Source organism: Callorhinus ursinus, unplaced genomic scaffold, assembly GCF_003265705.2.
Source record: "Callorhinus ursinus isolate GAN/ISIS: 27379988/994484 unplaced genomic scaffold, GSC_fseal_2.0 scaffold29, whole genome shotgun sequence".
NCBI lineage: Eukaryota > Metazoa > Chordata > Mammalia > Carnivora > Otariidae > Callorhinus > Callorhinus ursinus.
In genome coordinates this window covers 15,043,627-15,097,412 of record NW_027397091.1, presented here as the reverse complement: position 1 = coordinate 15,097,412, position 53,786 = coordinate 15,043,627, and the positions used below count along the sequence as shown (strand labels likewise).

The window sequence follows — 53,786 nt, the reverse complement described above, 5'->3', positions numbered from 1 at the left end:
CCCCCACCACTCCAGCAACCCTCAGTTTGTTTCCTGAGATTAAGAATTCCTCATATCACTGAGGTCATATGATACTTGTCTTTCTCTGATTGACTTACTTCGCTCAGCATAACACCCTCCAGTTCCATCCAATATTTATTTATTTATTTATTTACTGATTCACTTATTTACTTTTTAAATTCCGGTATAACTTACAATGTTATATTAGTTTCAGGTGTACAATACAGTGATTCAACACTTCCATACATCACTCCGTGCTTAACGCTGATAAAGTGAACTCTTCATCCTCTTCGCCTATTTCACCTCTCCCCCTACTTGCCTCCCCCCTGGTAACCATCAGCTTGTTCTCTATAGTTAAGATTCTGGGTTTTTTGTCTCTCTTTTTTTTATTTGTTCAATTGTTTTGTTTCTTAAGTTCCACATATGAGTGAAATCATATAGTATTTGTCTTTCTCTGACTAAGTTATTTCACTTATTTATTTCACCTTATAGGTCTATCCATATTGTTGCAAATGGCAAGATCTCATTCCTTTTGATGGCTGCATAATATTCCATTGTATATATAGACCACATCTTCTTTATCCATTCATCTCCTTGACCATATTCTATTGCTCAATGCTGTCACAGAACATGCCAGGATTCCAAAGGAGGGCCTTGGTGAAGTGCCAGGGAGAAAATCTCATAGTCTTCAGAAATCCACGCTACTCTCTATTATAAAAGCACTCTCTCTCTGTCTTTCCCACTCTTTCTTCCTACCCCCCAACATTTTCTAAATCAGAATTTCTTAAAATATTATTGTGCTAAGTACTCCCTTGCCTGCAAGAAATGACAGCGGTTTAAACAAGAGAAGATATTTTTCTTTCATTATAAGAAATATGAAAAAGAAAAGTTGTAGGGATTGCTTCAGCTGTTCAAGGTTGCCCTCAAAGGCCATGCTCTTTCTTTCTGCTCTGCCAACATTGGCATCTGGGCTTTCATCATCATGCTTATCCTCATGGTCACACGATGGCTGCCACACTTCCAGACATCAAATCTGAACAGGGTTCTGTTTAGGACTCGTTGGATTAAAGTACATGTCACATGGCCAGAACTAGATGAAAGGGAGGCTAAGAAAGAGAGAATGGAGCTCGGGAGATTACTGTGCCACACAATATCAGAGCTCCATTATCAAGGAAAAAGTGGGGAATGGATATTTAATAAGCGAAAGCTGTACCACATTATGTCACCCGCATTTATGTGTGTAGGTCATTGTTGGGTACTTGGTGGGTAGTAGGTGTGATGCAATGTTTGAGATGGTGGCCATGATGGGTTGGGAAGTCAGGACTCCAGGTCACCTCCTCTAAGGGGGTTCCTTACTCCTCACCCTGCGATAGAATTAACAACGACATCTGCCCAACAATACTCAGTACAGACTTTAATCAAAGCACTTAAGGATACCTGGCCGGCTCAGTCAGAAGAGCATGCAACTCTTGATCTCAGGGTCATGAGTCCAAGCCCCATGTTGGGATAGAGATTACTTAAAAAAAAAAAAAAGCACTAGAAAGGCGTTATGACTCTTTTAAATTAACATTTCTGTCTCCTTTTTCTAGATTGTGACCCCTTGATGTCAGGGACCAGGATTTGTTCACCTTTGGGTCCTCATCACCTAACATAGGTTGGGGAAATGAATGTGATATTGAGTTACAGTTTTGGAGAAACTTTTGATGGCGGAAGGCCTACTGAGGGAGTGTGGAAGTCAGAGAAAGAGAAAACAAAGCAGGAGAAACATTCAGGACCAGAGTTTTCTTGAAAAACAGGAATATAAGGGACATGAGTTAGCACGTAAAATTACTTTTGCTGATACCATAAAAAGAGTAAGAAAAAAATACAGAAAGTGGTTAAAGAAAGTCAAAATGAGGAGGAAGCACAAAAGGAAGGGAGAAAAGAAGGGAAAGAAGAAAGGGAAGGGATCTATTTGTTTCGTGGGGTGGCTGTAACAAATGAACACAAATTTGGTGGCTTAAAACCACCGAACTTAAAAATTGATGCTTTCCCAGTTCCGGAGGCCGGAAGTCTGAGCTCAGTATCCAGGGGCTGAAATGAAAGTGTTGGCGGGGCTGGAGACGCTAGCCCCCTTGGAGGGTCTGGTGGCCACTGACATTCCTTCACACTGTGGCCACATCACCCCATCCCTGCCCTTCTGGTCATATGGCCTCCGCCTCTCTGTGTGACATCCCTCTGTCTCTCTCCTGTAAGGGACCCTTGTGATGGCATTTAGGCCCCTGCCACAAATAACCCAGGATAATCTCTTCATCTCAATATCCTTAACTTATTTACATCTGCAAAGTCTCTTTTGCCCAATAATATCGCATTCCGGCTTCCAGGGATTAGGGCATGCATTTCTTTAGGGTAAGGGGCATTTTGCAGCCTGGCTCAGTGGGAGAGAAGAAGGAGGAAGAGGAGAGAACATCACTGTGTCAGCCTCCCCCACTTGAAAGGGCCTTCCTTCAGAACAGTATTGCCCCCAAATCATTCTTTCTGCCGTCACCTGTAGGATCTTAGTTCTACGTAGGCCACACCCATGTCATCATAGGGTGGCCACAAGAATGCACCACTTGCGTCTCCGACTGCAGGGAGAGGTGGTCAGCCCTGGGTCCCCACTGCTGCTCTCTGAAACCCATCACTGCATTGAGGGCGAAGTCATGCTTCCCATGGCTTGTTCCAGCTGGTGTCGGAGCACAGCAGGGATACTGAGGCAGGCCCGTCCCTGGGGAGACATGGAACGCCTCTGAGAGATGACTGGGACTGAACCTTCCTTAGATCTGCCTGGCAGTCTCCGTACAATGCTTCAACCCGCCTTTCCCCCTCTCCCTCACTGGGGTGAGCCGTCTACTCAGACTGACTGCTCCCCCCGCCACCCCACTGCCACACTCTTCCTGGTTCCTTCTCCATTTTCTCTCACAGGCATATCCCCTAATAAGAGTCTTGTGCATTTAACCCCTGCTTGGTGTCTGATCCTTAGGCAATCTAGATTAGCACCTATTACCTACTTAATACTCATCTTTAGGGGCACCTGGGTGGCTCAGTCGATTAAGTGGCTACCCTCAGCTCTGGTCATTATTCCAGGGTCCTGGGATCGAGCCCCGCGTCGGGCTCTCTGCTCAGCAGGGAGTCTGCTTCTCCCTCTCCCTCTGTCCTTCTCCCCCACTTATTCTCTCTCTTTTTCTCTCAAATAAATAAATAAAATCTTAAAAAAAAATACTCATCTTTAAATAAGTCATTCAGTAAATGTATTTTGAAAGGAAATGTTGCATTCACTACTAGAAATAGAAATCGGATATCACTTGCCATAAATAGAAGAAAAGCTGAAAATAGAGATATAGACGAACAAAATTATGTTATTAAATTTTAGCCAGGTACCCATGGCTTATGTGCTCTAGGATCGAAGTCTGAGGTTGGCTTGCATTAAAGGGGGTCTGGTGAGCGTTACAGATGTGTTAAAAACCTATTAGCACCAAGCTAAGACTTTCTCCTGGACTTAGGAAGCTCAAAAGAGAATTAAAAAAAAAAAAAGTTTCTCACTTGAGACTTCTAAGTTAACACTTAACTGTAGACTAGCGAAAGTACCTCAAAAGTCCCAGAGTCTTGCACGTGATTGAAAATGATGAATTCATTATCTTGTGGTAGGAAAATTATTGAGATATTAATTTGTGTTTTTTTCTAGCATTACTTTTTTCTCCATTAACACCAATCAGGTAAATGCTCCTTCATGCTTTCTTGTCTTTGAGGAGGTCTATGTTGCAAAAGTGAAGTCTTTTTTTTTAAAGATTTTTTTTTTTTTTTAATTTGACAGGGAGAGACACAAAAAGAGAGGGAACACAAGCAGGGGGGGTGGGAGAGGGAGAAGCAGGCTTCCCGCGGAGCAGGGAGCCCGATGCGGGGCTCGATCCCAGGACCTTGGGCTCATGACCTGAGTTGAAGGCAGATGCTTAATGACTAAGACACCCAGGCGCCTGCAAAAGTGAAATCTTAAGAAGGCACCTCTCCCGACGTCTTAAAAGAAAGCCTAAAGTCGTGAGTGAGGAACAGAGGTATGGAGGCAACAGCATGAAGGGAGAGAAAGGGTCGCTCAGGCTAGAGAGGAGGACAGTGGTCCAGGATTCAGAGAGCAGCGAGGACCCTCCCGCTAGAGGTGGGATCTAGAGGGGTGGGGTGCCTTCATAGCTCAGGGGTTAGAGCACTGGGTTTATAGAAGGGAGGGAGAAGAAGGTGGCTTTGTGTCAAACCCACCACATTGGGATGGACCCTTGAGTCAAAGTAAAGACAATAAAATCATGTGACATTGTCTCCCACCCTGGTTTGTGGATCTGGATTTACATATACCTACAAGCATCTTCAGAATATTACATCAGTGGGGCGCCTGGATGGCTCAGTCGTTAAGCGTCTGCCTTCGGCTCAGGTCATGATCCCAGGGTCCTGGGATCGAGTCCCACATCGGGCTCCCTGCTCCGCAGGAAGCCTGCTTCTCCCTCTCCCACTCCCCCTGTTTGTGTTCCTGCTCTCTCTGTCTCTGTCAAATAAAAAAATAAAATCTTAAAAGAAAAGAATATTACATCAGTGATTTTATAGTGATAGTCAACTCACTCCCAGGTCATCCGTGTACATTTATATCTTGTGGTACCCAAAATAATAGAGATTTGTTGTTCCACGTGTATGCCCTTAATTTACATGCCCTCTGTCTCACAGGAGTAAGCTGATAATTAACTGTGGTCTGGTGACTTTTGGAAAACCAGCTTGTAGTTCATCGCAGAAGGACACATTGCCTTTTCCATGAGTCACGGGAGAGGAGAAAAGTAAGGCAGTGTCATTTTAATAGGTGTTTAGCTGCAACTCCTGGCAGCAAGTGAGAAAGCACAATTCCCAACTGGCTCAAGCAAAAGAGAGAGACCAAGAGATAGAAGAGTTTATTTGACCATGTAGACCTGCTTCAGGCAGGGATAGATCCAGGACTGTTATGAGGACTCAGTCTTGCTCTCCCATCTCTTGCTTTGCTCTCTCTGTGTTGGCTTCAACCTCAGGCAGCTGCTGGTGGCGAAGGTGGCTGGCTGCCCCAGGCTTGTATCCCCTCCTCTCTCAACCTCAGGGAAAGGGAGTCTCAGTTTGGATCTCATACGTCTGCCCTTGAAGCAATCACTGTGGCCCAGGGGAAGGCTCTAATTAACCAGGTGAGATGCCCGCCTCCCCCAGAAGGGGTGGAGTCAGCCTGCCCAGAACTGCACGTTCAACCACCAGAAGAAGGCGGGTCAGATGCCAGAAGGCAGGTGAAAATGCCAGGTGTCCTCCACAGGTAGACTCTTCCCTTCCCCACACGCACAGATGTGCCCAAGAGCAACGAGAGCTCATTAGTGTGGAAGACACACTGAGATCATGTTCTTAGAAAACTCAGTGTGTTTACAAACTGAGGAACCTGCAGGCAAGGGGGTCCCCCAAGTGGCACATCCCAGACCGACTGAGGACCCTATTGGGCTCACCGTTGTTTCTGTTGAGCTCGGGATGCACATTCTTGGCATCATGGTGCATCCCTAATGAGGGGCTTAAGAGCAGGGGTTCTTGACCTTTCTAAACCTCTCTTGTGAAATGGGTATAAAATGAGCATTTCTCTCTCACAAAAGATTGCTTATCTGCCTTTGGCTCAGGTCGTGATCTCAGAGTCCTGGGATCGAGTCCCACATCGGGCTCCTTGCTCAGCGGGGAGCCTGCTTCTCCCTCTGCCTCTGCTCGCTCTGCTTGTGCTCTTTCTCTCTCTCACTCTCTCTCTGGCAAATAAATAAATAAAATCTTAAAAAAAAAAGATCACTTAGTGAAACAGTATATGTCTAGGGCATATTACCCAGCATCTTGATCAGAGAAGGCATTCGATTAACATTGGCCGTTGTTATTTGAACAATAGAAAAATACTTCCTACAAGCACATTCACAAATATGATTCCATTTATTCTCATAGCAACCCTGTGAGGTAGGTGAGAGACACGTTATTATTCCATTTTAGGGATGAAGACACTGAGGCTCAAAAATTTAAATGATTTTGCCATATCCTTAGAGCTTCTCAGTGGCAGAGCCAGATTTCAAAGTCCAGTAGTTGGCTTCTCAATGCTACCTCCCTGTTACCCCCAAATCACAGTGCTGACCAAGAAAATGTGGGGATGCCTAAGGACAGCCTTCCAGAACAACACAGGCTATTTATGCCACTCTAAGACCAGCTCTGCCCAACAGAAATATGATAAGAACCACAGATGTAATGTTAAATTTTCTAGTAGCCACATAAAAAAGTCAAAACAAAGTAAAATGAAAACCCAAAATAACAAAAAAATGGAAGTTGATTTTATTACTATATTTTATGTAACCCAATATATCCATAATATTATCATTTCAACATGTAAATCAGCATACAAAACTATTAATGAAATATTTTAGAGTCTTTTTTTTGTAGTAAGTTTTCAAAAATCTGGTGTGTATTTTACATTGATTGCACATCTTAGTTCAGATCAGCCACATTTCAAGTGCTCAATAGCCGCATGTGACCAACCAGTGGTTCTTGTTTGGGACAGTGCAGGACTGGAGATTAGCACTTAGGGTTCCAGAAAAGCAGGAGGACAAAAGACAGGGGACTAAGGGAAGACATGTGGATTTTGCTTTAATGAGTTTAACCAGAACCTTGCAAATTATTCTAGAAAGAAGAGATTTAAAATAAGCACAAATGTTTTGTGGGTTAGTGTTGTTTTTATTCTGAATTACAGTAAAGCGGGGATGATGAGACACCATAATCTTGTCCTATATTAGAAGACAGCTAACTGAAGGTCTTAATGCTGTCCAGGGGACAGTGCCAGTTACAGAATAGATAAGCCAAGATGTGGCACAGAACCCACTGTAGCTAGCTGAATCAGAAAAGCAATTCATTAAAGGATGTTAGGTGGTTTGTGGAACCTCCAGGGTTCCACAAAGAATCACATAGAATCAGTCCTAGAATGGGGAAGCCTGAAATGTTGCTCAAACTGCAGTTCCTGGCTTCTCCGTAGGGGCTCTGTCGCTGCCATCTCGGGCCCAGAACACCAGAGCTCCTACCACCCTCCCGGAGCGCAGGACATGGCCACCCTGACCTGACCAGGGCCTCCTTCCTAAATAGAGTCTGTGGGTATATCCCACTCGTAGAACCTGGGTCACATTCTTGTACCCGTAGCAAGGGAGTCTGGGAAAGCTATTTTCTGGCTCCCTTGTGAGGAAGTGAGACTCATATAGAAAACTACCCAAAAGTAAAAGTGAACAAGCAGTACTAAGCTTCCTCAAGCATGGTGCATGTCCACTATGCCAGTTAATTTGGTTTTCTCTTTCATTTACTTATTTTTATTTATTTATTTTTTAAGTAGGCTCCATGCCCATCATGGGACTTGAACTCATGACCCTGAGATTGAAATTTGCATGCTCTACCTCCTGAGCCAGCCCAGAGCCCCTGGTTTTCTTTTAAAAATTATTGTGAAATAGGGACGCCTGGGTGGCTCAGTTGGTTAAGCGTCTGCCTTCAGCTCAGGTCAGGATCCCCGGGGGCCTGGGATTGAGACCCCACCCCCACCCCCCATCAGGTTCCCTGCTCAGCTGGGAGTCTGCAGCTCCCTCTGCCTCTGCCCCTCTCCCTGCTCTTGCGTGTGCTCTCTCTCTTGCAAGTAAACAAATAAAATCTTAAAAAAATTATTGTGAAATATATGATACAGACAAGAGTGATTATAATATGCATACACGGTTAAATAACGATAACAATTATTCTTATCCTCCAGGTTAAAAAATACAGCATTACTAGTACTTTGGAAACCCTGCCCCTATTTCCCTCCCTAATTTTGTTTTAAGATTTTATTTACTTATTTGTCAGATAGAGCAAGAGAGACAGAGAGAGAGAACACAAGCAGGGGGAGCTGCAGGCTCCCCGCTGAGCAGGGAGCCCAAAGCAGGACTTGATCCCAGGACCTGAGCCGAAGGCAGATGCTTAACTGACTAAGCCAACCAGGCATCCCTGTCCCTCCCTAATTTTATATTTGTTCCTCTCCCCAGATGATCATCACCACTATCTTGACTTTTGTATCATTTCTTGCTTTGCCTAGTATTTTTTGAAATTGAGATATAATTGACATATGACAGTTTATTAGTTTTAGGTGTATAATCTAGTGATTTGATACATGTATATATTACAAAATGATCACCATGATAAGTTTAGTTAACATTCATCACCACACATAATTATATATTTTTTTCTTACGATAGCTTTTAAGATCTACTCTCTCAGCAACTTTTGACTTTTTTAAAAATTAAGCTTTTCATTTTGAGATCATGTAGATTTACATGCAGTTGTGTACCTTTCATTCAATATCCCCCAGTGGTAAATTTTATAGAACTAGAAGACAGTGTCACCAGCAGGATATTGACATTGAGACAATCCGCAGTTCTTACTCAGATTGATCATTTGACTTGTACTCATTTGTGTGTGTCTGTGAGTGTGTGTGTGTGTGTGTGTGTGTGTGTGTGTGGAGTTCTATACAACTTTATCACATGTGTAAGCTTGGGTATCAACTACCACAGATCCTGAACACTTCCATCACCACAGGGGTCCCCGTGTTGCCCTTTTATAAATCCTTAACTCCTGACAATCTTTTCTCCACTAATCTTTTCTCCATTTTTATGTTTTTCTCATTTCAAGAATGTTATATAAATGGAATCAGAGAATACAAAACCTATGGAATTGCTTTTTTTTATTCGGCATAGCTCTCTAGAGATTCTTTCAGGTGGTTGGTTGGTGCTTAATGGTTTTAACATGTGGGTTTGAATTCCTAAGCAAGGTATTGTTTACTTTGATTCACTTTGTTTTCTTAAAGATTTTATTTATTTATTTGACAGAGACACATCGAGAGAGGGAACACAAGCAGGGGGAGTGGGAAAGGGAGAAGCAGGCTTCCCACCTAGCAGGGAGCCCAATGTGGGGCTCCATCCCAATGCCCTGGGACTACAACCCTAGCCAAAGTCAGACGCCCAGTGACTGAGCCACCCAGGCGCCCCTACTTTGAATCATTTTTAATAATCATTTGAATCTTACTGTACAATTCTTCTGTCACTTGCTTTTTTTCATTCAACAAGATGTATTTGAGATTGACCTTTGTTACTGTGTGTGACTGTGGGCCACTCATTTCCGCTGGGATGCATTTATCACAATATATTAATCCAATTAGTTATTGATGGGCATTCCAGTTGTATTCAGGTTTTTATATTTTTGAATATGATAAATGATGCAACCGTGAATATTCTTGCCTGTAATTCTGGGTGCAAAAGTGCAAGACTTTTTCTAAATTTAAAAAGTTGGAGTGGAATTTCTGGCTCATTCAATATGTGCATGTTTAATTTTACCAGATAAAATCAAACTCCCAAAATGTTTGAATCAGTCTATATGCCTATTAGCAATGCATGAACTTATTGTTCTTACATCCAAAGCAACACTTAGCAGTATTGTCAAACCTTTTAATTTTGCCAGTCTGGTAAACATGAAATAGTATTTCATTGTCATTTTAATTTGCATTTTCTTGTTTACTAATGAGATTGAGCATCTTTTTATATGTTGATGGGCCATTCATGTTTTCTCTTCTGGAAAATGCCTGTTCATGTCTTTTGCCATTTTTAAAAATTATGTTTCTTTTTCTGACATTTGAATTCTTTGTATCATCAGAATTCTGATCATTTATAAGATAAATGTGTTGCAAAGTTTCTCTCAACTTATGATTTAGTTTCTCATTCTCCTTACTGTGTCTTTTGATAAGTAGTCATTCTTAATTTTTCTGCAGTCAGATTTATCAGATATTTTCTTTTATGGTTTGTTCTTTGTATCTTAAGAAATTCTTCTCCAGGGTGGGGGGATGGGGTAACTGGGTGTGATAGGCATTAAGGAGGGCATGTGATGCAATGAGCACTGCGTGTTATGTACTGCTGATGAATCACTGAACTCTACCTCTGAAACTAACAGTACACTATATGTTAATTGAATTTAAATAATATAAAATAAATTTTTAAAAAATAAAAAAATAAAAAAGAAATTCTGCTCCATTGTGTGTCAACTGTACTTCAATAAGAAAAATGAATGAATGAATCAGTAGATAAAGTTCTGTTCTATCTTATGGTCATAAAGATATTCTCCATTATCTCTCTATTTATCTATGCATATGTATACACATACACATTTAAATGTTTAATCCACTGGAAATTGATGATATGTGTGTGCATTATGCAATTTCCTTTATTTTTCCCCAAATGCATAACCAGTCATTCCCATTTCACATCTTTCCCCACTGCTCTGCAATGCCCTCTCTCATAAATCAAAAGTCTACATGTGTGCAGTCTGTTCCTGGGCTCTCCACTCTGCACTGGCAGTCTGTCTGTGCACCAATGTCACGCTATTTTAATTACTCTTGATATCTGATAGAATGAATCTATACATTTTGTTCTTCAGGAATGTTTTGGTTATAAGCTTTAGAACAAGTTTGTCATTCTCACAAAAAGATCTTTTTTTCAAGTATTAAATCCACAGATGACTTTGGGGAGATTTCTAAATGTTATTGACATTTAGACATGCAACTGACACACACACAGCTTTTCTATAAAACAACCTTACTAAACTCTTTTATTAGTTCTAATCATTTATCTGCAGCTTCTTCTGTTCTCCACATAGCTAATCATACTGACTACAAACGATGATAATTTTGCTTCTGTTCTTTCCGATCCTTATACCTTTATTTCCTCTTTTCTGTCTTACTGTGTACCCACAAAAAAGCCGGTCTCATGTGAAGGGGAGTGGTCAGAGTAGGCAGCTTGGTCTCGTTCTGGGGTGCTGTCTCCTACAATTTTTTTTGTAAAAATTGATCAAGCTGTGTACTTATGATTTGTGCCTTTTTTAAAAACACTATGTTAGGGGCGCCTGGGTGGCTCAGTCGTTAAGCGTCTGCCTTCAGCTCAGGTCATGATCCCAGGGTCCTGGGATCAAGCCCCGCATCAAGCCCCGCATCAAGCCCCGCATCGGGCTCCCTGCTCAGCGGTAAGCCTGCTTCTCCCTCTCCCACTCCTCCTGCTTGTGTTCTCTCTCTCGCTGTCTCTCTCTCTCTGTCAAATAAATAAATAAAATCTTTAAAAAATAAAAAAATAAAAAAACCCCACTATGTTATACTTCAGTGAAAAGTAAAAAAAAAAAAATTTTTTTTTTAGGACCATTTCCCCATCATCCTAACCTCTCCTTCTCCCCTAAGGATGCCACTGAGCTGGTTTGCACCTGTCTATTTTCAACCTGACTACATATTACTGAAGAAAAGAAGTCTTAAGTGAGAACACCCATGCCTGTTTACACGCATTTGAAGAACTATCAGGGGAAGGGGGCACAGGCTGAGGGAGTCTCAGCAGCCCCAGAGGGCAGAATGCAGAGGAGAGATGGAAATGCGGGAAAACAGACTTCCATAAAGCAGAAGGAAAAGCTTTCTAACCGTATTGTCACCTCACCAGAATAGACTGCTTTTTGAAAAAGTGAGCTCTCAGCCTTGTACAAAGGATTTAAGCTGGGCTGGACACACACCTACTAAGGACTCTAGGGAGGGCCACCCCATCCTCTCAGTGGAGAGGTGGGGGGCAGGGTGTGGGCCAGATCAGGACTTCTGTCTCTTTCAACTACCAGCTTTGAGATTTTTAAAGAATTGAGCTTATTTCTTATCCTACTTTTAGGGGATGCTCTATCAGCTCCTCATAATACTTAGAAAACTAATCATAAAATAAAGTCAACAAAAACAAAACATTGAAAATGTTAATATTGATAAATCCCTCTCAAGTCCGATCAAGAAAAAGAGAGAGAGAGAGAGAGAGGAAGATAACACATTAGAATTCTTTTCTCCCAAAGAAACAGCTAGCAAATATCATAGTAAGTGTGCATCCAACAATCCTTGAAAAAAAGTGTAGTAATTCCTGTTAATTTTCATCCCGAATCTGAGGTTTCTAGCCTTATATTCTGTCATTTAATATTCTTTTCACATAAAGGACAAAGTAGTTCAGGCACTCATTGATCTGAAATCCAATAAAAGAAAAAAAACTGTTAATGGGGTTGACTGGCTTTTTCGCAATGTAAGGAATTTTGAACGAAGGAAAGTTTTAAAAAATTTTTATGAGATGGGAGGCAATTCTGTGATTTCATAGTTTTACTTTACTTTCATTCAACCGAGCTCCCTCTTTCTAGAAAATCTTCCGTTTGTTGGTAGATAAAAATACATTCTCAGATTCTCCCAGAAGCTGCGCCATCAGCCTCATAGACTAAAAAGAAGCCTCGTTTCCTTGTGCCGCTATAGAAATGTCTCCCTTCTCCACTCCGGGCTTAACCGGATCAAAGTCTTTTTTCATTCTTAGTTGATTGTTCTCAGAAAATCTGGAGTTCAGACAGGCTTGAGCCAGGAGAGGGTGACCTCTTGAGGGCAGACCCTGAGGCATGGCGCTTCTCTTCCCTTCTCAGACCCAGGAGAGCTGCGCCCCCTCTCCGTGCGCGGGGAGAGTACTCCCGCCGAGCCGAGAAATCCGTTACCAGGCTGCTGTGTCCCCAAGGGCCATTCCAGGGCGGAAGAGGACCGGGAAAACCGCTGTGTTGATTCCTCGGCCCTGTCGGCTGGGCGCGCAGCGGGTCAGGTTACAGACAGGTGAGTCTGGCGGATGGGCGAGCTGCGGGCGCCAAGGAACTCCAGGCGAGACGTGCCGCCGGAGCCCGCGCAAGTCCGATCACCCACCGGAGTGGTGCTCCCACCGCAGCGGTGGAGGCACGCTGCGCGTCCCCGGGCGCACCCGAGCAGCGGCCGTGAGGGGGACAGCGCGCGCGCCCCCCAAATGCAGGCACGGCTGCTCTTTGAAACTTGGCATCTTTCTCTTACCAACTCCTCTTCCTTCTCTCCCAACTCCCCCTCCAGGTATAAAGGCAGAGAGGAAAAGCCAAAACCAAAAATAAATACAAAGCTCTCCAGCCACCTCCCCAGTAGCAGCCCAACTTCACTTAACTGGGAGACGTATTTCCCAGCCTCGGAATTTGGGGAGCGGGCGGTTATGGGGAGCCCATAATGGGAGTGGGCAAGGATAAGAAATTTGTTACGACGCCGCGTTTGCACAACATGCGCTTGGCTTTTGTTTCCATTGTGTGTTTAATTGGGTTGATGGGGCTCTTGGGGTGGTAGGTCTTGGGGTGGAAGCTGCTTTAGCAGAGCTAGCCGACTTGTTTTTCCTAGATTGTATGGCACAAATCAATAATAACGACGTGTTCTAAATTTTATTATTACTGTGTTTATTTGGGGGACTGTTGTAAATGATGGGGAACCTAAGCCTCCAAGTTACCCCCTTTACGAGATCAGAGTCCTGGAGAGTCTCCCCGCCGCCTCTACCTTCCGCCCGCCGAGATTTCAGCCAGCCGCGGAAACCATCCACCAAGTCCAGAGGAACTGAGCCATTTTCTTGCTTGCCAGTCGGAGACAAATCCACCTGGGGGCGGGGAGGGGGGGGTGCAACTCGCAGGAAGCTCCAACTCAGGATGGATGCCCTGGGAAGCGGACCTGGCGGCTTACCTCTAAGAGTTTGCCCGGAGGTGCATGTGATGGGGACTGGGGCGAGAGGTTGATTAAAAAACGTTCTTCCCTTTTTAAAAAGGGGAGGGGGGGGGAAAGAATCAGACGTTAAATTCTTTTGCAAACATTCATGCCTAAGGAAGGGCTGGAACAGGCAGCCCCGGCCGCCGGAACCGGTCGGACAGGTAGCGAGCTTGTTGACACCGTTATGTTGCAGGGCGCATGCTCACTCCCAAGTTTCCTGGTGCCTTTTCTATTCCACCTTATGAAACTTTTTCCTCGGCGTGGTCTCACCCGCGATTTAAGGCATAGGTGTCGCCGAGCCTGGAGGCTGGGAGTCGCCGGGCGTGCGGGGGAGAGGCCTGGGCCGCGCCGCGGCGGGGGGCGGAGGGAGAGGGCAGGCTAGGCGGGAAGGTGGGCTCTGGCCGCGGGGAGCCGGGGACCGAGTCCCTGCCGCAGCTTCTAGCGGGGAGCAGCCGGGAGGAAGGGGCCGCCGGCCGGGGAGGGGGCGCCACACCATGCCCAAAGTCTTCCTGGTGAAGAGGAGGAGCCCCGGGGTCTCCGTCCGCAGCTGGGATGAGCTCCCGGATGAGGAAAGGGCAGACACCTACATCCCAGGTGAGCGTCGCGCGGGGGCCGGGCCTGGGCGCGGGACTCCCGAGGTGGGGGCAGGGGTGGTCGGGTCCCCTCAGCTCCTCGGCGGGGGCTGGACTCCCCACCTCATGCCCCCTCTTTCGGGGCGGGCGGGGAGGGGGGTCCTTGAGGAGCGGGAAGACCGAGAGTGAGAGGCTGGGGAACCCGGGACGCTCTGCGCCCCCTTCCCCCTAGTGGGCGCCCGTAATTGCCCGGCGGCGGGACCGTTGGCTGCCGCGCGGGCCGGGGTGAACCTGGAGGGGAGACGGAAGGCCAGTAGGGGTTACTCTCAGTCCCATGTCCTCATGGGGTTGCACCTGGATCCGTCAGCCCCTCGGGCTAGGTGGGTTGAGGTCAGACCCCTAACCCCCTATCCCAGAGAGAGGAAACTTGGCGCACGGGGTCCGCGGCCGCAGAAGGCCCTCGGTTCCTTGTGGGCGCGGGGACTGGAACCGAGGGGCCGGCCCCCCGAACCCCGTGCTCGCTCCGGAGGCCCAGCCGGGGACTCGCTGGCCCACCCCCGCGTGTTGCCCACTTGGCCAGGTGCCCAGGTCCAGGGCGGGGCGGCGGCGGCGGCACCGCCCGCAGGTCAAACTGCCGCGGACGCCCGGGCCTGACGCCGCGTGTCTGTGTGTCGGGGCGCCGCCCCTTCCTCCGCAGTGGGCCTGGGCCGTCTGCTCCACGACCCCCCCGAGGACTGCCGCAGCGACGGCGGCAGCAGCAGCAGCGGCGGCAGCAGCAGCGCGGGGGAGCCTGGAGGCGCCGAGAGCAGCTCGTCCCCGCGCGCCCCCGAGCGCGAAATCCCCGAGCCCGGCGACGCCGAGGGCCCGGGCGGACACCTGGCGGCGATGCAGCGCCCGGTCGCCAGGTCGAAAATCAAGGTACGGTGTTGACTCTGCCCCCCGCCGCCACCTGCACCACGCCCTGGCGTCGGGCTCTGGGAGCCCGCGCCCCTCCCTGCCGCGACCGCCCGCGCACCCGGGCACCCAGGCACCCGGGCACCGAGTGCGCCCTCTGCGCCGCTCCTGCACCTGCCTCTGGGTCTCGGCCAGGGCGGCTCTGCGCGTCCTCCTGTCTGCTGGGTAGCCAGCGGCCGGCGCAGCTGAGCCCTGGAGGCCAGCTCCTGAGCCGGCACGGTCCGCGGGGGTGGCCTCTGGAACTGCCTAAAAGACCCAGGCCCAGCTTCCTCCCTCCAGCAGCCCATTCTCTGTGCAGAGCCTTGAAGAATCACCAGGCCGTCGGGGTTCCCGGGTTCGGAAAGGAGGGACCCAGGCTCTCAGGAATTCCATTCTCTGCGGCGCATTCCTAGCGCTATGAGAATTCCGAGTTTCACACACTTCCTTGCGTTCTGGAGGCAGTGGAGACAATTTGGCACACAGTGGACCTCTCACAATAACAGCTCTTCCCATTGACAATTATGAAGTGCCCGTTAGACTGCAGGTCTGTGCTGGGCACTTGAAATTTGTCATCTCTCTCAAATCTTGAATTAAACTGATGGATAAAGGGGTTCAACTGCAAATTGCCTCAGTGCCCCGCCCCCAGTGGGTTGGAGTGTTTGTTAACCATGCATTATCATTCTTCAACTCCCCCCTCCCCCGCCCCCAGTCTTCTAGAATTGTAAGCGACATCTTATCGGGACATTCATCTGGCTTTTCTGGGTAGAACTTCCATGATCGCCTGCTCAAATGTATCCGTTACCCGCAAGATTAAGGAATCTCATTCCACTGATTTAGTCAGCTGGAGCCAGGGAGTGGTGTTTTAGGAGTCACATGACCCCATTTCCTAGCCTGGTGGGACTCTGCGGGCTCCAGGCCCTGGGTGGTGGGCGAGAATTCTTGCGCGCGCCAAGGCGGTCCTTCAGCCCTGCTGCCCAGGCGGGGGATGGGGGGATGGGGAGGAGGAACTCTAGTGTTTGCTGTGGATTGGGTAAGACTAGGTTACTTTTCCTGGGCGAGGCCATCCCTCCCTATGCATATTACTGGTTCCTGGGGTTTGGCTTGGGGGTTGGCTAGGGTGCATTTGGTTATGAATTGAGGCTAGAGGCTGGAGCCGAAATCCTCTGGAAAGACATCTTTAAAGGTTGCTACGGCTCAAGCTGCTTGGTGTTAAAGTTGACTGCTGAGGTTCAAAGTCAGCTGGCCTGAGGGCTTTTCTGGGCCAGATGGGGTTAAGTGGGAGGGGACAGTTTGCCCGAGGCTGGTAGCTCTGCCCTCCAGGAAATTCTACAAAGTGTCCCACTTGCATATTTATCACCAGGCTGGAAGGACAATTGCAACGTTGTTTTGGGATTGACTGTAGTCAGTTTGCCCCTCTGTCCCCCAATTTCCCAGATTACCCTGGGAAGAAAGTGGCAGGGAAGAAAGATCCAGTCCCTTAACCAACATTTGAGGAGCTGTCTCTTGTCCCAGGCAAACAGCCCCATTGGATCCCTGGATTAAAGGAATACATAAACCACAGTCTTATTTCTATGATCTTGCCTACTTGCTGCCCCTGGGCTGGGGGATGGGGTATAGTGTTAGCTCCTCAACCTTAGCACAGCTTCCAGAGAAGTTCCATTTATTTACTGAGGATGTTTAGATTCCTTTTCCCTCTCAGCCTCCATCCGAAAATAGGAGACATTTTGGTATTAAGATACTCCAAGCCTCCAGAATTATCTTCTGTGGTGTTGGCCGTTTTCAAATGATTGTCCAAATCGCCAGTGACTTAGCATATTTCCTAATTCTAGAGTTCTATGCAGAACCTGCTGCTCTCTTAATTCTTAACCAGAAGAAAAGGAATGCCAATCCAGTATGAGGCCCATATATGATGCGTAATGACTGAGTTTGAATGACTTCAAGACACCCACTGAGCAGTTAGTTGGTTCAGAGGACTATAGGGGAGGGGCAGGTTTGAGCCAGTGCCCCGCAGAGAGGCAACATCCCATCTAACATTATGGAGTGCCTGCTGTGTGCCAGGCAGCCAGGAGATAAAAATGTTCCCTGCCTGGTGTTCTAGAATCATCTGGCAGTAACAGTTAAGCCTCTAGGCTCACTTTTTAGCTGCCTGATCTTGGGCAGGTTGCTAATCCCTCTGGGCCTCAGTTTCCTTGTCTGTGAAATGGGAATAATAATGATACCTACCTTATAGAGTGGTAAACATAATAAATGAGTGAAGAGAGGAACGTGGTAGGTGCCCATTAACTCTAGCTAGAATTATATGGGTTGGTGGAGAGACACAAATATTATTAACTCTGTTACAGCAAAGGGAATGCTAAAGCACAAGCAAAGATGTAATACATTCTGAGCCGGGAAAGGTTTCTTGGTGTGGATTTGAGGGCAGTGGAGAAGAGGGAGAGGCGGGCTCTAGGGCAGTGGCATGGGTTGAGCCCGAAGATTGAGTAGGTAAAGGACTCAAAGTTCTAGTGCCTGAAAATGGATAATGGACCTGGTAGGGTCAGAGAGAAGAGTGGGAGTTGAGGAGCTGGGCCAGGGCGAGATGATGAAGGGGCCAAGCCAAGAGGTGTGGATGCTCCTGCACAGGCACAGGAGGGCTTCTGGAAGGGTTTTGAGAAGGAAGACCTCAGTTGGGTCCATCTTACCAGCTGTGTTAGGGATACATTATCTGTCCTGAGTCTTAGTTTCCCTGACCTGTAAGGTGGAAAAGCAATAGAATCGGCCTCTCAGAAGGGTTGGTTAGATGGAATGAGGGGTGCAGAGAGTCTAGCACTTTTGTGCATGTGTGAACTGCCACTAGGGAGTTAGCGAAAAGTTATGTGCGGCAGGTTTCCTTAAGGTCCTCCAATATTCAGTTGCCTACAGTGGGGACAAGGGATTTGCCAATGTGGCTGTGCTGGTGGTGAGTGGATCTGGAAAGGAGCTGCAGGTGCTGGTTAGGAAACCGGCCTTTCCTAGCCTATCGGCCTATGACTGTGTGCCTCAGGGCATTTTGCAAAATTCTCTCTTTACTACCGAGGATTCAGTAATTTTCCAAACAGATTGAGGTGGAGAGATCATGTGTATCTAAGAAGGCGGTAGTGACAGATCCAGGTGGCTTTAAGTCTCTTTTTGCTTGTCCCATTCACAGGACTCCCAGATTACCCTGGGAAGAAAGTGGCAGGGAAAAAAGATCCAGTCCCTTAACCAACATTTGAGGAGCTGTCTCTTGTCCCAGGCAAACAGCTCCATTGGATCCCTGGATTAAAGGAATACATAAACCACAGTCTTATTTCTATGATCTTGCCTACATGCTGCCCCGGGGCTGGGGGATGGGGTATAGCGTTAGCTCCTCAACCTTAGCACAGCTTCCAGAGAAGTTCCATTTATTTACTGAGGATGTTTAGATTCCTTTTCCCTCTCAGCCTCCATCCGAAAATAGGAGACATTTTGGTATTAAGATACTCCAAGCCTCCAGAATTATCTTCTGTGGTGTTGGCCGTTTTCAAATGATTGTCCAAATCGCCTGTGACTGTGGGGCAGAGACCCCCAGAAACCCTGATCACCATGGCCCTTCCTTTGAAGGCTTATCGGAACTAAGTAACTCTGAAGTTAAATCAGTTACTTGGCGGACATTTTTCCTTCCTGACTCAGTGGCTGGTGGGACCCAGGTGGAGGTGTAGAGTAGCCGGTGAATCTGTCTTCTCCCCCTTTTTCCTTCTGTTCTCGTCCTTTGGCCTCTCCCAAGGATACTTCACAAGGAATGGAGTGTAGAATTCCTTCTGAAGGAATTCTGGCCTTTTACCTGGCTCTGTAGTCCAAGTCTTCGAGTCCTGCCGGACATAGGAATATGCGGTAGTCTTTTTCCTTTCTTCCTATCGTTTGTCACCCACCCCAACAACCAGTAATCCATGGTTATTCCTGCCCGTCCAACCCCCGCCCATCCCCAATACATGATTTTGAAGCACGTCTCATTTATCACATTACTTCAACTATAAACACCTCAGAATGTGCCTGTAGTAGATAAAGGCCAAAATACATGATCACACCTACATTAAGAGTGGTGTTCACATTGCTAATTGTCTCATCAACTCATATTTTTTTCAGTTTGCTGAATCAGGTCCACACAATGTCTACACATTGTAATTGATTGACATGTCTTTCAGTTCTTTCATAATTTGTCCATGTTCCCTCCATCTCTTTTCCGTGTCCTTACAAGTTAATTATTGAAGAGATGAGTAATTTGCTTGGAGAGTTGCTAACAATCTGGATTTTGAGGAATGCATCACCACGGAGTCTAACGCTCCTTGGTCTTCTGTGTTTTCTCTAAATGGATAGTTGGGTCTGTAGCTGCACTGCCCACTCTGGTAGCCAAAGTCACGTGTGACTATTTAAATTTAAACTAAGTAAAATTAAAAATTAAGTTCCTCAGCCACATTTCAGGTGCTCAGTAACCACATTTCAGGTGCTCAGTAACCACATGAGACCTAGTGGTTACTGTATTGGACAGTGCAGATTAGAACGTTTCTGTCATTGCAGAAAGTTCTATTGGACAACACTGCTTTAGATGCTTGCTCAGGGGTATTTATTTTAGCTAAAAAATATGTCGGGGGGAGGGTCATCTACTAACATCAGGAAGCACACAATATTTGGTTGTCTCTTTGTGATATGAGCAGCTGTTGATAGTCAGGGTCTAAATATTTTAGGTTATTAGGGGTTGTGATATTGTCCTTCATTTCTTAGCTGATACTCTTGTATAGAGATATATTTCCCCTCACCTGCTGTTTGGTTCCCAGTGAGGCAGTTCATTTAGGAAAGGCCAAGTAAGATTCCCTTTATTTACCAGTTTTCAAGCTAATCTGTTGGTTCACCAGAATTCTACAGCGATGGCCAACTTGTTTATTTTTAAAATATTGTTGTGAATCATGATTTAAGGGGTTTTTAAAAACCCATCCATTTGATATTTGGAAGGGAACATAAGCTCTGTCCCTAACTCCTTACCTATTGTCTTTTATCTCCTGAGACAGAATTGGCTGCCCCTCACCCCCGCCCCCATTGTAACTCACTGACCATGTGCCTGACATTTGGCTGACCAGACTCCTCCTCTTCTTGACTCTAGACCCACCGGCGGCAGGGAATGTTCCTACTGGGCTTGTATCCCCAGCATCTGGTACAGTAATGCCTGACTCATAGGAGGACATAGGTCAACACAGAACAGAAATACAGGTGTGGGGGGGAGGGGTCAGCAGTCCCTGGATGTAAATGACAGCATTTGGAAGGAAATAGGAAACAAGAAGGAAACATAGATCTCAGAAAATACCTGGAATAGATGCTCAAAATAGGCTAAATTAATTAGGAGGGGAAAAATAGAACCATATAAATGTTAATCGCACTGGCTTTTAATTTGAACATGGGTGAAGTGGGTTTAGTTGTAGACAACAGAATCCATGGTAGTTAGCTTCAGCTGAGCATGGTTAATGATAGGGTAATGAATGGACTAAAGAAAGACCAGGCTGTAATCCCAGAGCCACAGTGCAGAACTGGGCCAGTAAGGGAACTACAGCCTACTGCCTCTGTGGGTGCCTGCTCCTGCATCATGATGCTCTGCCCACTTAACTCTGGCCCAAATTCACATCTCCTGATAGTGCATGTAAATTGGTGGAACCCAAGTGACATCTAAAACCCGCAGCTGCAAGGGAGTCTGGGAAATGTAGTTTGTAGCTTTTTAGCCTCTGCAGCACAGGAAGGCCCACCAGAAAAAAGTAGGAAGAGATGCTGAGAAGAGTGTCCATCCATAGGATTCACTACAGGGACCTTTAAAGCTTGTGTGGTCCAATCCCCTCATTTTCAAGGAAAGAAGGGGAAAGCCCAGAGGGGTTTCCTTGAATCTGACACAGTTTTTAGTAGCAAAGTCCAACCCAAGGATCCTTTTAGGGTTGTTGTATTGCATTGTGGGGAGTATCTTTGACACTTCAGCCATTAGTGTTGACAGTCTGACATGAAGCTATTGCTCACCATGATATGAGACAAACAATAGGATTCATCCCCTCTCTCTCCCCCACATCATGCCCAGATCCATGGACCTGTCTAGGGGAAGTGTAGGCACAGATTTTGCAGATAACAGGCCACATCCAAAATCTCAGTGTGGGCACCTACAAATCATGTGACCAAGGGCAGTTTAGTTCTCTTGGAGCCTCAGTTTTTTTCTGGATTATAAGGTTGTATTCTCTTCATTATCTCTGCATTTGAGAATGTTCTCCATTCTACCATATTGTGGAGTTGTGAACCCTAAAGAAGTGAGTGGTACAGGGACCAGGAGGGAATTTTTTATCCCAAGGGAATTGGACAATATGCTTAGCATGGTTTTTTGTCGTTGTTTTTTTTTTTTTTTTTTTTTTAAGTAATCTCTATGCCCAACATGGGGCTCTAGCTCACGACCTCAAGATCAAGAGTCCCATGCTCTACCTACTGAGTCAGCCAGGTGCCCCTTGCTTAGCATGTTTTAATGCTGAAGCATAGCAAATGTATCGGTGGAAATCTTATCCAAATGGCCACCACCTTCACAGTACTCTGCCACAGGAAATAGGACCATTAATAATTTAATAAACTTGTCTGGCGGAAGCATCAACAGAAAATAAAGGATTTTTTTTTCTTTAGAAATTTGACAGGTAAGTGACCCTAGCCAGCTTTGATGTTGGTCAGAGGGCCAGCCAAAGTCCCTACCTCCCCAGACACTCCTGCAGTTTTCAACAGCCCTGATACAATGATTGGTTTGTTTTTGCTGCAAAGACCTGTTTTTTTAGAAGAACTAGAGGGAAACCTGTGTGTTTTTTAAAATGAAAGTCGAGATCCTGCAGAAAACAGGACAGCAAGCAAGAAAGCGCCCCCCAGCCATGGGGTTGGAGAATCACTCAGTCTCTCTTCATCTTTCTTGCCCTGAATTCATCCCCAGACCAATGTCAACTCCCACCATCCATGGTAGCTCCCCCATTTCATTAATAAGCCTTTTGCGAAGTGTTAATTTTGGATTCAGGGTGAAACTGTTGAGCTTTTCCAGAAGGTAGCATGGTGTATATACCACCCCCGGCAGGTCTGGAGCAGTACCCTATAATTAAACACATTAGTAATTTTCGTATCAAAACACATGAATATTGACACCAAATGGGATGAAGTCTGCCTAGCTCCGTGTCTGCTCGGGCCCACTTGTATTGCCAAAGGGAGATATGTGAGAATGTTGGTTTTCAGAGCTGTTTGGATTTCAGAGTCGTGGATGAAGGACTGGGGGTTGGCAGCTCGTACTGAAGGTTAGTTCCCTTTTTTTTTTCCATCAGAGAGAGAGAAATTCAAAAGGGCAACAGAGAAATAAGAGATTTTGACCAATTACCTTTTATTCAGGATCACAGAACTTTGGATCTGGTCTATGAGGTATGAGTTACTGATCTCCAGGTCCTTTGTTTTTGTTTTTTTTTTTAAGATTTATTTATTTTATTTGAGAGAGAAAGAGAGAGAGAGAGAGAGCACAATCAGGAGGGGCAAAGAGAGTCTTAAGCAAACTCCACGCTGAGCATGGAGCCACACTCGGGGCGACCTCAGGACCCTGAGATCGTGACTGGAGCTGAAAGCCAAAACTGAGTTCATGGCTTGATTCACTGTGCCACCCAGGCGCCCCCTCCAGGTCCTTTTTACTAGCTTTTCTTACTTAATTCCTTAACAATCTTAAGAGGCAAATATAGATACTGTCCACATTTTACAGGTGATGAAATTAAGGCTTAGAGACGGGGAGTAACCTGTCTACGCCCCACAGACTAAGTGGCGGAGCAGGCTTGAACTTAAGAAAAAGGAAAAAAGACTCTGCCCTTAGATCTTCATACTGCTGAAGATGGCTCATCTAATACCATTTTATCATTTTTTTAAAGATTGTATTTATTTATTTGAGATAGAAAGAGCAAGAAAGAGGCAGAGGGAGAGAAAGAAACAGGCTCCCCACTGGGCAGGGAGCCCGATGCGGGACTCGAGCCCAGGACCCGGGGATCATGACCTGAGCCAAAGGCAGACGCTTAACCGGCTGAGCCACCCAGGTGCCCCTCATTTTTTTTTTTTTTTAACTAATCTCTACACCCAATGTGGGGCTCAAACTCAGGACCCAGAGATCAAGTCACATGCTCTACGGACTGAGCCAGCCAGGTGCCCCGCCATTTTACCATACTTAACACGTGGGAAATGGTGTTGCAGGGATATTAAACGACATCTCACAAGTGGGTGATGGCAGGTATAGGTTTTTATTTGATCCTCAGCATTCCTTGTCTGTTTTTGTAACCAAGATGGCCAAGATGTAACTAGTTTGGGTCTACTACTTGCAAAGTGGAGTAATAGGTATGATTGGTTAACCTTATTTTGAACTTTTAGGAGGTCGGGTGTTAGGTATAAACCTCTGTAAACATTGTAAAGATGGCCCAGTGACCTGGGGAGGGATTGCTGGTGCTCTGGCCCATGGGCTGTCATTCCAGGAATCAGATGTGTTGTCTGTATCCTGCAGCCCATCCTGGAAGAGATCATTAGGAAATGTGGCAGGTCTGGTGCTCTGGAGAGAATGTGATACATCTCTTACTATTCCAGTTCCCTATTGCACTTTCACAAATAACCCCACATTTAGCAGCCTAATTTATTAATTTATTTTTTTTTCCAAGACTTTATTTATTTACTTGAGCGAGAGAGAGAGAGCACACAATGCGGGCACGGAGTGGGTGGGAGGGACAGAGGAAGAGGGAGAGGGAGAAGCAGACTCCCCGCTGAGCAGGGAGCCCGACAAGGGGCTCGATCCCCGGACGTCCTGGGATCATGACCTGAGCCAAAGGCAGACACCCAACTGACTGAGCCACCCAGGCGCCCCTAGCAGCCTAATTTATTATACTATATTCTAGTTCTGTGGAATAACTGGGCTTAGCTGGGCCATTCTTGCCTGAGGTTTCTCTTGTGGTCGCAGTCAAATGGCAGCCGACTGGAATCTTCTGGGGGCTTAACTGGGCTGGATCACGTGTCTGACAGCTGACACTGTTTCCTTTTTCTAGATTCTTTAATTATATGGTTCTACCATCTTTTTAAAGCCCCTATTGATGGACTTATAGGTAGTTCCTGGTCTTTTGCCATTACAGACAGAATTTCAGGGCACCTGCCATGTGAAATATACTCTGGGATAAATTTCACATTTAGGAGTTTATCCTACAAATAGTCCTTCCTTTCTGAGGATTGAAATAGTCTGGCAGAAGCTGGCTTCATCAGCCATGGTCTTTTGCCATTTAATTAACTTTACATCTTTCAACAAGGCCCTTTTAAGCCTTCAAATATAATTCCTTAATGTCCGGGTGCTGGGTTGGTCATAGATAGAGAGAGGTGGCAAACAGTGCTTCATGGATTCCCTAAATGAGCCCCTTGGTGCTGGCTCAGTTTGCCATCCTGTGGAATGGGGATGTATATGAAAATGGAGAAATGGAAAATTTGCCTATGTTGACGTACACTTGGAGAATTTCTATTTTTGTTACAAGAAAACCAGAGGAAAACTGCTTAGTCCCCAGTCTCCTCCCCCATTCTCATGTTCTCCCCTGTATTAAAAGGCTTTCTGTATCTTGGTCAGATGATCCATTGGCCCTGCACTCCCTTAAATTGTCACTAACCTCCTTTCTCTCTACCCTTCAAGATTTTATTCTTTTCAAATAAAATAATGCCAGTGATCTGAGATTTTCATCCTGGGCTGTAATAGAAGGTATCCATATTACATGCAGAGCATTTTAAAAATAGGAATTTAACAAAAGGCTTAAACAGGAGTTTGGGTTTGGACTCTAAGTTGGCAAGTCCTTAAGAACATTCTTCAGGAAGAGTTCTAGCTTTTTGCATGTTCTTAATCAAACTACATGGGTCAGTTGTCTGTGTTCTGTTTTATTAGGCATTCACCAGCTCTCAGTGACCTTTCTCCTGTGTAGACTTGGCTTTGAGAAACTCCAGGTATTCAGTTTGCCAAGACTTGGGTCATTTTTGTCTTTTTTTTTTTTCTTTAAGATTTTATTTATCTATTTGAGACAAGAGAGCATGAGGGAGAGAGAGAGAGCACCAGCAGTGGGGAGGAGCAGAGGGAGAGGGAGAAGCAGGTTCCCTGCTGAGTAGGGAGCCCGACTCGAGACTTGATCCCAGGACCCTGGAATATGACCTAAGCCACCCAGGCACCCCAGGCCATATTTAGTCTTTTTACATCCCTTCAAGGGCTGCAATGCCCAGAATGGGGACTTCCAGGCAAGAAGAAAAGACCTGCCCCATCTTGGTGACAGAAATAAGAAAGTCTTGGGCTCATCTGGGTCTCCCTCAGGACGAGGACCAGGCTTTATCCCTTTGGAGGACACAGAGGTGGGGTTTGAGCAGTTGGAGGCCCAGGGTGGCTACCCACTGGGTCAACAACTCAAGCCCTGAGGCCATCCTTCTGTGTGCCTTCCAGTGGCCCCTCTGTCTTTTGAATAGAACTGAGTTTCTTTAGGGCCCCAACATAGAGCCCCAAGGAGGACGCTGCCCTGCCCTGCTACCCCAGCTCTTTTCATTAACTGCTCTCTTGGGTTCAGGCTAGCCACGTGGAACCACATGCAGTCTCCCTGTTGCCCATTGCCCTCTTCTGGAATATTCATTGCCCTTCTCTACCTCCTCATCTCTACCTGGCTGAGGAGTGAGCCCACTTCCTTGGAAGCACCTTCCCTCATACTCTACACCTGGGGTAGGTGCCTGTCCGAGGTGTCCATCGCTCCCGGAGCTTCCCAGATACCAGTGGCCTTTTGATGGGTCTGCTTCCCCACTAGACTGGCAACTTCGTGGGGACAAGCCATCCTGGTGACTGTGCTGCCTCCAGCTCTGAGTACAGGGCCTGTTGCAGACCCGGCACTCCATATGTCGGCTGAGACAAATTAAGCTCCAAACAGATGAGGAGGCCGACCGAAAAACTGTGTTCTGGGGTCTTGTGCCTTCCCCAGGTTTCTTTGTATTTTGCCGCTTGTGAGCCACACTGCCCATCAACACTCTTGGTGCCCGGGCCTGAGTCTGAGCTTGGGGGGTGGGGGGCAGGAATGTGCACAAACACTTGCTGACCTCTGCAAAGGCGTTTACTTGAGGAAACAAGGGGAACACTGAGGAAACATCCATGCATAATGGAACCCTCTGGAATGAGTGGAATAAAGTACTGAACTGTGTGAGGGTCATACCCTAGCCCCATGTCTCCAGTACAATCCATGCCACAGTGGCATCTCCTGGGAGCTGGTTAGAAATGCAGCATCTAGACTCCACCACACCTGTTGAATCAGAACCTGCGTTTTAACAAGACCCCCAGGGCATTTGTGCACACACTGGGGTTTGAGGGCCCTGGTCTTAGGGGTACAGAAAACGGTTTGGGCAGAAGCTGCAGTAATTGGAGAAGCTGCATCAGGGAGGGAGCGGTTGAGCTGGGACTTAGTGGAGGGCAATACGGAGGGCGGAGGGAAGCAGAAGGGTGTTGGAGGCCATGGAGGTGTTGATCCAGGCAAGGACCAACTCTTCCTGTTAATGATGTTTGTATGAAAATCAGGTTAGTAGGCCCTTTTACAAATGGCAGAGCAATTGGCTCAAGCTTCTAAAGGATTTGATTTGGTAACTAGGAAAACTTTGATGAATATATCAGCTCTGGTATTTTTCACCACTTAATTATAGATTCAAGCTTCTGCCTTAGGGGCGGCAAACGTGGTTGAGGGACCATGGGACTGGAAGCCCAGGGCCTGGGGTTTGGTTATTTTGCTGAGAATGAAGCTGTGGGATCCTGACCAAGTCACTTCCCAAAATGATCATTTTAGGGGTTCATACTTTGGTGGGTCAGGAGCTGGGGCATGGCCCGGCAAGGCAGCTGTTCCCTGGGTGGCACTGGCCAGAGTCACTTAGCTGATGGCAGCCATGGGCTGGGCTGGGAGGCCCAGTGAGGCTTTATCTGGCACCTCAGTGCCTCTCCCAGTGGCCTTGCCCTCCCCATGGCTGCCTGGGCTTCCTTGCAGCATGGTGGTCTTGGATGTCTTACATGGCAGCTGGCTTCCAAAAGGGAACATGTAGAAGCTGCATAGTCTCTCTCTCTCTCGTTTTTGTTTGTTTGTTTGTTTGTTTTTTAGAGAGCGCACACGTTGGGGGGGAGGGGCAGAGAGAGGGAGAGAGAGAATCCCAAGGAGGCTCCATGCTTCCTCAGCACGGAGCCCCAATGAGTGGGTCTCGATCTCACGACCCTGAGATCATGACCTGAGCCAAAACCAAGAGGCAGGCGCTCAACTGACTGAGCCACCCAGGCGCCCCAGCTGCAAAGTGTCTTAAGACCTAGAACTTACACAGGCCCTGCCCAGATCCCAGGGGAGAGGAAAGGGTTTCCAATCTCCTGATGGATGGAGTGGCATGCAGGCACAGGGAGGAAGGAATTGACTGTGTCTGTCTTCGGGGACTCTGTACCTCATCGGGACCCGGACTCCTCTCTTTCTGCTCTCCCGTCCTCAGCACTGGCTTCCCCTCGATGGTCCAGGGTGGCTGTTGGAGTTCTGGCCAGCAGGAAGGAGCAAAGGAGGAGAGAGGGCACCCTCTTCCCCGACAGAAGGGGTATATGCCGTTGGCCCACGAGTCCCGCCGCCGTGACTTGCTGTAGACGTTCAGCTGGGGGCCGTTGTGCCCAGAAATCAGAAGTCTGTTCTGAGGAAGGAGGGGGGAATGAACGCGGGGAGGAGCTTCCAGCCATTTCCTTCCCAAACCCGCTTGGAAGTTGTAGGGCTCAGGAGCCCCAGCCTGGCCAAGCCTGGAGACACACAGGGCGGTGTGCCCCCCGGGCTGAGCCCACCGGCTGTGCCCGCCTGCCCCGGGGCCCTCACACACCCCCCCCCTCTGTCCCAGTTCACCACAGGCACGTGCAGCGACCCCGCGGCCCACAGCTGTGAGCTGTGTGGCAAGGCCTTCCGCCTGCAGCGCATGCTCAACCGCCACCTCAAGTGCCACAACCAGGTGAAGAGGCACCTGTGCACCTTCTGTGGCAAGGGCTTCAATGACACCTTCGACCTGAAGAGGCACGTCCGCACGCATACAGGTGAGGAAGGGGAGGGGGCGTGGGCCTCGCGGTTGCTTTTGTGGTTCTGGCCCACGGAGCTCCTGCGCCTTGGCCACCAGAGAGCCACATCGGGAGCATGGAGCAGTGTATTTCTGGAAAGACGGCAGGTTGGGGTGTCTGAGGCCAGTGCATCTGGGCTCACCTCCTGGTTGTGCCACCAGCCCCCTGAGTCACCTTGGGCCAGGCACGGCCCTTTGCTGACGCTGTTTTCGCCTCTGTACGATGTGGTAATGGCCCAAGTTCTAGGGTCCCTCAAGACACATCACTGGCTGGAAGTGTTCTCAGAGTTGTGAAGTCTGACACAAGGCTCCCCGGGGGCATAGTTCAGCCATCATCTGGCTGACTGCTAGAATGGATTCTTGTGGTCTCACTGTTGGTGTCTTCTGCTCCTTTGTTGGGATGTAAGCCAGTCTCAGAATGAGCTCCTGAGAGCTCAAGAAGAGAAGGAAATGCTCGGCTCCTATGTGAGGCTGGCAAGTGTCTTCCTCCCGTTGGTCCTTCCTCAGTTTCCTGACCTATGAAGCATGGATCTGGGTCCTTATCAGCTCAATTCACAGAGGATCCTAGGGGTGCCCATTGGCCTCTCTTAGAGCCAGCCCTTCTGACTGGTTAAGGCATCATTCATTTTAATTTAGACACATCTGGCCTCTAGACTTCCCCTTGAGGCCCACAGTTCCACACCTCAAAAGAGGGATCTTTTGAGGATAATTCTAAGGATGCCATTTCCCTTCTGAAAATTCGCCAACTCTGGGTGAGGTGAAATCCAAACTCCTCATCTTGATGGACTTCATGTAAGCTCCTTACAATCTGGGTCCCATCTTTAACTCCCCGTCCTATCCCATTTCATCTCATTTAAACCTATCCGGTCTGAACCATTCAGCCCCATCCTACTCATGACCCATTCTCTCTACAGCCTCATAGAATTTACGATAGATCGTCTCCTGATCCTCAAGTCCTTTCAGAGTTTGGGGTTCCCTCTGGCATCTTGGTGGGATAGGACAGTGTCCACTCCTCCATCCGGATGGAGATCCCAGCTCTTCAGTCCTCACACAGGGCCCTTCTCTGATCCTGTGTATTCAGATTTCTTGTATAGCCCTTATCCCACTGTTGTGTTCTGAGAGTGCTGGCCAGGAGCTGTTTCCCCGGCCTGGGAAGAGTGTCCTCCACCTGAGAGAGTGGGCTGGCATACTTAGAAGTTCCTTTTTTCCTTCTTAAAATACCTTTTCTCAAGTGGATTTTTCATTTAAATGTAGCATGCGTCCAGAAGGCACACAGATCGTAAGTGTAGAGTTTGACGAGTTTAAGTAATTTTTACAAAGCGAACACACCCATGTAACTAGCACCGAGATCAAGAAACAGAATACAGCAGTCCCCCTTATTCATGGGGATACATTCCAAGGCCTCAGTGGATGTCTGAAACCACAGGTAGTACCAAACCCTCTATATCATATATATACATACCTAATAAAGTTTAATTTATATAGTAGGAACAGTAAGAGATTAACAACAAGAACTGATAATAAAACAGAACACTTACAGAGATATACTGTAATAGAAGTTAAGTGAACGTTGTCTCTCTCTCTCTCTCAAAATACCTTTTCGTACTATAGTCACCCTTCTTGCAATGATGGGAGATGATAAAATGCCTACGTGATGAGATGAAGTGAGCTGAATGACGTAGCGTTAGGCTACTACTGACCTTCCGAAGCTAGGTCAGCAGGAGGATCATCTGCTTCTGGACTGTGGTTGATTGACCATGGGTAACTAAAATCACTGAAAGCAAACCCACAGATGAGGGGGGCTACCGTACATCTAGCCCCCCGAAGTCACTACTCCTCCCTGTATCACTATCTTCTTCCCTCCAAGAGCCACTGTGTGACTTGGAACAGCATTAATTACTGTGCCTGGTTTTGAGCGTAATAGAGACGGAATCATGTAGTGTGAACTCTCCCGGGTCTGGCTGTTAGGCTTCTTTTTCAGTCCCTAGCACCGGTGAATCAGTAAAAGTTTGATCTCTGTGTGGTTAGGCTGGCACCTTAGGTTGGGGCAAGGAGAATGCTGAGGGAGTGGTGGGCTGGCGGGGCTCTTGTGGGTTTAGGTTGCAGACCCTGACCCAAGGAATTGGGTATAAGCTGTTTTTTGGGGAGGTGATCTCAGGAAACACAGTGAGGGGCTACAGAGGGGAGACGGGGAGGGGAAAACAGCCAATAAGAGAAAGCTAATGAACAGGTTATCACTGTGGGCAACAGGGGCTCAACCCCGCTGGGGACCCTCTGAAGAACCATGTAGAATGCACCGCAGAATTGCTCCAGGGGTGAGGAAGCTGGGATATTTATCCAGTAACTCCCATCCCTCCTTGATGGGGGTCCATCCTGGGACCCTCATTTCCCAGGCAGCTCCTGCCCGCAGCTCCTTGCAGGTCTCTGGTGTTTCCTGGGGAATCTCTCAAACAGAGAGAGACGCAGGAAGCCACTGACTTTGCTGGAACTGAGGTGACCCGGTGAAAGGCTCAGGGGTGGGGGCGGGGTGTTGGCAGTGTCCTCTTAGGGACAAGAAGAGTTAGAAAGCAAGGGGTGTGGCCTGGCAGAGGCTGGGAGTCCCTGCAGAGGGTGACACAGCTTCTTCAGATGGCAGCAAGCCACGAGTGGTCACTTTCCTCCATGCCAGGCCCTTAGCACTTAGGCTGCTATCTCAGCCCAAAGGAGTCAGCGAGCCCCACGTAACGGATGAGGAGACGAGGCTCAGGGAGGTCAGATAACCATAGGTGGTGGAGCCGGGAACCAGACCGGCTGGTGCTGGAGTTCATGGTCTTCCATTTTGTCCGTCCCCTTCTCGTCCCCTTTGCCTCCCAGTGCCTTCCTCACTCAGGTTTCTCCCCGAGGCTGAGGCCTCACCAGCCTGCCCCATTCCAGTTTCTGGAAGCCCGCTTGCCCTGCAAGAAGGTGAGGTGAGGGGGCACTCAGGCCTGGCACAGACTGCACACTGCAGCCTGCGGGTGGGCAGGTTGCATGGGAGTCTTGAGTGTGTGTGTGTGTGTGTTCATTGGCGCCAAGATACCCACAAGAGTGGGCAAGAAGGAGATGACCAGCATCTCTGGCTCCTCAAAGGTGACATTTCTAGTGACTCATAGAGGGGCTGGAAATTACTGAAGTTGGTGAATCATAATTCCTTCCACCTAGTGCTTTCCTAAAGACCCTCACGGTTTACCCCATGAAGGGGAGGCATCTAGGAGGGGGAAAGCTGCAGCCGTCCTGGGGGGTACAGCAGCCCCTGGCCACGGGTAGCCACAGAGCCCCCAGCAAGTGGCCGGTCCGATTGAGATGTGGTGTTCAGTGTAAAACCGACACTAGATTTTGATTTAATGCAAAATAAGAATGTAAAACATCCCTGTTTTTAATGTTGATTCCACGTTGGAATGGTAATACTTCGAATACACTGGGTTAAACAAAATCACTGAAATTAATTTCCCCTCTTTTCTTCTTGTTTTTTAGAGAGAGAAAGTGCGCATGTGCAGGGGCGGGGGTGGGGTGGGGTAGGGAGGGAGGGGCAGAGGGAGAGTCATGAGAGAGAATTTTAAGAAAGTTCCACACCCAGCACGGAGCCGTGCAGGGCTCGATCTCACGACGCTGAGATCATGACCTGAACTGAAATCAAGAGTCGGAGCTTAACCGTCTGAGCCACCCAGGTGCCTCTCTTTACTTATTTTAATGAGGCTACTGGACATTTTAAGATTACAAAGTGGCTTGCATTTTAAATGTTTGTTGGACAGCATTGACTATAAGATCGAATCGAATCTACAGGTAATGGTTTAAAAAATTTTCAAAACATAATTTTGACTCTTAAAGTGATCAACAAATAGAATTACGGAAATGTCTTGAACCTGTTTTTCCTGCCCTGGTTTATTTGCTGCTGGAGATGTGCCTTCAGGTAGTAAGGGACCAGAACGAGGAGCAAAGGGCTTACTGGCAAATTAGGACATAGCGAACGGAAAAAGGATTCCTGGCTCTGGGGATGCGGCCACGCCCGCAGCAGGAGCGGCCGCCATGGCGTCCCGGTGGGAGGGGCCTGCCCTGCCATCTCTCCGGCTCTACACAGAATGGTTAGTTAGTAAAAAGAGCAAAACTTTGGGGTTCTCAAACATTTTCAGAGTTCTTGTAAACAACCTTCCTGATTCCAAAAGATCTTACCAGCATTCTGCGACTTTGGGTCTTGATTAAGACATGAAGTTTGGATTTATGTTATTAACGATTTAGACCAGAAGCAAAGACGTGTGAACACAGATACGGTAGGCGGCAGTTGAGTGAAGGCTGGGTTTGCTTAGAGTCTGATTGGACCGGTCGTGACTAATTAAAGACTTCCTGGGATCGCAGGACCCTTCTTTTGAGAATTATAGCTACGGTATCAATGAGGTGGGCAAAGAGAGTGGCGTAGAGAGCCAGGATTAAGCTCTCTTTCCCTCGAATCACCTCCTGTCCTGTGCTAGGAGGGACAAGGCATCTAAGGAAAGACTCAGAACACAAGGAGACATCTTGAAAGAGGCCCAGGGAAACCAGAGTCTGTAAATGTCTTACCTTAATATCCAAGTGGATGAAAGAAAAGATTAAGATTTTTTTTTTTTGGATGACTTCACCAAGAAAAAAGTAACCCAGAGGGGGTGTGTGTGTGTGTGTGTGTGTGTGTGTGATGGGGAGGGAGATGTTAGTCAAATGACATCTGATTCAAGGTTGGAAGACAGAAACTGATGCACAAAAAGTAACATTTTGTGAAAATAGATTAGCAAGTAAGGGGCTGTTTTCAATCCAGACTGTCTTGGGTCAGGTTCCCTAGAAGCAGATTCTGAGATGGTGATTCTTATAAAATGATTTCTGGGGGCGCGTGGGTGGCTCAGTTGGTTAAGCGGATGCCTTCCGCTCTGGTCATGATCCCAGGGTCCTGGAATCGAGCCCCGCATCGGGCTCCCTGCTCGGCGGGAAGCGTGCCTCTCCCTCTCCCTCTCCCTCTCCCTCTGCCTGCCACTCTGCCTATTTGTGCTCTCTCTCTCTGTCAAAAAAGAAAAAGAAAAAGAAAAATCTTAAAAAAAAAAAGATTTCTTAAGGGAGGGGTCGGAGGAAACCTGGAGGGAGGTGTGGGGGTGGGGAACGGGACAGGGCAGGGCAGGGGGTGAGCAGAGATGTGGCCTCAGCCTGGTCCCACGGGGGTTCTGGGATGTGAACAGCACTATAGGCAAGTGGGGGACACTTCAGTGTCAGTGAGACATTGGCTGAGGGCTGCATCTTCCCTGGGCTGGAAACTCATTGGCCATTCCTTGGAGAAGGGGACAGCCGGGAGCCGTTAGCGGGCCACACACATGATAGATGCAGAAGGAAGCACTAGCTCAGAAAAGGGGGTCTGCAAAGGGACCAGCAGCATCCACTACACACATAGTAGAGGTAACTGCTCTATTTAAGTGGAGTTGACAGGACCACTGAGGCCAGTGTGGGAGATTCTGGTCAAAATAGAGAGAGGGGGCCATGAGCTTTAAAGAAATGAACATGGGACGCCTGGGTGGCTCAGTCGTTAAGTGTCTGCCTTCAGCTCAGGTCATGATCTCAGGATCCTGGGATCGAGCCCCACATAGGGCTCCCTGCTCTGCCCCTTCCCCTCTGCCCGAGCTCTCTCTCTCTCTCAGATAAATAAATAAAATCCTAAAAAAAAAAAAAAAAGAAAGAAACGAATGTATATTCAGTTCACTGCCTGTGGAAGACATCACGGCCCTGTTTTTAGAGAAGATTCTTTTGGATTTGTTTAAATGTTTAGGTTGAACCAGCTGGGATGCATCCTAAGAATGGCCATCCATGGAAGGAGATGATTTGCTTTTCCAGGGTGGGGGGCGGGGGTTGGATGGGATCTGTATTCTAGAATAAAACGTAATACCCGGCATTTGCATGTGCCAGACTGAGCACCAAGTGCCCCACCTCACTGCTCGGGAGCCAGCACCACCAGTGGCCCCTGGGCACGTGTTGGAGAGGCAGAACCACATTCATTGAGGCCACAGCGTGTCAGGTGTGGCCCGGGCATTGTTGACTGGTATGGCCAGATGTGCCAGGCCCTTCAGACAAGTACAGCATTTATTGAAAGTCTTTTATTTTTCTTGTTCGGAAAATGGCTACTTATTCTGTCAGAGACTCCAGCCAATGCAGACAAGAAAGTGTAAGCCACTATCAACAGCCGAAATGGGCACACGCATCTGTGGGGTCCCCAGTGCAGCCTTTAGGGGGGTTGTGCCAATGAGGTATAACCCATGTTGGTTATAACTTTATGACACTGGAATAAAGGAGTCTGGTCAAGGTGCCCGGCATTCCTGTAGAAGCTTCTTGAGTTCCAGAGAAAGAAGCTGAGGAAAGCAGATTTCGAGGGCCGGGAAGTGGGGAGGGGGCACGGGCCCAAGCTTCGGTATCTGCCCCACCCGTTGGGACGCCCTCTGGGCTTATCTTCCATCGGGCCACATTGAGTGGGACTGGAAGGCAAACAAATCCCATCTTGATTGAAGAAGAGGAAACAATGGAGTCTTTGTCTGGAGCCTACAGGGAAGGATTGACTTGAGGTGGGGGATGCAGATTGGGAGAAGTTGGGATTGGGGCAGATGGCAGAAAAAGAAAAAAGTAAACTCCACCCCTAGGGAGTTCAAGGCTGTCTGGTGGGATCACCTCCTTCGCTCATCAGGCTGTCACTGCTCTATTTCGTTTTGACTTACTTTATAGCTAAAGAAATAATACGAAAGGGGGAAAAATGAAAGAAAAAAAAAAAGTAAGCCTTCCTCCCCCTGCCAAGCCCTAAAAGTTCCACCAGAAAGCAAACCACCATTTAATATTTCCGCCCCCCCCCCCCAAGTTGTTAATACACATTGCTTTTTTCATGTCATATATATCTCGGGCACCGTTTCATATCTGCACGGGCAGACACACCTCTTTTTAATGCTTGTCAGAGCATTTTTTAATATGAGATTATGACAATTTCGAATTTGGTGGCACCATGATTTCCCCTTGTCCCAACTGATGAACTTGTTTCCATCCTCAGAGTTTTCTTTCCCTCCCTTCCCCTTTTTTCCTCCTTCCCTTCCCCTCCCTCCCTCCTTTCCTTTCTTCCTTCTTTTTTTCTTTCTTTCCTTCCTTCCTTTTTTAAATGTCAGACTACCACAAATATTCTTACACATCCTTTGTCTACCTCTGTGAATCTTTCTGTAGATCATTTCCCTAAAGTGGGCCAAAGGGTAGGCACGTGGCGATCTTTGGTGGGCATGGCCACATTGCCTCCCAGGGAGGCTGCCCTAAATACCCACTCCCACAGGGAGGCCTGTAAAAAGCTTCTTGCTGAAGTTCGTGTTTGTATCAAGTTCAGTAATGCAGCTCGTGGCTACTGCAAGGAGAGCAAGCAGAAAGCACCAGTAGCGAAGAATTTTCTTTGGAGATGTGTGATAGGAAGCTTGATTTTGGTAATAGGAATAGAAAATTTGAAGAGAAGAAATCCTTTTGGATAACCCAATGCAGTATTTTTTGGATGAGGTCACAGAGGCCATAAAGCACAACATCTGAAACGGTTGCCGGCGAAGGAGGTCTCTCCACCAGACACCTAATGACCACATTGAAAACAATTATCCCTTTTTTTTTTCCCCACTGTGAAATAAACAACACATCCCAAAGTGCGTGCAAATACAAAAAGTGCATATAGAGAGCCAGTGGAAAGACAAATACTACATATGTGCCCACCAGCCAGTTTAGGAATAGAGCATATTGGTGTTCTGTTAGGCTGGATTGTAAACTCTTTGGCGCTGTATTCACTGAGTACGTAATACGTGCTGGGCCCTTTGCAGATGATGTCTCCATTAATCCCCAGAGCAGCCTAACAAGGGGATATGGGTGTTATCCCCACTTTACAGGTGAGGAGACTGAGGTTTGGAGGGGTTCAGCCGTCTATCATGGGCTCACGTGATGAGAAGCAGGTGTGTGATGTGTGGGTTTTCAGAGGCCTCGGACTCTTGTTGTGTGGTGTCAGTAGGTTAATGATGTCTGGTAGGGTGTAGTGTTTTCCAGTTCTGGTATCCCACTCCGGACATGGACAAGGTTGGCCTTGGCTCCAGAGCGCTAAGGTGGGTGAGTCCCCGAAGTTGGGGAGGCCCTGGCATCAGTCTCTTTTGCCCAGGGGTCCTCTCTGGCCACCTTCATCTCCCACCCACCCCTGTGTTCATGGCGGGACGGGGTTTCCAGGAGGCAGGGGTTTGTTCCCAAGCCCAGAAAGGGTCACCCCAGGGGGCTGCTGCATGACAGCGTCTGCTTGCACCAGTGAATGATAGATGAATGTGCTATTTCCAGAGAAGGGACGTGAAGTGCGTGTGCAGAAGCCAGAATTGCCCGAACTGGAGTTTTCGGTGTCTGCTGTCTTCCATCCATCTTGGTGTCTGCTAGTCCCCTCTCCTCCAAGCCAGGCTCACATCCCACACTCCCTGGGCAAAGACCACCCGCAGTGGTCATTCCCATTCTTTCTATATCATCCGGATGATGGAGGGCTCTGGAATCTCTAGTCTTTGCTGTCCGGGCCTTGTTGGGTGCTCTGTCCATGGAAAGTGCTCGGCTGACCTGTTGGATGCAGAAGGAAATGCGCTCCTGGCACGCTCACCTCTGCCAGGGGCCAGGGATCCGGCAAAGCCCTGGTCAGCAGCCGCTTCAGATCACCTTTTTGGGTCACCAATGGGGCGGGGCTTCCTAGAGCAGGACTGGAAGCTTCCCTTCCTGGGGGGCTAGGAGCTCGCCAGGGGTAAGTGCACTGTTCTCCCCACATGTTTAGTTTGGATGTAAAACAGTAGTGGGTTACTTCCAGTAACTATTGAAAGGAGTGACTGGTCTCTGGGTGAATTTCTTAAAAAAAAAAAAAAAGATTTTATTTATTTATTTGAGAGAGAGAGAGTGCCACAAGCAGGGTGGGGAGAGGCAGAGGCAGAGGCAGAGGGAGAGGCAGAAGTGGACTCCCCGTTGAGCAGGGAGCCCGATGCGGGGCTCGATCCCACCATCCTGGGATCATGACCCGAGCCGAAGGCAGACATTTAACGAGTGAGCCACCCACGCGCCCCTCTGGGTGAATTTCTATTGTGATGAGCTGTGGGTTTGAAATCAGGTTTGTTGCTTGCTCTGCCAGAAGGTGGGGGAGCCAGCTGCTGTCCCTGCCCAGAAAGCCTGAAGAGATACAGAGCCCTCTAGGGCTGGAGCATGAAACCCAAAGCAGCCCTGTTCCTTAAATTTGTTTCTGAAATCTCTTTCTCCGGGCCAGTAGGGGTTCATTCATTCGTTCCTTCATTTAAAAATTATTTACTGACCACCTATTACGTGCTCAGTGCCGAGGATTATAAAGGAGTTTCTTAACTTCTGGCAGTTTTCTAGAATGTGTGGAATATGAGATCGACCTGCATTCTGCTCGAGTGTTACGGGATACGCTTCACGTGTGTGCTTCTGGACGTGGACTGCATGAGAAATGGAAGTGATTTGGTTTGTTCAGGTGGTTGGATGGGGGTGGGGGGAATATTTTTTTCCATTTCAACTTCCCGTATCATCTGCGCACTTCGTGAACAGGAGGGGCTCTCTCGTCCCCCCTCCATGAGCCACCATTAAGGAAGTGGGGACATTTAACCTGGGAGAGAAAATACTGGGGCCAGAGCTGCTTTCAGACCCCCAAAGTGCCGTCCTCATGCCTCATTTGGTAGAATTTGTCGGTGAAGCCGTCTGGTCCTGGCCTTTTGTTTGTTGGGAGTTTTTGGATTACTGATTCAATCTCCTTGCTGGTAATGGGTCTACTCAAATGTTCATTTTGGTCACACCTCATTTGGCAAGGCTTTAGACAGGTGACTCCCAAAGAGGTCCTGGGACAAGCAGCCTCCGTATCACCTGGGAACAGGCTAGAAACACAGGAGTCTTAGCCCTGTCCCAGAAAGAGAAACACCAGGGCTGGGGCCAGGAATCTGTGTTTTGATGAGCCCCCTGGGTTTGAGGACCACAGCTCCACATTTTATTTAGTCGGGGCGGGTGTGGGGTGGGTGGGGCTAGGACTCTGCTTTTCCTACAAGCTCCCAGGGGACGCAGTTTGACTGTTGGCCCGAGGAGCATGCGTGAGGACCGGTTGTACAAGGCAGTCAGTCTGTCTCTGGCTTGTGAAAGATGGCATTTGGGTATAGCCGTCCAACAAAACACCACGGTGCTGTGAAAAGGAATGAAACCGAACTGTAGGCACCAACATGGAGAAATCCTCCAGATTATTTTGAAGCTAAAAAAGTAGATTTTGAAAATATCTTTGGATAAGTTTGCTTCCATTAAAGCCAGGATAGTAAAATCATCATAAATTCCATTTTTGTGTTAAAAAAAATATTTAAACATTTTAAAATGTGAGTTTTAATTCAGCTACTTTTCAGTTGTTCAGTATATTTTTTTCAACAGCTAGCACATTATGGGGAAAAGAATAACCATTTAAAAAATACATGAAAACATCTACATAGAGTGCTCGTCTTTCCTTTTGCCTCAAGCTCCAGGATGGCACTGTTGGGTCTTGTTTAAGATTTTGATCACTGGGTCCTATGGATTTTTTTTAATGTGCTTCGATTATCTCACTCGACTGATGAGTTTTTGGCATGCCCTTAAAGTTTTACATCTCAGGCTTCGGGGATCCCCGTAGGGGATGGCTCAGCTGGCCTCTGGGCTCTAAGATGGTCTGACTGTGGGGGCCGCCCCCTCTCTGCTCCCTGTACCCCAGCACGATACTCGCCCTTTAGAGCCTACGTTAGGTCTGACTTACATCAGTCCATGTGACTTTCTGCCCTCACAGTCAGGATGAATGCTCTTAGTGGAAATAGGGAGGTCTGTGCTTTCACGAGGCTGAGCTCCCTGGTGGAGATGGCACATGGGAACTCTCCATCTAGAAGGCAAGCACTACCAGTATTAGCCCATTGCTAAGGCCAGCATGAGATCTAGTTGGGAAACGCTTTCATAACCGTAGCAGATGCCACCCATGTCCCGCCCACACCCCTGGCTCCTGCCATTTCTGGGCACACCCATCCACGTTGCAGCTGCCCACACCTGCAACTCTGCCTGAGACTGTTCTTGTGCACCCCCCAGGGATGGCCCCTGACAGGCTGCTGGAGTGGGGCGGGGGTGGGAGGAAGACCCTAGCCGTGAGGGGCAGGATGACTCAGAGGTAAGTGTTCTACCTTGTCCGGTGGAAGTGGACTGTGGTCGCCCACAGCAGTGACTGCCTTGCTGTCCCCACCTTGTAGGGCTCCTTCCTCTTGCTGCCCCACCTCTTCACTCACCGACAGGCGCTGCTGGGATTTTTGTCACGGGGTTTGTTCCCAGGAAAACCGCAACTAAAATAGAAACGAGGTTTACTCTGCCCACTATAAAATCAAAACATTAAGGCATACAAGTGGGAAAACCAAAACCCTTCCTCCCAAAGCCAGGTGGTGTTTCTTTGCTAAGTTTGCATCGAACCCTTGGAGTCATACTTTGTCTCCTGCCTTAATCATTTTTCTCATGTTGAATCCCTGGTCAGGCTGACTTTTTTTCTCTCCCTATTTTTTCTACCCCTCAGCTCCTGGCAACTGTTGATCCGCTCTGTTCCTATGGGTTTGACTTTTCCACACATAAGTGGTACCACGCAGCATTTGTCTTTCTCCGTCTGGTTTATTTCACATAATGCCCTCGCCATTCATCCATGATGTTGCAAATAGCAGGGTTTCCTTCTTTCTCATGGCTGAATAATATTCCATTGTATAAATATATACCACATCTTTTTTATCCGTTCATTTGTTGATGGACACTTAAGTTATTTGCATGTTCTTGGCTGTTGTGAATAATGCTGCAGTGAACACGGGTGTGCCAATGTGCCTTTCAGATCCTCTTTTCATTTCCTTTGAATATATATCCTAGATGTGGGATTTCTGGATCACGTGATAGTGCTATTTTTGATTTTTGGGAAGCCTCCATACTGGTTTCCATAATGGCTGTGTCAGTTTACATTTCCACCAACAGAGCCCGGGGGTTCCCTTTTCTCCACATCCTCAAGAACCCTTGCTCTCTCTTGTCTTTGATGGGAATCATTCTAACAGGTGGGAGGTGATTCACACTCTCCTGACGATCAACGGTGTGGAGCACCTTGTCACGTACCTGTTGGCTCTTTGCATATGCCTCCTTTGGGAAAAGGTCTATTCAGTTCCTCTGCCCGGTTTTGAACCAGGCGGTTTGCTTTTTTTGCTATTGGGTTGTGCATCATGGTTTTTGTTTTTGTTTTTGTTTTTGTGCGTCGTGTTTTTCAATGGCTTCATGGTTTGGAGACTCTGGCTTGGCTTTGACCCACTGGTGATGTGTCTGCCCGTCAACCTTACAGGCATTCGCCCCTACAAATGTGACATCTGCAACAAAGCCTTCACCCAGCGCTGCTCTTTGGAGTCTCACCTGAAGAAGATCCACGGGGTGCAGCAGCAGTACGCCTACAAGCAACGCCGGGACAAGCTCTACGTCTGCGAGGATTGTGGCTACACGGGTCCCACCCAGGAGGACCTGTACCTGCACGTGAACAGTGCCCACCCGGGCAGCGCCTTTCTCAAAAAGACATCCAAAAAACTAGCGGCTCTTTTGCAAACCAAGCTGATGTCCACGCGCCAGGAGAATGCCAACCTGAGTGAGGAGGAGGAGAAGTGAGGGGGGTGGGCAGGCAGCCAGAGCTGCCGTGTTTACAGGGATTTGGGGTTTTGAAGGTCCCCTGCCCCACTTGGGTTCAGTTCGTCCCGCTGCCCTTCTGGGGCCTGAGCAGGGCCTAGAACAGATCTAAGGGTTGTTGATGATAATAGTGGTGTCTGGCCCCCCCCCGCCCCCCGTACCCCATGTCCTGTTGAATAGTCGAAATTAACAAAAGTTTGTGGATGGTCATGATCACCATGAGGAGTTTTTCTTTGTTTCTTTGTTTCTTTGTTTCTTTGTTTGTTTCTTTCTTTCTTTTAGGATTTTCACATGTGGAGGCAGAGGTGTTCTTAGAGAGACTCATTTTATGGTGCCTTGAAATAAAAGTACTTTCACTTGCCATGCTACTCAAGCAAGGAAAATGAATTTTATTATTCCGAAAGAGTTTACAGGAATTATTTTAATAAATGAAATGTTCTTGTGGAACTTTCCTCATAAAAACAAAACAGAGCATTGGGTTCTAGCTCCCTGTCTAGGGCCTAATGTGTGACATTCGACTTCAGGTTCTTTGGGGTGGGTGATTTTGTATTGGTTGGTGAGTTCGAGGAAGCAGATCTTGAGCACTGGGTAGGAGGGCAGGTGAACAGGTCCCCCAAGGCAGATGGGCAGAGACGTCTGGGGTGGACGGGGAAGGTCACTCATGGATGCTTTCGTCATCCATGCTTTTTTGTGTCCCTGAGGTCACTGTGGAGACGCTTCTGGCTTTCTGGGGCTGGGACTTGGTGGCTGCAGGCACTTGCTCCTCCCTTGAGTCTGGCCCTGGCGGAGAAGCCACGAACTCGGGACCCGGAGGAATGCTGGCTGGCCTGGTGCACGCTGTGCCCTTGTGGGAGGGACAGCAGTCTCCTTCGGGGCATGTGACTGCTGAGCTCTGTGACCTTTGGCCATCCTCATCTCCTCACCTGGGAGGCCTGCCCCAGAGGCCCAGGAGGTTCACAATAAAGCAGACCTGAGACGGAGATCGGGCAAAGGAGAGGCAGGAGGCCCTGGGGACGAGAGAGGTGGCCAGGTGGTTTCCAGGGTCCTTCCATGACTGGAGGGGTAGCAGGAAGGGCCCGACCCCTCGGAACCATGGTGGCCGAGAGAGATTTTCCCTAGTCCGGGGAGCTGCCTGAACAGATTGGAGTGCTGACCTACTCTACCCTGCGGTCCTTCAGCTGCCTTCCCCCGGTGCCCCGGGTCTGAGGGCCCCAGCCTCATTTTCACCCTGGAAGAGGAAGAAAATCTTGTGTCAGGACCAGGCCGCTTCTTGGTCTGGGGAACATTTGGGTGATGGCGCCATTTTCGTACTTCCTCCCTCCTCCCCTCGCTTCCTCTCCCTCCTCCCTCCACCTCTCTTCCTGCTTCTCTCCCCCACCCCCCACCCTCCAATGTCCTCCTTTCCCACACTGTGGGCCAGGCATTATGCCAAGATCTGGACAATTTCAGCTGCATGGCAAGTGAACATTTCTCTTGCAAGTCCACTCCTCTTTCTTTCTTTCTTTTTTTTTTTTTTTAAGATTTTATTTATTTATTTGACAGAGAGAGAGATAGTGAGAGCAGGAACTCAAGCAGGGGGAGTGGGAGAGGGAGCTGAGCAGGGAGTCCTCCAAAGGGGCTCGATCCCAGGACCCTGGGACCATGACCTGAGCCAAAGGCAGACGCTTAACGACTGAGCCACCCAGGCGCCCACCACTCCTCTTTCTTGGTGGAGGAAATAAACCGTTCTGTGGAGCCCCTATGATGTGGGGCACCCAGCTTGGCACCCCTGGCTGCACAGCGTTCTCTGGAACAATCCTCAGAGCACTCCCAAGGGGGTCAGCGTCCTGGTGCCCAGAAGCAGATGAGGCAGCCGCAGGGGCCATCGGCTGGTGGCCGGAGGAAAGTGCCAGGAATCCTAACTCTGGTCAAAATACCCCTTTCCCTCTCCCCACCCTTAAGAAAGGAAAGAACTCCCCGCAACCCCCCCATCCCCGGTTCAATTTGGACTATGCAAGAGGCAGGCATGAGACGAGGGCAGGCTTTGGGAGATCCTCACGCTTTTGGTTTCTCTGAACAGCAACACCCCGTGCCCCAGAGCCATCCTGAAGGGTCGCCGTGGTCCTAGGAGCTCTGCCTCACATGAAGGTCCAGGAGCTTGGTCTACGTGGCCACGTTCAAGCATCCGCGGTGGCTGGGGATGCACTTGGGATCCAGAGCAGCAGAGTGGGATGTTGTGAAGGCCACGTGGTGCAGCCTCCTGGGACAGCCAGCGCCGAGGCCTTGGCCCTGGCTGCAGAGGGCCAATTGCTGACATCCTGTCGTCTCCTAGCACTTGATGCAGGGGAGAGCGTCTAGAGAGCATGATTTGCTTTCCACAGTGATCTGGGTAATTTTGACAACAAAAATGAGTATTCCTGTAAGGGATGATCTAAATGACAAGCTGGGGCAGCTGGTCTCTGGTCTGGTTTGCACAGGGAATTGTGAACTAGCTGACATGATGTTCTCTTTAGGGATGGATTTTTAGTTATTGATTTAAAAAATTTTTTTTCTTTTTTAAAGTAAGCTCTATGCCCAACATGGGGCTTGAACTCATAACCCTGAGATCAAGAGCCCTATGTGCCACTGATTGAGCCAGCCAGGTGGCCCTGGCACAGATTTTTATCAAACAGAACTCTTTTGGTTGCAAGTGACAGAAACTCAGTTTAAAATGACTTTATCAGGGGTGCCTGGGTGGCTCAGTTGGTTAAGTGTCTGCCTTTGGCTCAGGTCATGATCCAAGAGTTCTGGGATCAAACCCGCATTAGGCTCCCTGCTCAGTAGGGAGTCTGCTTGTCCCTCTCCCTCTGCCCCTCCCTCTGCCCACTTGGCCTCTCTCTCTCGGTCTCACTTTCTCTCTCAAATAAATAAATAAAATATTTTTTAAAAAATAACAAATAAATTAAATTAAATGACTACCAGGAGTGCCTGGCTGGCTCAGTTGGTGGAACATGTAACTCTTGATCTCAGGGTTGTGAGTTCGAGACCCACACTGGGTGTAGAGATTACTTAAAAATAAAATCTTTTGGGGAGACTGGGTGGCTCAGTCATTAGGCATCTGCCTTCGGCTCAAGTCATGATCCCAGGGTCCTGGGATTGAGCCCCGCATCGGGCTCCCTGCTCAGCGGGAAGCCTGCTTCTGCACCCTTTCCCTCTGCCTACTTGTGCTCTCTATCTCTCTATCAAATTAATAAGTAAAATCTTTAAAAAATAAATAAATTAAAAAAAGTAAAATGACTTTAACAGAAAAGAGAATGTATTGGCTGACAAATCTAGGGTTGTTCCAGCTCCAGGGATGGCTGGATCTAGGTGCTTAAATCATGTTATCACTCATCTTTCTCTCTGTCTTGTATCTGGTTTTCCTGAAGGTGACTTCTATCTCAGGCAGGTTCAAGTGGGGATCTCATGGCCAACCATTGCTCTGGACTCCTGTCCCATAGTACAGCGGCTCAGCAGAAGAAGGGTTTGTCTTTCAGCCAAAGATCTTGGGCTGATACTTCTTGTCTCTAAGTGGCTCGATTTGGCTCTTGGTTCCACCCTGAGACTGTCACTGTGCTGTGGGAGATAGGCAGCCATGCTCCTGCCTCTCCTGAAGCCAGGGTGGTGTGAGCAGGTCAGCCACACCACCGGCTTGGGAGTAGGAAAGTGGTTCCCCAGCAGAAAAGCGGGTGCTATGACCAGAGAGGAAATGGATGTTGGGCAGGTTTCCTAGCTAAGACAAGGCACAGCTGCTGTAACAAAGACTCCCTACAAATTCTGTGGCTTAATGAAGAGAGATTATTTCTCACCTAGCAGTTCAGGGTTGGTGGTGGCTCTCCTCATGCCATCAGTCAGAGACTGGCCTTCTTTTTTTAAAAGATTTATTTCTTGGGGCACCTGGGCAGCTTCATTGGTTAAGCATCTGCTTTCGACTCAGGTCATGATCCCTGGATCGAGTCCCATATCGGGCTCCCTGCTCAGTGGTGAGTCTGTTTCTCCCTCTCTCTCTGCCCCCCACCCCCGCTTGTACTTGCACTCTCTCAAATAAATAAATAAAATCTTTAAAAAAAATTTATTTATTTACTTATTTTAGAGAGAGAATGAGAGCAAGTGGGGGGGGGGGCAGAGGGAGAAGGAGAGAATCTCAAATGGGCTCCACATTGAGTACAGAGCCCAATGTGGGGCTCGATCCCATGACCCTCCTCCTCCCAACCCCATTTGCCTGTCCTGCTCTCAGCCAATTGTCAGGAAATCCAGCTAAAGTGTCTGGGATCATGATTTCAGGGGGAACTAGTTCTCAGGCTGGGGGCCTCGGGACCTTAGGTCCATGGGTGGTGGGCATAGAAATGCATGCACGAGTTATTGTCAATATTTTCTGTCCCTCTTTGGAAACCATGTATGAACTTGTACAAAGTCTGGCCAGCAGTATCTTCGCTTTTGGTTGGTGTGAGGTCAGCACAGTGTGGAAACTCACACATGTGCTGGTCAGAAGTGCCTAGTGGTGGTGCACTTTGGAGAAAGGGATCTGTTATCAGTTCAGGTGGTTTATTTGGTTGATGTCTTAGGTTGAGTTTCTAGAAGCAGAGCCTGAGACAGGAATTCTGGGCTAAGTGATTTCTTTCTTTCTTTCTTTTTTGAGATTTTATTTATTTATTCGACAGAGAGAGACACAGCGAGAGAGAGAGAGCACAAGCAGGGGGAGTGGGGGAGGGAGAAGCAGGCTTCCCGTTGAGCAGGGAGCCTGATGCGGGGCTCGATCCCAGGACCCTGGGATCATGACCTGAGCAGGAGGCAGACGCTTAACGACTGAGCCACCCAGGTGCCCCACTAAGTGATTTCTTGAGAGAGGCTCTCAGGAGAAACCAGTAAGGAGGAGATGGAAACAAGTTACAACAGGAAGAAACCAGGCAAAGATGTGGGCTCAGCTGGAGTCTAGCCTCAGGTTGATCCCAGGGGGACTCTGTAGGGTGAATGGCACTGTAGACGCTGTCCCTCTTTGTGGCTGGGGAACTAGTCATTGGCTTTGGGTTATCCCTGGTGGGGAGGGGGAAAGGACATGGCCACTGGGCTGTTTAGCTGCCCGTGTTCTAAGCAGCCGGGGGCTTAATCACAGGAATGGACTATTAGGGGTGAAAAAGCTTGAGGTCTGTAACCTCTGGCTGTTTCTCCATGGATTATTTACTTTTTGATAAGGGACCTCTTTTGGAGCTAAAGGAGTGAATCACTCCTGCAAATTATGTCGTGTTTTGGGGGAGAAATAAAAAAAAAATATTAAAATGCATGCTGAGAACAGTCTTCCCTCCAAATCTGTTCCTCATCTGCCAAGCCTCTCTACCATCATAGTCAACCACTGTTAGCTTCTTGTGTAACTTTCTTTTTTTTTTTTTTAAGTTTTTATTTATTTATTTAAGTAATCTCTACACCCAACACGGGGCTCGAACTCATGACCCCCAGATCAAGAGTTGCATGCTTTTCCCACTGAGCCACCCAGGCGCCCCTTGTGTAACTTTCTTGAGTCTCTTTACTCATATATAAACAAACAGGAATAGAAGTATTGTTGTTCTCCAGGTTTTTTGAAATTAGCAGATAGCATCATGCATACTGTTTGGAACCTTGCATTTTCCTTTTTATAATGCGTCTGTTAGCTCTTTCTATAATAGGACAACAAAGTTCTCATTCTTTACAGCTTCTAGTATTGTGTTATATGCATGTACCATAATGTAGGTTATCCATCTTCTACTGATGGACGTTTATGCTGTTTCCCGTGTTTGTCTACTCTGAAGAATGCTAGGTGAGTGATTTCATATATACGTTATTTCACATATGTGCAGACCGATCCGTGGGGTAAATTCCCAGAAATGTCATTGTTCGGGCTAAGGGTATAGCCACCATAACACTGGTGGATACAGCCAGTTCACCGTCCCACCAGCCACACGTGAGAGAAGCCCTCTCCTCGCCACCCTGCCAACGTCATTTGCTGCGGCTTGGGATTTGGGCCAATCTGATAGGCGAGAAATAGTTTCTCAGTGTAGTTTTACTTTACATTTCTCTCATTAGGTGTGAAAGAAAGATGTGGAGCCTTTTTTCAGGCGATTAAGAGCCCTTTCTGCGAATTGCCTTGAATGGCCATGTTTCCACTGAGTTGTTGGCCTCTTTTCCTGTCCAACTTCTAGAAGTTTGCTTGTTTGTTTGTTTAAATATATCAGGAAGTTTAGCTCTTTGTGATGGAAGTGACTGGCTTTCCTCCCAGATTGTCATTTATCTTTCGATTTTGCTCATGCTGTTTTTCCTCGGCCAAACAGAAGTTTTGTGATTTTTATGCAGTTTGAATTGATCCATCTTTTTCTTTTATGGCTGCGAGAGATTGAGTCGTTGTTAGAAAGGCCTTCCCACTCCAGGGTTATATCGGAATCCTGTCGTGCCTTTTTCTAGGATTTTAATGGTTTCGTTTTATCACGTATAAATCTTTGATCCGTTTGGACTGTTTCCTGGCGTATAGTGGGAGGTATAGATCCAACTTTATCATTTTCCAGATGGCTGACAAGAGATATTTTTTTAACAGGGAGCTTGTCCAAAACACACCAGAGAACGCTTTCTTCAGGAAAAGGTCGCGTGCCTCAGCAGAAGGTGTTGCAATTATAGTACGGAGCAGTTGTCTTTAATTAGCAAAGACTCGTTTGTTCAACAAGTATTTACCAAGTGCCCACTGTGTGCCAAGTACTTTTCTAGATACCGAGACTCGGGAAAAATAGACACATGTACCTGCCCTCCAGGAGTCCCCATTCTCTTTCGGGGAGACACAAGAAATAAGCAAGTAAATATATACGGTGTTAGCTCACAGCAAAATCAAATTTATTTTTCAGTTACTATGGCTGTGTAATCAACAGTGCCAAAACTTAGGAGTTCTGTGGGTCGGGGCTTTGAACAGGGCACAGAACAGGGCGAGGGGCTGGCTTTTCTCTGCTCTCTGATGTCCAGGGCCTGAGCTGGAAGACTTGAAGCCCAGAGCCTGTGAACCCCCTGAAGTCTTACTCACTCAAGCAGCTGGTGGTTAATGGTGGCTGTTGGCTGGGGCCTTGGTTCCTCGCCTTCTGGTTTCTCTGGGTGGGCTAGTTTGGGCTTCCTCTGGAGTGGTGGGTTCCCAGGGGTAAGGTCCTGAGAGACAGAGTCAGGGGGAGGCTGTATCTCCTCGGAAGAGCCCACCTCCGGAGCCCTGCAGTGTCACTTTGTCACATTTTGTCTGTTAGAAGTGAGTTCCTAAGGCAGGTCCATATCAAAGAGGTGGTGGATAAGACTCCCTTTTGATGGAAGGAGTGGTTTTAGAAGAGTTTGTGGGACCGTACGGATTGCTATGGCCATTGTTAGAAAATGCAGTCTGTCGCATCACTCAAGGAGGGCTGGGGTGGGGCTGCATAGGTGATGTTGGTGAAGATTGTTGGCGTTTTCTGTAGGGAGCAGGGACCTGTGACCGGAAGAAGCGAGGCAGCATGCGCTGTGGTTACCTGGCGGAGCGTTCCAGGCTGAGGGAACAGCAAAGGCAAAGCTCTGGTAAAGACTGAGGCTTTGCCTCTGAATGAATTGGGAAACCATTGAGAATTTTGAGCAGAGGAGTAACGTGATCTCACTTAGGTTTTAATGGGCTTGCTGTGGCTGCTGTGAGAACAGATTCGGAGGTGGGAGGCACGGGTGGAAGTGGGAAGACCAGTTAGGAAGCCATTGCAAAAACCAAGGCAGGACAGGATGAATGCTTGGGCCAGGGCGATAGTGCAGGAGGTGTGGAGAATGGCCGGAGTCTAGCTATGTACTTAAAAGTAGAGCCAGCTGGGTTTGCTGATGAATTGGATGTGGGTTCATGGCCAGACCACACATCCTGGTTTGTCTGGGCCAGCTCTAGTTTATATAATGAGTGACATGGCCCTCTAGTTATGAGAAGAAAGCGAGGAGTCAGGAACATCTTTAAAGTTTTTGGCCTGAGCATCTGGAAGCATTATGGCGCCATTTACTGAGATGGAGTGTCTGCACATCGCTGGGTCAGGGAGGAATCAGAGACGTCCAAGGGTCTCATGAGCAAGAGGACAAGGTGAGCAGGTGGTGGGGCGTCTAGGGTGGAGGTGGAATGTGAGTGTTCCTCGACCAGAGAATGATGAATAAAGATGAATCCAGGAGGCTGGCCACGGTCCTCTGTGGCCGTGAGAAGAGGCCTGGGCAGGCCGGTGCAGACGTTGGGGCGTGAAGAACTCCCACATGGAGAATAAGAAGGAGTTGCCTAGGAAAGGGGGAGATGAGGTGAGAGGTGGTGCAGGTGCTTGGAGTGAAAATCTTCCTCAGGTAGGTGTAGCTCCTCATCTTAAACAGAGCACAGTGAGCACAGTCTGACCTTTTGGAAGGGACTCAGTCGTCATTCCACATGTGGCCTGTCATCAGACCACTTGTGGACATGGCTTCCGTGGCCCATGGGCCCCCCTCGGGATTGCTCGGCTCTGCACCTTCTGGGTGCATGGGGAGTTTTCTGCCTCCCCTCCCTGGCAGCTGTCGCTTTCCTTCTTGTCCTAGCAGAGGCCCTCCCTCTTTAACCCAGATCCTTCCAGGCCACAGTTGCTCGATAACCGGCTTATCGAGCTCACTAGAATCGTAAAACAAGGGGCTGTCCTGTGACCTTTAGTCGCTGTTGAGGCTGCTTTGAAGGCTTTTTTCCTTCCTTCTTCATTTTCTCCAGATAATTGCTGACTGGAAGGTAACTTCTAGATAAGCGCGGTCCAACTATAAAAGTTAGTTGGTTGCCAAATTAATTCAGTTGTTCAGTATTTACCAGGCACACGGTCCCCATAGGAGTCATGCGCTAGACCCACCCGATTATCATTCCTACAGCAAATATTAGCGGCAGGCCTGCAGATGGAATGGACAAAACCCCAGCGTGTTTGCAGTGTCCGTGCTAGAGGGAAAAGGTGGACAGTAGCTAAGAGAAATGAGTCAATGTCACGTATGTAGTTGGTGCTGAGTGGTGTGGAGGAATCATCGGGCAGAGAAGGCGCAGGGAGAGAGCGGGGGGGGGGGGCGCAGTTAAATAGCGTGATCCTGGGAGGCCCGCGTGAGAAGCTGAGGGGAAGCCTTGACCCCCCCCGTCAGGACCCCAGCAGCGTTGGGATCAGGTGACCATCGTGGACGATGGCACATGGCATGCTTCCCATCACACTAACGGCTAGCTCCCAAGTCCCTTGGTAGGGCCTGCGCCGCTGAGGTGGTGTGGCCTCTAGCTGCCTGTGGGCCCCATGGTTCACTGCCCGGCTCGTGCTGCGGTGGACCCTACTCTCCTCACACACCCCAAGCACACTCCCGGCTCAGGGCCTTTGCGTGCCCGTGGGTCGCTGCAGGTCTCACGTGTCCACTCTGTTCTGGTGTCTGCTGCCGTGTCCCACGGTCAGCGAGCCCTGCCTCCCAGTTACCACCACCTGGTGCAATCCCCTGCACACACATGCTGAATCTATGTCAGCTCTGAGACCCACTTTAACCCATAGAATGTGTCAGAAGGGAGGCTGTGCCTACTCTGGGCCTGAGCCTTGAGACGGCCTGGCCGCTGCTTTTGAATCTGGGGAGCCCTGGGCTGCCGTGGGAGAAGTCTGGCTACCCTGCTGGCAAGGCCAGGTGGAAGGGCCATCTGGGCAGGCCACCCCAGCAGGGAAAGGCCCGGAGACTGCCTGCAGACAGGGCTCCGGTTATGCTGACGTCCCAGCGGGGCCGAGCCTTCTCCCGTCCCTCACTCACCAGACGTGTGAGTGACTCGTCTTGGACGTTCGGGCTCTGGGAGGCCTCAGAAGACTACAGCCCCAGCGAAAATCCGTGGGGAACAGAGGAACCACCCAGCTGGGCCCAGTCAGTCCACAGAATCTCTGGAGGTAAGACAAAGATTGTTGTTTGAAGCTCTTCATTTTGAGGTGGTTTGTCCTGCAAGCAGTAGATGCCCGGAACATTCCCTGACTGCCCAGCACAAGCCGTGGTCTCTGTCCCTGCCCTGCCCCTGCTTTTCCTTCACCCCACTTCCCATTTGCTGACACTGATGTGTGCCTTTGTTCACTGCCGTCTCCCCCCGCCCACTCTGATCTCCGAAAGGTGGGGAATCTTCGTTCTGCTCACTGCTGTATTCCTGGAGCTCGGGACAGCGCCTGGCTAGTCACAGGCACTCCGTGAATGAATAACTCGTGAATGAATGAATAACAATGAATGGACGGGTTGAATGAGTATAATAAGTATCCACTCTTCTGCGGTCAGAATGGTCTTGGTTTCAGAAGGGCCCTTTTCCTCTGAGGAAGAACAGCCCATCCCCAGCGCGTTGGGCCACAGGCTGGTCCGTGAGGTACATCCTGCCATTGATCTGGGGCATGAAATCGACACATTTTTGTTGAGCGCTTTCTACAGGGAACACTGATTGGAAGACTCACATGAACATTTAAAAATAAGCAGCAACTTTATTTATTTGTTTTTTAAAAGATTTTATTTATTTATTTGACAGAGAGAGACACAGCAAGAGAGGGAACACAAGCAGGGGGAGTGGGAGAGGGAGAACCAGGCTCCCCACCGAGCAGAGAATCCGATGCGGGACTCGATCCCAGGATCCTGGGATCATGACCCGAGCCGAAGGCAGGCGCTTAACGACTGAGACACCCAGGTGCCCCAAGCAGCAACTTTAAACAAATCCAGTTCTGTGTTTGGGGAACCCCCTGCCCCCGTGACCCCGAAGAGGGGGCAAGAAGCAGGAGCTCATGCAAAGCCAGGCTTAGGAAGGGGCAAAGAGCACCCAGGTGCCAGGTGGAGGAACGGAGGGGAGGGCCCTGCCCCGCACCCCCCCACTCCATACCAGCCTCCCAGGAGGGGCCTCTGGGCTCCGGGAGGCCTGCCTGCCAGGCGAAGGGGCAGATTTGTGTGGTCCCCATGGTCCGTACGGTTGCTATTTCGGTTCTCTCCTCTGTTCCATCGGCCTGACATTTTCTCAACTGATTCCAAGCCCAGTGCACCATTTTAGCTGACGTGGGTGAGCGTTTCGTGGGGACAGCAGATGGATGGGATGACAAATAGCAGGATGGTGGGGACAGCTGAGAAGTGCTTTTTCCTGTGCCAGAGCTGTTGGCTGTGCACGTGCCCCAGCGTAGTCTAGACACTGCGGAAGCAGCGGCATGTGCTCAGGGACAGTGGGCAAGCTGGCTTCCATTTCTTTCTTTGCCGCTAAGCATCCTCCTCTACATCCAATCAGCCAGCTCGCCAACTGCCCCAGAAGCAGACCCCGAGACAGTAGTTCACTGGACCCCAGGGAGTGTGACAGGGTGGTGCAGAAGTGAGCCAGGGGAGGGGAGAAGGACTACATGGGGTGTGGTGTGGCGGCGAGCGGGTGACTGCTGTGGGCGGCTGGGCACGGTGTGCCCCAGAGCTGTCCCACCCGAGGTGTGAGGAAGCCGGGCCGTTCAGCCACCGACTCCTGTTTCTCCTGTTGCCTGAGGGGGACCCCCAGAGGACCTCAGTCCTTGGAACTTAGGCCTGCCCTGCAGCTAGACCAAACCTTCAGGTAGTTCTCAGGTTCCTAGCAGAGGCCCTCTGTCTTAGTTTGGGCTGCTAGAACAGTGCGCCATGGACCGGGGAGCTTGTAAGCAGTGGAGATTTCTGTTTCACAGTTCTGGGGGCGGCGGGGGGTGTGTGCCAAGATCAGGGTGCTACCATGGTCAGCTTCTAGTAAGTACCCACTTCTGGGTTGCAGACTGCTGTCGACTCTTTGTCTTCTGGTGGAAAGAGGGCAAGCTAGCTGTCTGGCTTCTTCCGGGAAGGGCACTACTAATTCTACCCACGGGGCTCCGCCCTCAAAGGCCCCACTTCCCAGTACCATCACATTGGGATTAAGGCTTCTTTGTATGAATCTGGGGGGGCGGGGGACACAAACATCCAGCCCGTCATTTACAGTGAGCGCTGAGGTGGTACGGGCAGGGCCAGGTGGTGTTTGCTCGCCAAGCAGCGCTGTCTGTCGCCTGCCCTAGGCAGATGCTGTGCATATGAGGCCAGACCCTTGCTCATAGTCTAGTGGGCGAGATGGATATGAAGTGGATCCGGTGAACACGGATGCAAAGGCTCTGGGGGGGCAGGTCACCACTGAGGGCACCAGGAACCTTTGCAGAGCAGGGAACATGAGTGGGGTCCTGAGAACCAGATAGGAATTCGGGGTTACATATATGTACCACTGCACTCGTATGATGGCTGCCTCTGGGGTGGTGGACACCCAGAATTCCTAACCCGAGACCTGTCCGCGGGCCTTCAGCACAGAAGGCTACACCGGAAGCGGGCCGAGGCCTCTCAGTCAGTGCCACGTCCTAGCAGGGAGAGCCGGCTGATGGCCCTGGGGACAAAGCAGAGGGTCCCGGAGTTGGAAGGTGGTTGGGGAGGCCCCTGGCACTCTCTCCCCACCCCGGTTGTACGACTGGCTGGCTCCTTTTGGAACATGCTTATAATTGGCTCTATTTAGCTAGTACTTTATAGATGGAGAAGCACTGTGACATACAGGCTCATGGTGGGTCCTTACAGCAACTCTCTGAGGCAGGTATGATGTTCTTAACTACAGTTCAGGAAACCAGGGTCCCCCAAATGTCAATCAGTTGGGCAAAGGCTATATGGCTAGGAAGTGGCAGGTCCATGAGGCACACCTGGGTCTTTGACCCAGGTCCCGTTTGTCTCCCTCCTCTTATTACCCTTTGGAGGCCCATTGGGTCTTC

General features: G+C 48.7%; 1 protein-coding gene across 3 annotated transcripts; it reads left to right on the top strand.

Moving 5' to 3' along the window:
• The first annotated feature begins 13,687 nt into the window (after positions 1-13,687).
• OVOL2 (ovo like zinc finger 2) lies at positions 13,688-41,411 on the top strand. 3 transcript variants are annotated; one of them, XM_073878478.1, is made up of 4 exons: positions 13,688-14,254; positions 14,930-15,150; positions 28,102-28,291; positions 40,712-41,411. In XM_073878478.1, the coding sequence occupies exons 1-4, from the start codon at positions 14,155-14,157 to the stop codon at positions 41,023-41,025; spliced, it is 825 nt and encodes a 274-aa protein (XP_073734579.1). In that variant the 5' UTR covers positions 13,688-14,154; the 3' UTR covers positions 41,026-41,411. The 3 variants fall into 3 exon arrangements, with proteins under 3 accessions (XP_073734579.1, XP_025732613.1, XP_073734580.1); XM_025876828.2 differs by lacking the exon at positions 13,688-14,254 and adding an exon at positions 14,481-14,612; XM_073878479.1 differs by lacking the exons at positions 13,688-14,254; positions 14,930-15,150 and adding an exon at positions 22,414-22,484.
• The last annotated feature ends 12,375 nt before the right edge of the window (positions 41,412-53,786 follow it).

What these genes read in the sequence shown, in the direction of transcription:
- OVOL2 (XM_073878478.1), top strand. Translation starts at nt 14,155, where the DNA reads ATGCCCAAAGTCTTCCTGGTGAAGAGGAGGAGCCCCGGGGTCTCCGTC. An exon ending in GGCAGACACCTACATCCCAG is followed by an intron (nt 14,255 to 14,929) that starts GTGAGCGTCGCG and finishes CTTCCTCCGCAG; the next exon opens with TGGGCCTGGGCCGTCTGCTC. An exon ending in TCGCCAGGTCGAAAATCAAG is followed by an intron (nt 15,151 to 28,101) that starts GTACGGTGTTGA and finishes CCTCTGTCCCAG; the next exon opens with TTCACCACAGGCACGTGCAG.